The sequence below is a fragment of the Dendropsophus ebraccatus genome, chromosome 5 (assembly GCF_027789765.1).
Source record: "Dendropsophus ebraccatus isolate aDenEbr1 chromosome 5, aDenEbr1.pat, whole genome shotgun sequence".
NCBI lineage: Eukaryota > Metazoa > Chordata > Amphibia > Anura > Hylidae > Dendropsophus > Dendropsophus ebraccatus.
The window spans coordinates 11752950-11825038 of NC_091458.1; the positions used below are offsets into that span (position 1 = coordinate 11752950).

At 44.0% G+C, this 72089-nt stretch overlaps 4 protein-coding genes across 4 annotated transcripts; all 4 read left to right on the forward strand.

The window, feature by feature from the left end:
* The first annotated feature begins 10119 nt into the window (after nt 1-10119).
* Nucleotides 10120-20222, forward strand: LOC138794062 (olfactory receptor 5AC2-like). Its single transcript, XM_069972828.1, has 3 exons — nt 10120-10950; nt 12337-12600; nt 20112-20222. Exons 1-3 carry the CDS (start codon nt 10120-10122, stop codon nt 20220-20222), a joined length of 1206 nt encoding a protein of 401 aa, XP_069828929.1.
* Nucleotides 20223-22268: 2046 nt separating this feature from the next.
* LOC138794064 (olfactory receptor 52E8-like) lies at nt 22269-23216 on the forward strand. Its single transcript, XM_069972829.1, has one exon. The coding sequence runs from the start codon at nt 22269-22271 to the stop codon at nt 23214-23216; it is 948 nt and encodes a 315-aa protein (XP_069828930.1).
* Nucleotides 23217-33485: 10269 nt separating this feature from the next.
* LOC138794065 (olfactory receptor 1496-like) lies at nt 33486-34448 on the forward strand. The gene has a single exon (XM_069972830.1). It carries the CDS (start codon nt 33486-33488, stop codon nt 34446-34448), a length of 963 nt encoding a protein of 320 aa, XP_069828931.1.
* Nucleotides 34449-48567: 14119 nt separating this feature from the next.
* Nucleotides 48568-49530, forward strand: LOC138794066 (olfactory receptor 1496-like). The gene has a single exon (XM_069972831.1). It carries the CDS (start codon nt 48568-48570, stop codon nt 49528-49530), a length of 963 nt encoding a protein of 320 aa, XP_069828932.1.
* Nucleotides 49531-72089: the final 22559 nt, after the last annotated feature.

Here is a 72089-nt window from a genome sequence, read left to right on the forward strand (position 1 = left end):
CCAAGACTGTCACACTATGCCCCTGGTTAGAATGGATACCACTGGTACTATACTGCATGGCAGATGATTTTTTTTTGTGCTTTGTTTTAAAAAAAAGGATAATACTAGCCAAAAAGAGAAATGCATTCAAGTTTTAGACAGTAGTCAGTATATTACCGTCAGCAAAAAAAGGGCAGCACAATATACAACGTGGGTATACTCAGTCAGAGTAACCATGTAAAGCTAGATTCAGCTCTACAAAGGCTCTGCACACCAATGCCCAGATTTAGCAAAGGGTGTAAAATATAAACTGGTGTAAACTGCCCATAGCAACCAATCACAGTTCAGCTCTCGTTTTACAAGAACTGAAAGCTGAGCTGTAATTGGTTACCATGGGCAGTTTATACCAGTGTACACTCTTTGATAAATCTCCCCCCAAGTGATTACAGTGCAGTTACATCCAGTGACTCACAGTCAATTACAGGGGGTAGGCTTCTCTGATCAGAGTCATTCCTCTTTTCAGTTTTTCTTTCTCATATGGCCATTATGAGACCTTCTCCCAGCCAAGACTCATCTCCATTAACAATATTTTATATAATGCTGTGTGAGTGTAATGTCCAATATTCCTTCATGATGAAGTGAACATTTGTGCTCAACAGTCACTTCGGCTTCCACTAGCCTGTCAATATACTTTCAAATATATCTTGCTGGAGCACTTATAATTATAACAGTATTGACTTGTGATTCATATATTCATATAAGAGTATAGGGTGAGCATACTACAGAGTGGGCATTCCTTTCTGCCGTGACGCGACGTTTCGGGGGCAACCCACGCATGAGTAAGGGGGTTGCCCCCAAAATGTCATCTCCATTAAATTTGCAAGACAAACATTTGGCTCCTAAATCTTGCACAATCCCTTTACAAACTTTACACATATATTGGCCCTTCTGTGCCCCCATATAATATAAGGCCCCTCTGTGCTGCTCTTATATAGCATCAGTGGATCTCCCATTAAGTATTATGCCCCTCAGTTTTACTCCCCTATAATATTGGACCTCCCTGTTTAGCCCCTATATAGTAATAGGCCTCTTTGTGTATGCCCCATATAGTAGATAACCCGTGTGCAGCTTCAATATAGTATTAGGCTCTCCTGCACAGGCCAAGTAGATATGCTCACCTTTCTGCATCCCTTTTATAGTAACAGGTCCTGTGTGCAGCCCCATAAAGTCAATGCATCAAGGGGAATCCCCTGCTCTCAAGTGGGAACATCACAGTTGAGGGACATTGGATTTTTCACCTGTAGTACCAGCTCCGTAGGACACTCAGCTGTTTGCCCTTTGATACTGTTTTTGGATTTCTTACCAACTCTGGGCTACTTTGATGAGACAAGCACCCACTCTACATTGCTTACGTCAAGTCTCTAGCCATGGTGCAGGGTCGTCAGCGACCACCACCACTGCAAAGCAAGCGCCCACAGGGGGAAGGAGTCCAGCGATTCCAATGTAGCTAAACCAAGCCCCCAGGGCCAGGGCTGCACCACCTTGCAGACACAGCAGGCAGAGGCAATGGCCGCCAACCAACACCTAGTGTGAACAGATCCAAAAACCCACTTCATGTGCTCCCAGCTAGGCTGGGAAAGAGGAGGTACTTACCATGCACATCACTTCCCGCTAATTGGTTACATATGGGTCTTATTGTGAGAAGTGCTAACCCCCCCCCCCAAAAAAAAAAAAACAAGGAAGCCCGGAAAACAAGGAAAGACCATTGTGTGGGGGATAGTGCGACCCTGGGGGCTTGGTTCTGCGACACTGGGGTCGCTGGACGACTGAGATGCTCCACCCATGGGCACTGGTTTTGTGGTGGTGGTGGTGGTGGTCGCCGAGGAGGAACTCGTGTATCAGAAGACCTGCACGTGGTACATGGGGCAATATGGTTTGATCAAATTATATACTAACTTCTGATGTTGGTTTTTAATGTAGCTGAATAATCTTTAGTATCAAACATGGGTGAGATGTGCAGCCATGTTCTTCTTCTCCAAGCTTGAATAATCAGAATATCTTTCTCATACCAGCTGATTTATTTTTCCTCCACCTTTACATTTTTCACCAATTTCTGTATATTCATCACAAAATAAAAAAAATAATATTTTTCTTCCATAAATATTCAGCATTTAAAAAAATAGATAAATTCTTATTGTACATAACCTATATACCGTTGTCATTACAATACCCTTAGGATCTCGTCCCAACATACAAAACTTAATCAGTGAAGACGTGTAAGTCCTTAATGATCTCATTAGTTACAGTTGGCGTCCTGTGTGTGATCCACTGGGCAGAAGTCCCTGACGACTGCTCGTCTGTCTTATATTTTTCTGGACAATTCCCTACCGCCAATATAGATCTATATAAGATGCAGTTTTGTGTAATGTTAAGTAAATAAGGTGAGTAGGGCCTTCGCTTCATTGTAAACCTACAGGAACAGGAGAATATCTTTAGCAATGGAAAATGTGTCTATGGTCTTTAGTATGTATAACTTTGTTTTTTTAGGACTTAAGGAGATGGAGCCGCTGAGATATTTCTACTCTGTGGTCGCCCTTCTAATATATTTTGGCTCAATGTTCTTATCTACATTAATTGTATACGTTGTATGGACAGAACAATCTCTCCAAGAACCTATGTACATCTTCATATGTAACCTGGTGGGGAACGTCATGGTTGGCAGTTCAGCATTTCTCCCCAAGTTAGCCATAGATTTGCTCTCCGGATGTACCACCATCTCTCTGTCTGGATGTCTGGCCCAAGCATACTTCATACAGAGCTTTGCTACTGTTGAGATACTTACTTTTACTATCATGGCCTTTGATAGGTACTTGGCTGTTGGTTTTCCATTGAGATACCACTCTCTGATGACCAATAAGAAGGCTCTACAGTTCTTGACTATTATCTGGTTGGTAGTTTTAATAAGTGAGGTAGTAATTGTAATGTTGGTGGTCAGGTTAACAATATGCGGAAATAGCATCAATAATGTGTACTGTGAAACAACCTCTCTTACCCGGTTGGCTTGTGGCAGCACAGTTATCAATGACATTTTTGGGACTTCCTGGACCTTGCTGATTTACGGAGGCTCCTTAATCATTGTCATCTACTGCTACATACGGACATTTCTTGTCTGCCTGAAGATCTCTATGGAAGCCTCCCAGAAAGCCATCCATACACTGGTGACCCATATAATCACATTCTCTACTTTCATGGCATCCTCCTTATTTGTAGTTTTCAAGTACAGGATAAATAGTGGTTCTCTATCTATTGTGACACATGTCATAATCTCAGTAGGTGCTCTGCTGGTCTCCACCACCCTAAATCCTCTGGTCTATGGGATAAGAACAGAAGCTTTAAGGATGAAGATGGTTCACACTTTAAAGGAAATCACTCATCGGGAGACATTGGGTAAATCTAAGAATTGTTGCTTTGGGTTGTCTATCAACTAATTTTATATTGATACAAGTGAACTTTCAATGTGCCAAAGTTTAACTGAAGATAAATTAAAGTGTTTAATAATAAAAGGCATTATACGATTCCTTTTGCTTAACAAAAAAGTTTTATTGCTTTACTTTATAGAAACTAAGTAATTTTAATAACAATGAATCTCTTTTTATTTTGAGAATCCAGCTTCTGTACAGAACTCTGTATCTTGTGGTTATAAGGGACAGTTCACACGGAGTAAAACCACGGCGGAGAATCCCGTCAGCCTCCGTGCCATACAGGCAGTCTATGGGAGGACTCGCGCCTCCTCTCTCTGCGCCTCTCCACTCGAAAGAATTGACATGTCAATTCTTCCGAGCAAATAGGCGTGGAGAGATGAGTCGCAAGAGCCCTCCCTTAGACTGCCTGTATGACACGGAGGCTGGGGGATTCCGTGGCGGAGAGTTCCGCCGTGGAATTCCACCAGTTTACCCCATGTAAACTGGCCCTTAATGTGTTAAACCTGTGTTAGTTATAGTTGCTCTTTCTACCCTCCCTGTTGAGAACCTGAGCCCACTTAAGTAGAAAATGCTCCATAGCTTCAGTACAACCCAACCAAGACAATATCTGTGAATGTAAATATTAAATACCAAATCAGTTACGCAGATGTAATTTGGCCACAAAAAGGGATAAAAATATTATAGAGTGACAATGGACTACTGCTGTGATGCTCTCAACCTTATCAGGATAAAAAAGTCTATCATTTTTTTCCGGGACAGTTTTATAAGTAATTAGTCCTCTGAATTGTCTGTTAAATGGATCTATGGCTTACTAGTTTATACAATAAATCCTCCATGTTCCTAATGGTGTCATGATTTTTGCAGTTTTTCTGCCAGCTGCATTGTCTATTGGAGTCTTAGGGTCCTACTAGACGGGTGATTATCTGCCCAATGAGTTATAATCAGGCAGATATCATCAAGTGTGATAAAGACCACCATCAGCCAAGGAGCTGAGTATAGAAATAACACTCTACTTACCTCTCCAGGCTCCCTGGTGTCCTCCTGCCTGTTCCCCACTCACCGTAGCCTCTGCTGACACTTCCTAACCTGTCTGTGCAGTGGTTGCAAAGATGGCTCTAGACATGCCAGCGGCAGCTGCAAGGAGCAGGAAGGAAGATACCAGGGACTGTGGATAGGTAGGTCATAACTTGATCATTTTCTATATACAGCAAGGGCTGACGAAGTCCGTGTAGCACTTGTTGCACGATCATTGAGCCATGTAATAGGCTCGATAAGTGAGTGCCAGTCTAACAGTTTGTCGCTCACTTTTGGATTTTTTCAAACTGAAGTGGTAAACCATTAGAACCCCCCTGAAAAGGCCCCATTTTGGAAATTAATCCCTCAAGGAATTTATCTACAGCAGTAGTGAACTTTTGACCTATTACCAATGTTTCATAGAGTTGAAACTATATCTGTAGTTTCAACTTAAATTAACATAATTTTCACAAGGAACGCAAGAGAATATGTACCCCCACATTTGTTATGCAATTCCCTTGAGTAAAGCAGTGCCCCATACGTGGTGATCAACTGCTGTTTGAGCATACGGCAGGGCTCAGAAGGAAAGGAGCTCCGATTTTGCTAGAAACATTATTGGGCACCACACTCATTTGCAGTGCCCCCTGTGAACCAGTTCAGTTGACAAATTCTTCCAGTTGTGTAGTGAGTGTCTGAACCCTACTGGTTTTTGAGAAAGGCTTTTTCCATTGGGGCACGACAATCGAAATTGTATGTTTTTTTCTAGTAAAAAATTATTTTGGGCACAAATTTTTGATAAGAGTCTAAGTCCACTTTACCAGAAAATCCATTGTAGCATCAGCCCAACCCAAAGAAAATAAGTTCTTTAATTGTGATTGTGAGGGATGAAAATAGTTAACCATAAAATGCCTGGGATGTAGCCTGTAGAAGAGGGCGAGAAGACCTTGAAACTGTTGAGCCATGAGTTTCAAGGCCATTGTTGGTGTTGCATCTGAAAGTTTGGATAATAAATAGAGATGAATGAAGCAAATCCGGCGAATCAAAATTCGCTGCAAATTGGGCCGTCAATACGCTTGGTTCTGTGAAGCGAATTCCCACCAATCCGTGGAGGAAACTTGCAAATAAACGAAATGGCGGTTGTACATGCTGTCTAGAGAGTTACTGGGCGGGAGTTTCATTAGACTGGTTAATTGAATTTTTTTTTAATTGTGATTTTCCAATTTTTTACACTTTTACAAGAATATGCATTAACAAATTTGTCCTTCTGTAATAGTCCCCGAACTGTTTTATTAAAATATTAATAAATTTGACCCAAATTTGCAAAGTTTGCGAAATGAATTTCTGTCTTCTTCGCTCTATTATCTCTAAAAATAATTTGTATTACTAACTTTTCTAATCACGAGTCGGATAATAACCATATTTGTAGTTAACATGCTACTTCAATACAAACTAAACATCAATATGTACTGTATGTAACATCTAAGCCAATGGGTACCTATGGGCCATCCATGCCCTCTTGGCATTATACCTTCCTAGTATAAATATGTGTTTGTTTTTTCAATAAACTACAGTATGAGCTTGTTTTACAGAATTTGGTTTCTGTTTAACCCCTTAAGGACAGAGCCAATTTTGATTTTTGCGTTTTCGTTTTTTCCTCCTTGTGCATAAAAGGCCATAGCACTTGCATTTTTCCACCTAGAGACCCACATGAGCCCTTATTTTTTGCATCACTAATTGTACTTTGCAATTACAGGCTGAATTTTTGCATAAAGTATACTGCGAAACCAGAAAAAAATTCAAAGTGTGGTGAAATTGAAAAAAAACGCATTTTGTTTATTTGGAGGAAATGTGTTTTATGCCATTCGCCCTGGGGTAAAACTGACTTGTTATGCACGTTCCTCAAGTTGTTACGATTAAAACGATATATAACATGTATAACTTTTCTTGTATCTGATGGCCTGTAAAAAATTCAAACCATTGTCAACAAATATATGTCACTAAAAACCGCTCCATTCCCAGGCTTATAGCGCTTTTATCCTTTGGTCTATGGGGCTGTCTCAGGTGTCATTCTTTGCGCCATGATGTGTTCTTTCTATCGGTACCTTGATTGCGCATATACGACTTTTTGATCGCTTTTTATTACAATTTTTCTGGATTTGATGCGACCAAAAATGCGCAATTTTGCACTTTGGGATTTTTTTGCGCTGACGCCGTTTACCGTACGAGATCAGGAATGTGATTAATTAATAGTTCGGGTGATTACGCACGCGGCGATAGCAAACATGTTTGTTTATTTATTTACTTTTATTTATAACCTGGGAAAAGGGGGGTGATTCAGACTTTTATTAGGGGAGGGGGCTTTTTATTCACAACAACACTTTTCTTATTTTTTTTACACATATACTAGAAGCCCCCCTGGGGTTAGGGTTATTCCCCCTAGGGGACTTCTAGTATATACACTTTGATCTCTCATTGAGATCTCTGCAGCATAGATATGCTGCAGAGATCCATGAGATAGGCACTCGTTTACTTCCGGCTGCTGCAGCCGGAAACAAACGAGTGCCGAGTCGGGGACGGCGCCATCTTGGAGCGGTCCCCGGACGGCTTCAGAAACGGAGATCGCATCTCCGGGATAACATCCCGGAGGAGCGATCTCCTCCACTAGACACCAGGGAGATGCTGGATCCGGTAATCGGATGCAGCTGTCATGTTTGACAGCTGCATCTGATTACTGTATTAGCGGGCACGGCGATCGGACCGTGCCCGCTAATACCTACGGTCCCGGGCTACACGCGGCACCCGGGACCGCCGCGGTTCAGAGCGGGGACGCCGCGTGACCCCGCTCTGAACGCCCTTACCGGCAATAGGGCGTACCTATACGCCCTTTGTCGTTAAGGGGTTAAAGTCTTCAAAGCCTGAAATTACCATATTGATCATTTAGAATCTCACTAGGACTGGCCATGGGGCAGATTTCACCCACATTTACTGGTGCCCAAGAACAGGCACTGGCATTATACCTTAAATTCACACCCAAACCATGGAGGAATAGTTTGGAGAACTGGCAGACCAGACCAGCTGCAGCATAGCTAAGAAACTTTATTCTTATAAAATCCTGCTCTGTGTCTCCTCTGAACTACTCCTCTCTGGTATGTAATTTATGCTTGAGAAATGAGAAAATATAAATTGGGGAAATTGGAAAAAAAGAATGCAATATGGTAACTTTTGGGGGTCCCTGTGCCTGTATAATGCGCTATACGGTAAAAGCAACATGATATCATTATTCCATAGATCAGTCCGAACACAACCATATGCAGGTTTACACAGATTCTCTGATGTTTTATTTATTTTTTTAATGAAATCCTTTTTTTGCAATTAATTAGTAACAAATGGTCCTATTGTGACTCCTATAACGGTTTTAGTTTTTCCTTTCATTGTCTTTACTATTAAACTCAATTAAAGACAAAGGGTGGTCAGTCCACCTGAAGTAGAATAAAGCACCAACAGCCGTCGTTGCACAGTCGTCGGGCGGCCAAACTGCGAAAACATTTTAAAATTTAATAAACGGACAGGAGAAAACGTTGCGGGAACATAGCCTATAGATGACAATACAAAGTAATAAAAAAAAAGTACAGCTGCGCGATTATTCAAATGAAATCGCCATTAAAGCCACTACAATTCTTCAGAATCATAAATTTGAATTTAGCCATGCCAGTGTGGACAGGTCTATTACCGCGCAAGGAGAGGACATTGCGCTGCTGCTCTACTTATACTTTTCAGTAGCAGCTGAGGACCTCCCACATCATCATGGCGGCAGGTCCTCGGCTGACACACACAGCCGGTACAGCCTCCTACAACTGCCGGGATCAGGGCTCACTCCAACCCTGGCAGTATAATACCTTAAAGGTTGTATGCAACTGGCTCAAAAGCTAAGCCCATTCCATATCAGGTGATATGGCTGATAATATCGGCTGATAATGACAGTAATCAGCATTTGAACAGTATGGGCGCACATGTTGGTAGAGGGCTAGCCTGAGGCCTTTACACAGCCTCAGTGATCAACAAGATGGGAAGGATTTCATAGACCAGTGCTTCTTAAACTTTTTTTACTGGAGCTCACCCAACTACCCACAGCAATGCCTGGGTCTCACCAGACTCACCGGAAGGATGCCAGGCCTCACCATCTGTGGTGGAAATTCATTCAGTAATAAAAACTATTGCTCAGTCTACCCTTCATTTGTCTCCTTAACACTGTATAATATTAAAATAAGTGCAAAATGAGTCAATAATGTTCCTAAACCAGAGATTGTTCCAATACTCGCAACCTATTGGGACGTAAGGGGCTAAGTATCAGGTAGGTTTGGTGATCTTACCACTGGGAGGCACCCCTTGGCTGGGTCCTTCCCTGGAGAGATATCTGGCTATTCCCGTGTTTTGAGACTCGCAACTGAGGCTCCACGGACCCCTTTTGCATATTCAAACTTCAGTACTTCATTGGATTTTTTTCACTGATCTCCCTGAGCTCAGTGATTGCTTTTGCTGGTCTACTTTTTATTGCCAGAATCCAACTCCACACTGATGAGGGGCAATAACCAAAAACAGCTGTCTGTAGATGGATGCCTGGCTTTGCTAACCCTTGTCTGGCTTTGCTAACTCACGAATAAGTTAGACTCTGACACAAAATAGGTATTTCCCTATTTATGTTCCAATACTTCCAACCACGAGGGAATTAAGGGGCTTCATATCAGGGTGGTTTGGTGATCTCCCCACTCATCTGAGCCTCCACGTATCCCCCCTTTTTTTTGGAATATTTAACACAGAGAATGTTGCAGCCAGAGAAAGGACTGCGCAGCTTTTACTTTCCTAAAAATACCTCCCCAGCGGTGCCTCACCAACAACTAGGGGGTGCCTCACTGGTGAGTCCCGCCTCTCAGTTTAAAAAGCACTGTGATAGAATTTGCTGAGAAGGTGGTCATGGAATGTGACAGGAATCAGTCTGAGAGCTTTCTGGTTGTTAAAGTGATACTGTCACCACCCTTCAACTGCTTTAATTAACGATTGACAGTGTCACCTAGGCGGGGCATCACAGCAGTTGGATGAGAGTGGACCCAACTGCTATGAGACCCCGCCTAGGTGACACTGTCTACTGATTAAATAAAGCAATTTTAGAGCAGAAAAAAGACACAGTTTTATACAGGTATTTATTGAATACACAGCATCTAAGCTTCTGAGTAGTGCACAGAAACACACATAGAGTAAAGGGAATGACAATATCACTTTTTTCTGATTTCTATAATTTGAATTCAATATTTTGACATACATGTTTTATATCTATAGATAATGGACACCCCCTAGGTCCAGAAAACCTATGCATAGAAGGGACTTCAAAATATCCATATTTGTTCTTTATCTTACTAGTTGTCAGCAGTATCCCCAGCAGTTTAACAGTCTCCAATGATCCAATTAGTTCAGTTACTCTGGAGGCCACTAGGCAGAAGTCCCTTACCCAGAGGTCTCCAGCTACTTATCTGTTATCCAGGATAATTCCACTGTTTTAATTCTATATAAGAATCTTTTTTCCAGACACAACGATCCAGTCCATAGGGCCATTACTAACACGGCATGAATTTGAGCAAGGTCTTTAACAATGGTAAATGTGTCCATGGTCTTTAACATCCAAGACTTTGTTCTCTTAGGACTCAAGGAAATGGAGCAGCTGAGATATTTATACTCCATGGTCGCCCTTGTAATATATCTCTGCACAATATTCCTATGCACATTAATTGTATACGTTGTATGGGCAGAACAATCTCTCCATGAGCCTATGTACATCTTCATATGTAACCTAGTAGGAAACGTTATTGTTGGCAGTTCAGCATTTCTCCCCAAGTTGGCCATAGACTTGCTCTCCGGATGTACCACCATCTCTCTCTCTGAATGTCTGACTCAAGCATTCTGTATTCAGAGCTTTGCTTTTGTAGAGATACTAACTTTCACCATCATGGCATATGATAGGTACCTGGCTGTTGGTTTCCCATTGCGATACCATTCTTTGATGACCAATAAAAAGGCTCTTCAGTTCTTAACTATCATCTGGTTGATAGTCTTAATTGGCAGGTTGGTGGGTGTCATGTTGGTCGTCAGGTTAACACTATGCGGCGATAGCATCAATAATGTTTACTGTGAAACAACGTCTCTTGTCCGGTTGGCTTGTGCTAGTACAGCCGTCAACGACATTTGGGGCACTACTTGGACTTTGCTGACAGACATAGGCTCCTTAATGATTGTGATCTACTGCTACATACGGACATTTCTTGTCTGTATGAACATCTCTTTCGAAGCCTCCCAGAAAGCCATCCATACACTGGTGACCCACATAATCACGTTCTCAACTTTCATGGCAGCTTCTTTATTTGTCGGATTCAAATATCGGTTAAATAGTGGTTCTCTACCTACTGTGACACATGTTATAATCTCAGTAGGTGGTATGATGGTCTCCATAATCCTAAATCCTCTGATCTATGGGATAAGGACAGAAGCTTTAAAGATGAAGATGATTCTCACTTTAAAGAAAATCATTAGGAAGCAGACTTTGGGTAATGTGTCATTGCTGTTTGGAAAATAACTGTATTTTTAATAAGTGAACCAAAGTGTGTGCCAAAGTTTCCATTTACTTTAAATGGAACCTATTTCTATTAGTTTAGTATGTAGTTCTGGGCGGTTTCAGAATAGTCATATATAGAATCTGGGACAGGAATCGTGCTCCAAGCCTCCAGAGGAGTCTTTGTCTATGATTAGTGATGAGCGAACCTCGAGCATGCTGGAGTCGATCCGAACACGAACTTTCGGCATGTGATTAGCGGTGGCTGCTGAACTTGGATAAAGCCCTAAGGCTGTCTGGAAAACATGGATATAGTCATTGGCTGTATCCATGTTTTCCAGACAACCTTAGAGCTTTATCCAAGTTCTGCAGCCCCCGCTAATCAAATACTGAACGTTCGGGTTCGGATCGACTCGAACCCGAACCTGGTTCACTCATCTCTATCTATGATTGACAGATCTCTTCCTATTGCCGTATAAAGTCAATTCTGTAAATTGCTGATCATTTGAATCACATTTCTTGCATACACAGGAAGATATATTGTATTGCTAGAGCTCACATATGTTAAGATCATGGAACATTTTAAGGTCTAATGTAATTATGCTTTTAAGTTATTGTCTAATGTCTAAGTTGTGCTTAAAGTTGGATTTGAGGCTCTTTTGTGATGTGATGACAATGTATTTTTATGTAATTAACCATATAAAAACATCTTTACTCAATAACTATATTTAAATCAGAACAAAATCTTCAAACATCTGGTCTAGGCCATTTTTAGGAGGCTCATCCGGGATCTGAGTGGATGTCTGACCATAAAGCTGACAGACTGGGAGACCAAGTTTCCACGGTATAATGTAAATTTTATACCTATGTTTACTCTCCCAGTCCTGGGTCTACTATACTATTTGATGTATGTCACTTAATATCAATCCTGATAATATTTTGGGTATTTGTTAACCTCATAATACTCTTTGTAATCTGTGGGTGCATGATCGGTACCTTAACAGATCCACAGAAACTTGAAGATTGTTGGCAGAAAAAGACCACTACGTCCATTGTATTTTCCAGTGTATAAGGCGACTGGGCGTATTATACCACCCCTGACTTTTAAGAAGATTGTCAGGGGTTCGCCTTATACGCGGTTAAATAAAGAAAAAAAACTCAAAAAACATTTAAGTCACCTGGGGCCCGTTCCTGGAAATGGCGCACCTTGCCGTGTGACGTACACTGCCATGCATTGAAGATCCCTGAACCTCTCCCGGGCAGCGGAGCATCTCATCGGTGAAGCTCAGAGACGCTGAGCTGCCGGGAGAGTTTCGGGAGAATGAGAGAGGCTTCAGGAACTTCCGTCGCCTCTCTCATTCTCCCGAAGCTCTCCCGGCAGCCGAGCGTCTCCAAGCCTCTCCAATGAGACGCTTGGCTGCCCACGAGACGTTTGGGGATCTCCGGCGCAGACGCAGGCAGTGTACGTCACACTGCCTGTGCCAGGAATGGTATGGGAGGTGCGCCGATGCGGGGAACAGGCCCCAGGTGAGTTAACTGTTTTTTTAATAGTGGTCGACCATACCCGGCGTAAGACGACCCCCAACTTCTAAGAAGAATTTTCCGGATTAAAAAGTCATCTTATACGCCAGAAAATATGGTAGTCTTCACTTTTAGTAACTACTTTCTTATTATCTTAGGATAGATATATGTTTCTCCCAGGCAGGTTTATATTCTGTTATTGTAGACAGTGTGTGGATAGATTTTCTGCAGGCCCATCTGTTCTGTTAACAAATCTGTAAAACCTTCTGCAAAGGTCTGAAACCTGTCTAGTTTTTATCATCTTTTAAGATAAACATAAAAAGTGAATATGATTTCTTGTATTTTGACTTAATTAATTTATCTCTTACCGGCCTTCTATAAAAAGACATCACAAGACGTACATATCTGGTTGCCAATACACAAAGGTGCCAGTCAAGACATCTGTCACTACTATTGTACATATGAAGGGTCTAGGATTCTCCAATGGTCTCTAACCAATTCCTCTGAAGCCACATGTGGCTTGCGATCCTATATTGTGTGGCTTACCATAGGAGTCATGACTACTCTGTATGCGCTGCCATTTTATAGCATTGCAGAAATAGCTTTACCAGCAAACCATACCAATTTGGATAGTGTACGTTTTTTACAATTGCAAAATTTGCAAACGTTTATAAATTCTTAATTTTTGGTTCTCTACATTTAATAAAAATAGTTTTTGTTTCTAACGTGACTCTCGACACTCAAAGAGGTGGTTCACAAGGTACCTCTGCAATATGACAGGGTAAATATTTTGAGGTAGAAACACTAGGTAATAGTCTTTCTTTATGGCAGAGTAATAACCCCGTCATGTTGCATAGAAATTCAGTGTTTGCTTTTTAATATTTTCTTCTTGTCTTTAGAGCGTACCTATAATTTCGATCAAGTGTCAGGATACCCTTTAAAAACCCTGGGCAGGTTCATAGTCTGCTACTAAAGCGAGTGGTGTACAGAACTGCTGGAGCGCCATAGCTTTGCATTGTAGGTGTATTATATTACAAGTCCATGGTGCTTCCGACAGCTCCGTCCGTACACCTTTCGCTTTAATGACTAATGACTAGAGATGAGCGGAACTCCAGCATGCTGAGTTGCACCCATCTCCACTAACGACTAAGAAAAAAAGCCTCATTAAAGCATTACACAGCAATTAGTCTATTTTTTATTGATTGATACTAAGCTGAAAGCAGAGACCAGACTGACAATCAAGTAGGAACAGGTGAGGAGGGAACAAGGAGGTTTGGGAACACCTCGTTGACACTTTGCACTGGAAAATAAAAGCATGTATTTCTATTTTCTGGAAGCACAGACAGCTATATATATGAAAGGTACCATGTGTCTCTTTGACCTATGTCAAGCAATATGGAACTATAGAACAATGTGCTATTATCTCCAATCAAGTCAAAACTAGAGATGAGCGAACCTGGAGCATGCTCGAGTCGATCCGAACCCAAACTTTCGGCATTTGATTAGCGGTGGCTGCTGAAGTTGGATAGAGCCCTAAGGCTATGTGGAAAACATGGATATAGTCATTGGCTGTATCCATGTTTTCCAGACAACCTTAGAGCTTTATCCAAGTTCAGCAGCCCCCGCTAATCAAATGCCGAACGTTTGGGTTCGGATCGACTCAAACCTGAACCCGGTTCGCTCATCTCTAGTCAAAACCCATATGAATTGTGCCACTACATATGTGATCTATTTATTGGAGTGTCCATGTGGACTGCAGTATATAGGAAGGACACAAAACCACCTACGTATGCGCCTAAATAAACATTGCAGTAATATCTCTAAGGGGTTTGCATATCATAGTGTGTCCAGTCATGCGGCGATCAGTCACAATTGTAGTATAGAGGGTTTCACACTTACTGTATGCCTATAGAATGTCTCCCCTTCACCATCCGACAACGCTTTGCAACCTTGCGAAAGCGAGAGATGTACTGGATTTTTAAAATGGCCACACTCCCTCCTGAAGGTCTAAATGAAACAATTGAAAGTAATTTTTAAGTATTTATTCAGGTTTCTTAACTTTATATAGGCGGTTTTAGCTAATGTGGATATATATATATATATATATATATATATATATATATATATATATGTATTATACACACACAATTTTTATGATCAGTACCATCTCTATGCTGATGATACCCAGCTATATACCTCCTCCCGTGATATCACCCCGGCACTTCTACAGAACACCAGTAACTGTCTGTCTGCCGTCTCTAACGTTAAGTCCTCCCTATTCCTAAAACTAAACCTTGCAAAGACTGAGCTTTTTGTATTCCCTCCCTCTGCTGGCCGCCCTCCACCTGACATCTCCATCTCTGTCTGTGGTGCGACCATAACCCCTGGACAACAAGCCGCTGCCTTGGGGTTATGTGTGACTCGGATCTGTCCTTCACTCTTCATATTAAATCTCTTTCACGTTCCTGTAACCTGCATCTAAAAAACATCTCTAAAATCTGTCCCTTCCTTCCTGTCAAATCTGCTAAAACTCTTATTGTCGCTTTGATTCATTCCTGTCTAGACTACAGCAATTCCTTACTAATCGGCCTTCCTTCCTCTAAACTCTCCTCTCTCCAGTCCATTCTCAATACAGCGGCCAGGCTCATCTCCATGTCCAGCCGCTATACCAATGCCTCCGCCCTGTGCCAGTCACTATACCGATGCCTCCCCCTGTGCCAGTCACTACATTGGCTCCCTATTAAACACAGGATACAATACAAAGTCCTCCTGCTCACCCATAAAGCTCTCCACAGTGCTGCACCTCCCTATATCTCCTCCCTCATCTCTGTCTACCGCCCTACCAGGGCCGTCTTACCCATTGGGCATGGTAGGCGTCACAGCGGGCAGGGGCCCCCTAGGACGCAAGGGTCCCCGGGCAGCCGCCTCCCATGTCCAATGGGTAAGACGGCCCTGCGCCCCCCCCCCCTTCCCCTTCTCTTGCGACCGCAAGCACTTTCTTGCTTGCAGTCGCAAGAGGAAATCCGGCCCCGGCTGATGCGTCGCTCCCTGGGGGATTCTCCGGTAGCGCACGCATCAGGAACCTCAGTGCGCGTCGCTGGGGCTTCCTGTACCGGAAGTCCCGGCCTGGGCGAACACTGAGCTTCCGGATGTGTGCGCTCCCGGAGAATCCCCCGGGGAGCGACGCATCAGCCGGGGGCAGAAGAGGAGAGGAAGCAGCGACGGGGGAGCGCTGGTAGGTGAGTTGGGTGTTTGTTTTTTTTATCTGCTGTGCAGGGGGGAGCCATCTATAAGGGGGGAATACGGGGGAGCCATCTATAAGGGGGGAATACGGGGGAGCCATCTATAAGGGGGGATACAGGGGGAGCCATCTATAGGGGATATACAGGGGGGAGCCATCTATAGGGGGGGATACAGGGGGAGCCATCTAAAGGGGGGATACAGGGGGGAGCCATCTATAGGGGGGAAACAGAGGGAGCCATCTATAGGGGGGATACAGAGGGGAGCCATCTATAAGGGGAATATAGGGGGGAGCCATCTATAGGGGGGGATACAGGGGGAGCCATCTATAGGGGGGGATACAGGTGGGAGCCATCTATATGAGGGGGGGGATACAGGGGGGAGCCATCTATAGGGGGGGATACAGGGGGGAGCCATCTATACGAGGGGGAAGGGGGGGATACACGGGGAGCCATCTATAGGGGGAATACAGGGGGGAGCCATCTAAACGAGGTGGGGGATACAGGGGGGAGCCATCTATAAGGGGGGAATATGGGGGAGCCATCTATAGGGGGGATACAGGGGAGAGCCATCTATACGGGGGGGATACAGGGGGGAGCCATCTATAAGGGGGTAATACAGGGGGGAGCCATCCATAAGGGGGTAATACAGGGGGAGCCATCTATAAGGGGGTAATACAGGGGGGAGCCATCTATAAGGGGGTAATACAGGGGGGAGCCATCTATAAGGGGGTAATACAGGGGGAGCCATCTATAAGGGGGTAATACAGGGGGAGCCATCTATACGGGGGGATACAGGGGGAGCCATCTATAAGGGGGGGATACAGGGGGGAGCCATCTATAAGGGGGGGATACAGGGGGGAGCCATCTATAACGGGGTAATACAGGGGGAGCCATCTATAAGGGGCCAATACAGATGTGCAGTGTGTAGAGAGATGAGGATGGTGACAGAGTGTGGAGCCTAATATGTCTGTCTGGCAGATTCTGTGGATTCGTGGCTCAGAGAAGTTCTCATAACGGCACAGGGCAAATGGAAAAGACGATGAAAAGGGAAGAACTCCGATCAGAGAAGACGTCCCATGTGAGTCACTTGATGTATCTGCACTGTAATGTATATGGTGTACAGGACCTGTGTAGAGCTGGGTACCTCTATATGACTGGATGAGGTGATAGTGATCTGTGTACAGTGGATTAGTCAGTAGCAGCGGTGGTGTTAGTCAGTATGCGGTGGTAATATTTGTTGCTTGTTATCTGGCATATATATAGAGACGGGCAAAACAACATGTCTCATATAGACAGAGGAGCAACAACATGACTATTATATTATATATGAACCATGTTGTTTCCCTGTATTCTGGGAAACAACATGGTTCATATATAATATAATAGTCATGTTGTTGCCCCTCTGTATATATGAGACATGTTGTTTTGCCCGTCTCTATATATAAGCCATGTTGTTTCCCTGTATATTGTATTATACAGTATACATACAGGGAGACAACATGGTTCTCATATATAATAGTCATGTTGTTGCCCCTCTGTATATATAAGACGTGTTGCACTGGTGTGACAATAAACCCTGCAGATTGCTGTTGGAAGTGCTGTCTCCATTGCGTTTCTTGGATACTTTGAAGCCAACCTGGTCTGGTTTGGTGAGGCATGCACGGTTATTTTTTGTTTTTGCACTGCTGAAAGACTGTGTTGTGGATTAAAGTTTGTGTTAACAATAATTTGTATTTTTTATTGTACGTCATTGTACTGGCTAGGGGCGGGGTTGCAAAGATGGGGGGGTTTGATTGCGGTGGCCGCAGGGGGTGGGGCCCAATTCGCACCTCTGCCCAGGGGCCCATAATGCTGTTAAGACGGCCCTGCGCCCTACCCGTGCCTTACGCTCCTCTAATGACTTACGACTAACATCCACCTTGATCCGCACCTCTCACTCCCGTCTCCAGGACTTTACCCGAGCTGCACCAGTTCTATGGAATGCATTACCCAAGACTGTCAGACTCACCTCCAATACACAAAGCTTCAAACGTGCCCTCAAAACTCATCTGTTCCAGCAGGCTTACCAGGTTCCCTAATTTTGACTCAACCCTCAACCCCCCGCCCCCCCCCCACACACACACACACACATACACACACATACACACATACATATACACACACGCCAAGCATTTAAGCACCTAGACCTGTGCATGCAGGCATTGGCTGGTGACAGGTTCACCCCCCTTACCTTACTGCCTTATTTATAAAGATGGCCGGACCATAAGAACAATGAAGCACTTTGCCCCTCTGCCATTCTGTCTCGCACCCCCTCCTAATAGTCTGTAAGCTCATGCATGCGAGCAGGGACCTCACTCCTCATGTATGGCTGATAATTATATGTATATCTCTGCAATGTCTATTTTTTGTCTATGTATGTACCCCCAGAATTGTTAAGTGCTGCGGAATCTGTTGACGCTATATAAATAAAAATTATTATTATTATTATTATTATTATTATTATTATTATTATTATTATTATTATTATTATCAGAGCATGTAAGGTATGCAGGATATGCTTGTTAAAACATTGTGTATTAATTTATTTATATACTTTTCCTTTTTTGGGGGTATGATTGATCCTGCATATCTAGGTATGTTTATGTATATATATATATTTTTAGTACAGCTGTATATATATATATATATATGTATGATTTAGCTAATATGTTGCTTACCTGATTTTAGATTATATTGTATGTTCTTTCCCAGAGTTCAATAATTAGGGAGAGAGGTATACATACTACATAGAGAGATAAAGGACAACAGGACATGGTCCAATTTTAAATTTTATTTATTATGCACTGGGGAAGCTCATTGCAGTCTGTGAAAGGATTACAGTGTTTGTGTAGGTCCTGGAAGGTCAATACCAACCTGGGCTTTCTGCACATGTGCAAAGGTCCTTTACGACCTCACATCCCTAGGCATGGAGTTTCCTGAAGGTCCTGGAAGGTTTTTGCTGGTCTGGACTTTCTGCACATGTGCAAAGGTCCTGAACAACCTCTCTGTATTTCAGAGAGATACACATGGGCAATACAAGCTGCAAGTTTAAATGTAAGTTTTGTTACAAAATATATATGCTTTCCGATTAGGACGCAATTGTTGTATTGTTCTGAAAGGTCTGGACATTGTTATCTGTTATTTTGTTATTTGATGGAGCGGGGGTTGGGTAAAAGCCGCAACCTACTTCCTGGGCCAGCTCTTTTTAATGTGGGGAGTTCTTTGAGTGTGTATGCTGTCCTATTAATCTGAAGAAGAAGTCTGATGACTTTGAAACACGTTATTTGTAAGGACCAATAAAGTGTGTGTGAATAACGGCCTGCGAAGGACCCTTTCTTTCTTCATTCTTTTGGCTATTTATCCCGGACCCTCGAGTAGTGTGCGGTGTCATACTTCTGCTGCGGCTGGTTACTACGGATTTACGCTATTAATGGTTGTCGTGGCTACACACAACCTACCCAGGTGAGCAGTCTCCTGGAATATTCCCTTTGTGGGGTATTGAAACTTTTCACCCTATGAGGCGCTCTGCCTTTTTCTTTTCGATTTGTTGCACTATTATCTCCAGCGTCAGAGTAGATGAAAAAAGTGGGTGAAGCATGCTAATCGGAAAGAGTGTCTGGCAGACGAACCTTGAAGCCACAGCCTCACTAAACCAGAATGCCAGAAAGGAGTTGATGTGGTATGTAATTCTTAGAGAACTCTGGTGTATAGATGGTGCAGGCTGACCTGAATCACTACCCCATGCTACTAGAAGAGAAAATTCGAGAGTGGACCAGTATAATCTCAGGTTACATGTTTCGAGAGTAGAGGAGAGAGGACCAATCTGTCAGCCAATCTCTGGCCGCAGCACTGCCTTGTCTCAGTAAGTGATTGGCTGAGTGGGCTGTCACTACCAAAATAAGAGAAGAGAGTGATAACTGGTTCAGCCAACAATCACTGACCAAGACTGGACTTAGACAGGCTTTTGGCGGCTGCGGGGGACACCAGACACCAGAGAAGGAGGACATCGGGGGGAATATAGACTAGTAAGTGTTGATGAGCGAACTTTGTGAACTGCACTAAAACAGCTAAACACCTGCAATCATTTATCTGTTTTAGTGCAGTTTGTTTAAGGTTCGGATGAACCCAAACTTTACATCATAGATTGTTCAACCTGCCAAATCAAACTTTTGAAAAATTCGCTCATACGTAATTGTGATCTACTGCTACATACGGACATTTCTTGTCTCCTTGAAGATCCCTATGGAAGCCTTCCAGAAAGCCATTGATACATTGGTGACCCACATAATCACATTCTCTACTTTCATGGCAGTTTCTTTTTGTAATTTTAAGTTAGAGGTTAAGTAATGGTTCCTTATCTACTGTGACACATGTTGTAATCACAATTGATTGGTTATTTGTCATCATTACCCTAAATTCACTGATCACTGGATTAAGCTGCTACCCTAGGCACTAAATCTGAGGACGCCCCATCTTCACTCACGAATCAGTAACATGATTTTTAGTTTCTGAAAATCATATTGATATCTGATCAGTCTTAGGCAGCGTTCCTACTTTTACTGTACGTCACCACCTGCAGCCAAAACCAGACCCTCATGCCGTAACCAAGATGCGTATGGCCAATAATCCTGGTTTCAGCCACATGCATTTGTCTACAAGGAGAAACTTTGTCTGAATCATGTTTTCATGGTTTTTACCACTTAAAACATGAATTTCCACATTGCAACAATGATTAGAGCGGTCTGCATATTGTCTGAAGGAATTCTCACCACAGGATTGGTAGATTGGAAGGTAATAGCTCCAGGTGTCACATTTACTACCAACAAACCAGACCTGAACAATACCGCCATTCTGTGACTGGATAACACCACCATACCAGACCTGAACAATACCCTCATACTGTAACTGCAGAGTGGTGGGGTGTCGAGTGCCCGCAGTTGGCAGCGGTGAATGTAGATGAAAACTTGACAGGCGCTGGCCTACAGTAGATATGGGACAAAGTCCAAAGCAGGTACTGCTATAAACACATTTATTTCTCTAAAGGGACAACGTGTTTCAGGGTACAGGGGACCCCTTTCTCAAGTCAGGAAGACTATTCTGTCATTGGATACCACCGCCATACCAGACCTGACCAACACCACCACACCCCCGCTTGAAAAGACACCAGATTTACTGGCAAGTCTGAAAGGGAAGTGGGAGACTAAAAAAAAAAGGTTGTTTCCTTCCCCCTGCTCCCTGGTGCTTCCCCCTGCAAGATGCTGCCCTAGGCACCGGACCAAGGGTGCCTAGTGGTAAATACGGCCCTGGATGGAGGATGTACATTATTTTGAGTCCTGACACTTGTAGGTTGTAGGTTGACATGTTCCTGTGACAGCCAGGACCTCAACCTACATGTACAGCCAGTCTCCTGATACATCTGCCAGTATCAGAGCTCACTCCAAACCAACAGCACAATACTGTACCTTCACAAGTTGGGTCAGAAGCTGAGCCTGCTTCATACAGTACTTTGCGGGCATTGGCTGACAAGGACAGTCATCAGTGTTTAAACAGTATGGCCGCACATGTTGGTATAGGGCCAGCCCAAGGCCTTCACAAGGCCTCTGTGACTGATCTGTGTACACAACCTGCCCTAGGCAGACTGTGCTAGCAGATCACAGAAAAATCAATCCAATCAATCCAATGCCCTATCCCATGGGTCTCCAAACTGCGGCCCTCCAGCTGTTGTGAAACTACAACTCCCATCATGCCTGGACAGCTAAAGCTTTGGATTTGGCTGTCCAGGCATGATGGGAAATGTAGTTTTCCAACAGCTGGAGGGCCGCAGTTTGGAGACCCATGCCCTATCCTATGGGTATTGGGCATAGGGCATAATTTGTCCAGATGTCTTAAAATATAAGCCCCATTTGACTTAATGGTAAAATAAAAATGTTGTTATGGCTCTTAAAAGGGGAGGAGAAAAAAAATTGAGGTCTTTCTGGTAGTTAAAGTTTTTTATGTTGTCTTTTTCTTTAGTGATTTCTATATATTGTAACTAAAATTTTGACACCTTTTTTTGTATTTAATGGTAATGGACATCCACTAAGTCTACAAACCCTTTGCATAAGAGGGACGTAAAAATATCCCTATTTCTTCTATTATTCGACAATTATTCGATTGTCAGCACAATATCTTCAGCAGTTTATCCAAATTAACAAAACTTTATAAATACATCTACGTCTCTGATGATCCAATTAGTTGCTGTCACTCTGGAGAGATTTCACTGGGCAGAGGTCCCTGATGTCTACATCTGTTCATCTCATTTAATTCTATATAAGAATCATTTTTTTTCCAGTCACATAGATCCAGTCCATAGGGCCATTACTAACACGGCATGAATTTGAGCAGTCTTCAACAATGGTAAATGTGTCCATGGTCTTCAACATCCAAGACTTTGTTCTCTTAGGACTTAAGGAGATGGAGCAGCTGAGATATTTCTACTCTGTAGTCACCCTCATAATATATCTCATTACATTATTCTTAACCACAATAATTATATACGTTGTATGGGCAGATCAATCTTTCCATGAGCCTATGTACATCTTCATATGTAACCTGGTGGGGAACGTTATTGCTGGCAGTTCTGCATTTCTTCCCAAGTTGGCCATAGACTTGCTCTCTGGATGTGCCACCATCTCTCTTGCCGGATGTCTGATGCAAGCTTTCTGTATTCAGAGCTTTGCTTTTGTAGAGATACTAACTTTCACCATCATGGCGTATGACAGATACCTGGCTGTTGGTTTCCCATTGCGATACCATGCTTTGATGACCAATCAGAAGGCTCTTCAGTCCTTGACTATCATCTGGTTGATAGTCTTAATCAGCAGGTTGGTAGCTGTCCTGTTGGTGCTCAGGTTAACACTATGCGGTAATAACATCAATAATGTGTACTGTGAAACAACATCTCTTATCCGGTTGGCTTGTGATAGCACAGCAGTCAATGACATTTATGGGACTACTTGGACTTTACTGACAGACGGGGGCTCCTTAATAATTGTTACCTACTGCTACATACGGACATTTCTTGTCTGCCTGAAGATCTCTTTGGAAGCCTCCCAGAAAGCCATCCATACACTGGTGACCCACATAATGACGTTCTCTACTTTCATGGCAGCTTCTATTTTTGTCGGTTTCAGATATCGGTTAATTAGTGGTTCTCTACCTACTGTGACACACGTTATAATCTCAGTAGGTGGTATGTTGGTCTCCATCATCCTAAATCCTCTGATCTATGGGATAAGGACAGAAGCTTTAAAGATGAAGATGATTCAGACGTTGAAGGAAATCCTTAGGAGCAGACAATGAGTAATGTGTTGTGAACCAATGTTTGTGCCAAAGTCTACACTTACTTTAAATAAAACCTGTTGCTATCTGTCTGTTACCTGATCCACCTGACGGCAAGACCCAATTTAAGGGACCGTTACCACAGTGATCTATAATGTGTCCAGAATTTCTGTGCTGTTTCAGAATACTCATAGATAAAACCTGGGAAAGGAATGGGGCTCCAAGTCATCAGAGCAGTCTTTGGCCCTCATTGACAGATCACTTTCTATAGTTGTATAGAGAGAGATCTGTCACTGCAGGATGGGGATCACCCTTTTATAATTTTCCAGGCCAAGTTTCATCTATAAATAAGATCCCCATACACTTTATATTTTTGTCAGCTATACCCACCACTTGCAGAGGGTTCAGCCATCAGTATAAGGTGTATGGGGCTCTCCGGACAGTCCACCGACACATGATGTGTGATGTAAAATCAGTTCCTGACCCATTTATTCTCCAACGTTCCTGTGTATAGGAAAGGGGGGGGGGGTGCGAAAGATTACTGACAGCGGAACAAATCATTCACCTATCAGTTTTTAAAAGTGTATGGCCACCTTTAGCCATCCATATTGCATCGTACAACACTGTGTTAAAGTGGTACTGTCACCCCCCATACTCTATGTGTGGTTTTCTCCGCATCATTTACAAGCTTAGATACTGCACATTTGATGAATACTGGTATACAAATTGTCTATATCTTCTTTCTGCTCTAAAATGGCTGTATTTCATCAGTGGACAGTGGCGACTAGGCGGGGAGATGGGGTCCTACTGCAGTATCACTTTAAAGGTCTGTGTCACTGTTTCAAGCTTTCCATGGTTTAAGCACCAGAAAGTAACAGACTCCATTTAATAAAATTTTTCAATTTAATTAAGTTTTAACATAGTCTGGATTACTTAGCCTGGATATTACAGCTTCTATACAGATCTACGTATTTTCAAGTTGCAGATAAGCAGGTCATGTGTAGTCTAAGGGCCCTATTCCACCGGACGATTATCGTTCAGATTATCGTTAAATTGTTCGAATCTAAACGATAATCGTTCGGTTGATATGCAGTTAACGATTAACGATCGGACGAGAAATCGTTGATCGCTTTATAAGACCTGGACCTATTTTTATCGTTGCTCGTTCGCAAAACGTTTGCAAATCGTTCGCACTGAATAAGACGTCGTTCGGTCGTTTGCAATAGAAGAAAAAACGATCGCAATTACGATCAAAAGTAACGATTATCGTTCCATGGAAATAAGTGAACGTTTTCAGGTCTTTCGCAAAAGCGGTCGTTTGAGATCGTTAATCATTAACGATTATGCAAACGATAATCGTCTGGTGGAATAGGGCCCTAACTCCTCATCAATCAGTTTAGATCACATGCAAAGCAAAAATGTACATGTGAAAAACATTTCTTGCATGCACAGGAAGGTATACCACTAGAGCTCAAATATATAGACATCATGGAACATTTAGAGGTTTAATGTAATTCTGCTTTTAAGCCATTGCCTGGTGTCATTTAAAGTTGTGCTTCTTAAAGGGGATTGAGCCTCTACTGTGATCGGATGCCAGTGAATTTCTATGTTAAAAACACATGTAAAAATAGTTAAAAAGATTTTAAAAAATGAAAAACATCTAGCCCGGAACAAAATCTAGCAAATTAAAGGGGTTCTCTGGGCAGGGTCTTGCCTTGGCCACTGAATGGCTGAGCTGCCTTGAGACGTTAAGTCTCAGGTCGCAGTTCAGACCAGGAAGCGGCAGCTTGACAGGAGAAGGGGGCGGTGCGAATCGGGACCCGGCGCTGTAACCGCGGAGGTTAGTGGATGGCACCGTCTATATCTACCCCCTCCTCAGCCGTACACTGGTATCCAAGTAACCACAGGCTCTAGGCCTCACTGGTATCCAGGTAACCACAGGTACTAGGCCTCACTGGTATCCAGGTAACCACAGGCTCTAGGCCTCACTGGTATCCAGGCAACCATAGGTACTAGGCCTCACTGGTATCCTGGCAACCACAGGTACTAAGCCTCACCATACCCCACAGTCCTGGATATATGTTACTGGTCCGTAGTCCTGGCAGTTCTGTCACATGTCCTGATACTAAGCTGTGCTTCTGTCCTGTCAGCATTAGGTGTCTGCAGTTCCACACTTGTCCAGCAGGGGCTTACACAGTATAACATAAGAAGGATGCTGACCCCGCCCCCTGCTGGGCTCTGAGCTGTATCACATGTTACTGAGGAGCTCACACACTGACTGCAGGGAGATGGAGGAGTCTGTACAGAGGAGGCTGAGGGGAGATGGAGGAGTCTGTACAGAGGAGGCTGAGGGGAGATGGAGGAGTCTGTACAGAGGAGGCTGAGGGGAGATGGAGGAGTCTGTACAGAAGAGGCTGAGGGGAGATGGAGGAGTCTGTACAGAGGAGGCTGAGGGGAGATGGAGGAGTCTGTACAGAGGAGGCTGAGGGGAGATGGAGGAGGCTGTACAGAGGAAGCTGAGGGGAGATGGAGGAGTCTGTACAGAGGAGGCTGAGGGGAGATGGAGGAGTCTGTACAGAAGAGGCTGAGGGGAGATGGAGGAGTCTGTACAGAAGAGGCTGAGGGGAGATGGAGGAGTGTGTACAGAAGAGGCTGAGGGGAGATGGAGGAGTCTGTACAGAGGAGGCTGAGGGGAGATGGAGGAGTGTGTACAGAGGAGGCTGAGGGGAGATGGAGGAGTGTGTACAGAGGAGGCTGAGGGGAGATGGAGGAGTCTGTACAGAGGAGGCTGAGGGGAGATGGAGGAGTCTGTACAGAGGAGGCTGAGGGGAGATGGAGGAGTCTGTACAGAGGAGGCTGAGGGGAGATGGAGGAGTCTGTACAGAAGAGGCTGAGGGTAGATGGAGGAGTCTGTACAGAGGAGGCTGAGGGGAGATGGAGGAGTCTGTACGGAGGAGGCTGAGGGGAGATGGAGGAGGCTGAGGGGAGATGGAGGAGTCTGTGCAGAGGAGGCTGAGGGGAGATGGAGGAGTCTGTACAGAGGAGGCTGAGGGGAGATGGAGGAGTCTGTACAGAGGAGGCTGAGGGGAGATGGAGGAGTGTGTACAGAGGAGGCTGAGGGGAGATGGAGGAGTCTGTACAGAGGAGGCTGAGGGGAGATGGAGGAGTGTGTACAGAGGAGGCTGAGGGGAGATGGAGGAGTGTGTACAGAGGAGGCTGAGGGGAGATGGAGGAGTGTGTACAGAGGAGGCTGAGGGGAGATGGAGGAGTGTGTACAGAGGAGGCTGAGGGGAAATGGAGGAGTCTGTACAGAGGAGGCTGAGGGGAGATGGAGGAGTCTGTACAGAAGAGGCTGAGGGGAGATGGAGGAGTCTGTACAGAAGAGGCTGAGGGGAGATGGAGGAGTGTGTACAGAAGAGGCTGAGGGGAGATGGAGGAGTCTGTACAGAGGAGGCTGAGGGGAGATGGAGGAGTGTGTACAGAGGAGGCTGAGGGGAGATGGAGGAGTGTGTACAGAGGAGGCTGAGGGGAGATGGAGGAGTCTGTACAGAGGAGGCTGAGGGGAGATGGAGGAGTGTGTACAGAGGAGGCTGAGGGGAGATGGAGGAGTCTGTACAGGGGAGGCTGAGGGGAGATGGAGGAGTCTGTACAGAGGAGGCTGAGGGGAGATGGAGGAGTGTGTACAGAAGAGGCTGAGGGGAGATGGAGGAGTCTGTACAGAGGAGGCTGAGGGGAAATGGAGGAGTCTGTACAGAGGAGGCTGAGGGGAGATGGAGGAGTCTGTACAGAGGAGGCTGAGGGGAGATGGAGGAGTGTGTACAGAGGAGGCTGAGGGGAAATGGAGGAGTCTGTACAGAGGAGGCTGAGGGGAGATGGAGGAGTCTGTACAGAGGAGGCTGAGAGGAGATGGAGGAGTCTGTACAGAGGAGGCTGAGGGGAGATGGAGGAGTCTGTACAGAAGAGGCTGAGGGTAGATGGAGGAGTCTGTACAGAGGAGGCTGAGGGGAGATGGAGGAGTCTGTACGGAGGAGGCTGAGGGGAGATGGAGGAGGCTGAGGGGAGATGGAGGAGTCTGTGCAGAGGAGGCTGAGGGGAGATGGAGGAGTCTGTACAGAGGAGGCTGAGGGGAGATGGAGGAGTCTGTACAGAGGAGGCTGAGGGGAGATGGAGGAGTGTGTACAGAGGAGGCTGAGGGGAGATGGAGGAGTGTGTACAGAGGAGGCTGAGGGGAGATGGAGGAGTGTGTACAGAGGAGGCTGAGGGGAGATGGAGGAGTGTGTACAGAGGAGGCTGAGGGGAGATGGAGGAGTGTGTACAGAGGAGGCTGAGGGGAGATGGAGGAGTGTGTACAGAGGAGGCTGAGGGGAGATGGAGGAGTGTGTACAGAGGAGGCTGAGGGGAGATGGAGGAGTCTGTACAGAGGAGGCTGAGGGGAGATGGAGGAGTCTGTACAGAGGAGGCTAAAGGGGGGATGGAGGACTCTGTATGTCATGAGTAAGTGTTAGGGTGCAATGCTCTGCAGGCCTGCTGATATACAAGCTGGGGTTCCCTTCATCCCCTGTGTGTATGTAGCTTCCTGCTGCTGTGTATAGCCTGCAGGTCTCCTGCACACAGAGGGCTCAGGCTGTGTTTAGACTATAGAGAACTTCAGGACTGCATTTTCTTTCAATGCATTTTCTTGTCTCTGTGACGTGTGTGTGTCTGTGTGTGTCTGTGTGTGTGTGTGTGTGTGTGTGTGTGTGCATTTGTTGGTGGGGGATTATAAGTGGGGTAGGGGTCAGGTTCTATCACTTGCCTGTTATTGTGCAATATAGTTGTATAATGTACTATCTAACCCTATTGCATTATTCTGTTGTGATATAGTGTGCTGAGACTTGTGGTTCCCCTATACATTAGCTGCCCTGTCTGCCTTATATGTCACCCTCCTCTCTTATCTGCAGCAGAGACTTTGTGTAATGAACAGCTAACTTTTTCCAGCTGTAATGGTTTCCACAGCAGGTTTTATAGAGCGACAGTCAGAGGTACTAGGCCTCACTGGTATCCAGGTAACCACAGGTACTAGGCCTCACTGGTATCCAGGTGACCACAGGTACTAGGCCTCACTGGTATCCAGGTAACCACAGGTACTAGGCCTCACTGGTATCCAGGTGACCACAGATACTAGGCCTCACTGGTATTCAGGTGACCACAGGTACTAGGCCTCACTGGTATCCAGGTGACCACAGGTACTAGGCCTCACTGGTATCCAGGTGGCCACAGGTACTAGGCCTCACTGGTATCCAGGTAACCACAGGTACTAGGCCTCACTGGTATCCAGGTAACCACAGGTACTAGGCCTCACTGGTATCCAGGTGACCACAGAAACTAGGCCTCACTGGTATCCAGGTGACCACAGGTACTAGGCCTCACTGGTATCCAGGTGACCACAGGTACTAGGCGTCACTGGTATCCAGGTGACCACAGGTACTAGGCCTCACTGGTATCCAGGTGACCACAGGTACTAGGCCTCACTGGTATCCAGGTCACAGGTACTAGGCCTCACTGGTATCCAGGTAACCACAGGTACTAGGCCTCACTGGTATCCAGGTAACCACAGGTACTAGGCCTCACTGGTATCCAGGTAACCACAGGTACTAGGCCTCACTGGTATCCAGGTGACCACAGGTACTAGGCCTCACTAGTATCCAGGTAACCACAGGTACTAGGCCTCACTGGTATCCAGGTAACCACAGGTACAAGGCTTCACTGGTATCCAGGTAACCACAGGTACTAGGCCTCACTGGTATCCAGGTAACCACAGGTACAAGGCTTCACTGGTATCCAGGTAACCACAGGTATTAGGCCTCACTGGTATCCAAGTAACCACAGGATACTGGTGAGGCCTAGTACCTGTAGTTGCCTGGATACCATTGAGGCTTAATACCTGTGGTTACATTGATACCAAGAAAACCCTAGTTCCTTTGGTTGCCTGGATACCATTGACGTCTAGTACTTGTGGTTACCTACATATCAGTAAGGCTTATTGTCAGTGGTTGCCTGGATACCAGTGAGGCCCATTACCTGTGGTTCTCTTGATATCAGTGAGGCCTAGTACCTTAATAATAATAATTTGTATAGCGCCAGCAGATTCCGCAGTGCTTTTTTATTTTTTTATTTTATACATACAGTACAGAGATTACATAATACACAGTTAAATAATTAGAATAAATAAAAATAAAATACACATACAAAGAGTAAACGAGACCTACTCGTTGGTTATCTCAGTAACAGTGAGGCCTAGTAGCTGTGGTTACCTGGATACCAGTGTAGCTTAGTAGCTGTGGTTACCTGGATACCAGTGTGGCTTAGTAGCTGTGGTTACCTGGATACCAGTGTGGCCTAGTAGCTGTGGTTACCTGGATACCAGTGAGGCCTAGTAGCTGTGGTTACCTGGATACCAGTGAGGCCTAGTAGCTGTGGTTACCTGGATATAAGTGAGGCCTAGTAGCTGTGGTTACCTGGATACCAGTGTGGCTTAGTAGCTGTGGTTACCTGGATACCAGTGTGGCCTAGTAGCTGTGGTTACCTGGATACCAGTGAGGCCTAGTAGCTGTGGTTACCTGGATACCAGTGAGGCTTAGTAGCTGTGGTTACCTGGATATAAGTGAGGCCTAGTAGCTGTGGTTACCTGGATACCAGTGAGGCCTAGTAGCTGTGGTTACCTGGATATAAGTGAGGCCTAGTAGCTGTGGTTACCTGGATACCAGTGAGGCCTAGTAGCTGTGGTTACCTGGATACCTGTGAGGCCTAGTAGCTGTGGTTACCTGGATACCAGTGAGGCCTAGTAGCTGTGGTTACCTGGATATAAGTGAGGCCTAGTAGCTGTGGTTACCTGGATACCAGTGAGGCCTAGTAGCTGTGGTTACCTGAATACCAGTAAGGCCTAGTATCTGTGGTTACCTGGATACCAGTGAGGCCTAGTAGCGGTGGTTACCTGGATACCAGTGAGGCCTAGTAGCTGTTGTTACCTGGATACCAGTGAGGCCTAGTACCTGTGGTTACCTTGATACCAGTAAGTATCTGATCGCTGGCTCTATTACACAGGATGATATCTGGCTGATTTGGCTGATTATCTGTCAATGTTAAAAGGCCTTTACTGGGCTGTATATGATTGATTCGGTAGAACCACTCTAGCAGTATGTAATTTACCTCTTTCCATTGCAGCTTTAGGTCCTTGATAACGCCCAATAGTTCAGCTTTTCTTACTTCAATGATATCCCTGAAGTTATAGCTGCCATGGCCTTTTGCCCCTGATGACGTTAGACCCTGTTTATGGAAGACTCTGCCAGGAATCCCTCCTTTGCTGACTAAGGTATGTACATCCATTCTTTTTCTCCCATTGATGATTTGCTTATTACTTAAGACTTGACTTTTGACAAAATAAACACATATTCACGATTTAGAGAATACCTCCTCTTGCCAGAGGAGATCACAGAGATCCCAGATCTAGCAACATGGGCCCTGGGCTAGGACACCCATGTGTAATCTTTGAAGATTACTTGAGGAACTCAAGCAAGGTTTAGTGGGGTACTTCGGCTTTACTTACTCTTTGCCAGCCACTGGGGACAGTCCTGATCAGCTGAAGAACTTCCTGAGAATACCTTATAGGACGTGGTCACCCCTGTGAAGTGTGGTATGTGTCTGGCAATCATACCCTTGCTCATGCTGCCTGTACTAAGAAAGAGCCCAACAGTGACCCATGAGTTCCAGGACACTACACAACCATGCCAGGTGAGTTCCATCTTGATTTTGACAGAAGAAACACATATTCACGATTTAGAGAATACCTCCTTCCGCCAAAAGAGATCCCAGAGATCCCAGATCTAGCAACACGGGCCCTGGGCTAGGACACCCGGGTGTAATCCCTCAAGATTACTTGAAGAGATCGAGCGAAGATTAGTGGGGTACTTTGGCTTTACTTTACTTGCCAACCACTGGGCATAGTCCTGGTCAGCTAAAGAACTTCCTGAGAATACTTTGTAGAACGTGGTTATCCCAGGCGTAGACAGATTGTGGGCCCCCTTAACAGTAGTTTCCTCTGTGTTAGCAGGCCGCATTACTTGCTTGTAGCTTGAGAAGAAAATCAAGTCTTTGGCATGATCAGCGACCTGACCACAGGGGCAAGGCCCTAAAGAAAAGCTTTCTTTGGTACTACAAGGGCTAAGACTGGGCTAATCCCCTATTGATGGGGGGCAGTCTAAGGCAACCTGATGTCCTATTGATGGGAACTTTCTAGAATAAGCCTGTGATAGGCTAGAAGTGTGGTATGTTTCTATCAATCATACCCTTGCACATGCTGCCTGTACTAAGAGAGGAGCCCAAGAGAGGAGCCCATGGGTTCCAGGTGAGTTCCATCTTGATTCAAAAAGAGCATGTGAACGATTCTGCCCTGGCATGGTTGCACCAGATGAAGATTCAAACACTTTATTACCCCAATAATATTCCCCCAATAAAATTTAAGGTAACACGCATACCACTATATTTCACTTATACATGGTACTAATATACCACACATGTTCATAGTATGCATACATTCAAACATACCAACAACTACATACACAGGTCATGGTCTGTGCTGGTGTCTATACTGCAGCCTGTGTCCATGCGTCAACTTGTGTCTATGCTCCAGCCTTTGTCAACATAGTATTTTATTTCTGCGCTACCATCACTAATCCAAGACTACACCGAGGGCTACAACATCAAAATTCTCTACTGTGAAGTCCAGATCCCTGTGTAGTGGTTAAAAGGTAACTATCAGCAGATTAAACAAAACTAACCTGCTGATAGCACCTATTGCGCAGGAGACGCCGAAGATGAAGGTATGTCTCTTACTTTCATCCTCTGTGCAGTTCAGGTGCAGTTAGTCATTTGCTCCATGGTCCCGTAAGACCGTTAGGAGCACTGGGGCACTGTAAGAAGCACTGCCCTGCCCCCATAGCACCAATCCTCACCCAGTCTGCTCGCCTTTTTCTAATGATAATCAATGGCACAGGCCGTTTGAATCATCACTGGGGGGGTAGGACAGTTTTCCTAATGGTGTCCCAGTGCTCCTAACTGTCTTACCAGACTGTGAAACAAATGACTAACTGCACCAGAACAACGCCAAGAATGAAGGTAAGAAACATACCTTCATCCTCAGCGTCTCCTGAATATATTTATCTAACCTAAAAGGTGCAGAGGATCCTTTAGCCAGCGCAAATCATTGGGTGGTATAGAATGTGTGATAAGTAAATCACGTCTCCATGATCAGAAGAGTAGTGGGGTGTTGCAGCGTCTTCATTGTACTTCCCATACACTGATGCTTATGTAAGGTTCTGTATCTTACCAAATGTAAGTGATTAGTTCCAAGCTACAGATTTTGGAAGAATATGTGGCTCCTGTATCTGCGGAAGGGAGGGGGGGGGGGGTTGGGGGTGATGCAGGGTTTAAATTTATCTTTTACACCCTCCACTCCATTTTTATTCAGCTAACTTATATAATGGGCCTCCCCTATATCTGGAGGGTATTGTCTGATGGCTTTGACTTGGTAAACGTGGTCAAAAACTTATTTGGTAAAGTAGGTGGTGTCAATGCTTTCCACTGACTCCCAACAAATTTAGAATGTGCACATTAATATTCTGTATTAAAGTGAATGTACCATTAGGTACATTGCTGCTTCTTCTTCTTCTTTTTTTAAAATACATTAGCTTTACCCCCCCCCCCCCCCCCCCATTGCTCCCAGCTGGGCCGGTGCATGAGTAAAGACCAGCGACGAGCACTGGAAACGGGCCAACATACAGAATGTCTTTACACCACCGGGATCCCCACGCCGGTGACAAACTCTAATTACGTTAAAAAAAAAAAAGAAAAAGCGATGTACCTGGTACTTTTGCTTTAACAAATTATAGACACTGCCATTGTCCACTAATCCTGAACATATGAGCCACTTACAAGATCAATGTTTGCTTCATCATTCTACTATTTAGCATCACAATACCCTGAGGATTTCATCCAAATGAACAGAACTGCTCATCAGTAAAGTCGACTAAGTAATTGAAGATCTCATTAGTTACAGTTAGCGTTCTGGGTGTGATCCACTGGGTAGAGGTCCCTGATGTCTCCGGCTGTGCATCTGTCATATTTTATTCAGAAGAATTCGATGTCAAGCTCTATATAAGACCCTGTCTAGCGTATGATGGTTGATCTTGTCAGTAGAGCTTTTGCTGAAATGGCACTCTAAATATAGGAGAACCTAAAAAAAAGTCTTTAACAATGGTGAATGAGTCCATGGCTTTCAGCATCCAAGACTTTGTGTTTTTAGGGCTCAAAGAGATGGAGAATCTGAAATATTTCTACTCTGTGGTCGCCCTTGTAATATATCTCAGCACAATATCCTTATGTACATTAATTGTGTATGTTGTACGGACAGAACAATCTCTCCATGAACCTATGTACATCTTCATATGTAACCTGGTGGGCAACGTTATGTTTGGCAGTTCAGCATCCCTCCCTAAACTGGCCATAGACTTGCTCTCCGGATGTACCACCATCTCTCTGTCCGGATGTCTGATCCAAGCATTCTGTCTTCAAAGCTTTGCTTCTGTAGAAATATTTACTTTCACCATCATGGCGTATGATAGATACCTGGCTGTTGGTTTTCCTTTGAGATACCACTCTCTGATGACCAATAAGAAGGCCATACTGTTCTTGACTATTATCTGGTTGGTAATTGTAATAAGCAGGTTGGTAGGAGTCATATTGGTGGTCAGGTTAACACTATGTGGTAATAGCATCAATAATGTCTTCTGTGAAACCATGTCTCTTATCCGGTTGGCTTGTTCCACTACAGCCGTGAATGACACCTATGGGACAATTTGGACGTTACTAATGGTCATAGGCTCCTTAATCATTGTGATCTACTGCTACTTACGGACATTTCTTGTCTGCCTGAAGATCTCCATGGAAGCCTCCCAGAAAGCCATCCATACACTGGTGACCCACATAGTCACATATACTACTTTCATGGCAGCTTCTTTATTTGTGAGTTTCAGGTATCGGTTAAATATTGGTTCCCTATCTACTGTGACACACGTTATAATCTCAACCAGTGGTCTATTGGTCTCTGTCACTTTCAATCCTTTTATTTATGGAATAAGGATGGAAGCTTTAAGGAAGAAGATGATTCAGACTTTAAAGGAATCAATCTATGAGCCGATATTGGGTAACTCCAAATAATTCTTGGTTCGGATCCCATCAAATTTAATATTTAAATAAGGAAACAATGATGTGCCAAAGCCTAACTTAACTTTCGCTGCAGTATTTATTTTTGCAGAAACGTTGTAATGTTTCAGTGCTTTGAACTGGAGCAGCTCTATAGATCATATTGATTTAAAGAGGACCTGTCACAGGGGTTTAGGTGGTTAAACCAAATGCTGGTTGTATAGGGCTTCTCAGTCTGATTTTATCTATATTTTGCTTGTACACATTGAGCTGGATAGCATTTGTTATGTTATGTTATGTAAAAGTTTTTGTTATGTTGCGATATTTGAGGGGTTGTGCAGCGCCTCACTCTTCTGCCCAACCTGGATTTCGATATGTAGAATTCCAGCAGGTAATAAAGCATGTTTGCAAATGACATTCATTTTTTTCTACTTATCATGCTTTAAAACAAAACAATACTTACTTGTATCCAGGTCCAGTCTCCTGAAAGCAGCTTGTTAGTCTTCAGCTTGTTGAACAAAAAAAGACTAAATGCAGGAAATCCCATGCTTCCCAGGTCATCTGCGCTCACATAGAAGGCAGTCATGTGATTGATGGACACATTGTGCCATGACACTTTGTACTGCCCAGGACTTCATGTGTTTAGTCTCTTCTTTTCATCCAGCACAAGACTTTAAAGCTTCAGGAGACTCGACCTGGATGCAAGTAAGTACAGCTTTTTTGTAAAGGAGAAGTCTGGCAGGGGACGGCAAAAAAATTATTTCATACTGGGAGTGGGGAAAAAAAAAAAAGTTATAATCACGTGTCCCAGAGCCCACACAGAGCTGTGTCCCGCTCCTGGACCCAGCCAGCTGTCCTCTGAGCTCCCCTCTGGCTACGTGGAGCCCCGCTCAGCCAGTCATTAACTGGGACAGGACACCACTGCAGTCGCTGATTGGCTAAGCATGCTAAATCCCACCCGTCTGTGACATCAAACCCGGGTTGGGACTTACCTAGAACCCTGGAAAAGATGACAGCCACCGGGGTCTGGGAGCTCCGTGATGGGGTGCAGCTGGGGCACTGGAAGCGGTAAGCATATCTTCTTTTTTCTTTTTTTCCTCCCCCCTTCCTGTAATAATTGTTTAACACCCACCCTCCCCCTCAACCTGCACAACTTTTCCTTTAAAGCGTGACAACTAAAAAAATATATAATTAAGTTTAATTACAAACATGCGTTATATCTCATCTACTGTTTATTTACATTTAGAAACTTTTATTGACCCTTTGAGATCCACTATGAATATGTCTTTGAGGGGGGTTTAGGCAGCTGGCAGTAATTCTTTAGTTATGCCTTATTCTGTGAATACTGTGGATTGGGCTTAAAGGGAAACTCCAGCAAAAAAAAAAATTTCTTTCAAATCAGAGTAGTTTGACAGTTCTCATCATGGACAGAGGTGGCAGCAGAGAGCACTGTGTCAGAATGGAAAAAATACAACACTTCCTGTGCTCCACTGGGATCCTCCTGAGGTATCTTTCTACCTGATGAGGTAGAAACAAGCTCTTTATTATGTTATTTATAAGGGTAACAATATAAAAAAATGAGTGGAGCAGCTCATGGTGACATTTACATACCCTATTAAAGTAAGGTATTGGCTGTTTAATATACCTGGCTCCCACAAATGATGACGTGGGTACACCTCTGACTCTGATAAAGAAAGTAGAAGAAGTTATTTACTCTGAACATAAACTGCCCCTTTCCCCTTGTAGTAACTGAATGTATCTGTACTGTAATAAGTTACTTGATCTGCAGAACTCCTATCTACCACTATATACCAGAGATATTAGACTGCACAGTTATCCAGGTAACATAACTGGAGAGTGAAGTCATTTTGAGTTGTCTCTAGGCATTTAAACTGTTGGATAATATAGAATGTGTGATAAGTGGAAGCTCCCTTAAGCAGAAGAATTAGGTGACAGGAATACTATGGCGCCTTCATTGTAGTTTGCATGGCATAGCATAGATCAGTATATGCAATCTAACGATTGCATGTTTAACTGTAAAATAAAAGTGTAAAAGAAAGTGTGATAAAAAAAAGTTTTTAACCCTTAGGCGACCCTGGACGTACCCGTACGTCCAGGGCCGCCTACATGCGTTCAGAGCGGGGCTGCGCGGCAGTCCGATCACCGTGCCCGCTTATAAAGTAATCGGATGCAGCTGTCAAAGTTGACAAAGTTCCCTAGTGTCTAGTGTCTAGTGGGGTGGATCGCTCCTCCGGGACGTAATGGCGCAGATCCCAGCTCGGCACTCGATTGCTTCTGGCTGCAGCTGCCGGAAGCAATCAATGTGCCTATCTCATCGATCTTTGCAGCATATCTATGCAGCATAGCTAATCTGTATGAGGGATCAGAGTACTTATACTAGAAGTCCCCCAGGGGGAATGACCCTAACCCCAGGGGGGAATAACCCTAACCCCAGGGGGGAATAACCCTAACCCCAGGGGGGGAATAACCCTAACCCCAGGGGGGGTTCTAGTATAAGTGTAAAAGTAAAAAATAAAGTGTTATTACTAGTAAAAAGCCCCCTCCCCTTATAAAAGCCAGAATCACCCCCCTTTTCCCATGTTATAAATAAAAATAAATAAATAAACATGTTTGTTATCGCCGCTTGCGTAATCGCCCAAACTATTAATTTATCACATTTCTGATCTTGCACGGTAAACGGCGTAAGCGCAAAAAAAATCCCAAAGTGCAAAATTGCACATTTTTGGTCGCATCAAATCCAGGAAAATTGTAATAAAAAGTGATCAAAAAGTTGTATATGCACAATCAAGGTACCGATAGAAAGAACACATCATGGCGCAAAAAATGACACCTGACACAGCCCCATAGACCAAAGGATAAAAGCGCTATAAGCCGGGGAATGGAGCGATTTTAAGGAACATATATTTGTTAACAATGGTTTGAATTTTTTACAGGCCATCAGATAAAAGAAAAGTTTTTCCCACATGGTGAATGGTGTAAACGGGGGATATATATATATATATATATATATATATATATATATATATATATATATACAGTGGTGCCTTGGATTACGAGCATAATTCGTTCCAGGGCTGAGCTTGTAATCCAAATCCACTCTTATACCAAAGCAAATTTTCCCACAAGAAATCATAGAAACGCAGACAATTGGTTCCACACCCCCAAAAAATGATTTATTATTCTGAATAACATGTAAAACTAATGAAACAAACATTCAGAAACAGCAGAATCTGTGATACTATAAATTACTGTACAGTAATGGAGAGGATGGGAAACACAAGGAAGGACAGAGACTGCAGGGAGTATGAAGGAATAAGCAGGACAGATGTGGGCACATACCTGCAGCACTCTCTGTCCGGGGAGAGAGGGGTTACAGCTATGGGGAGATTACCTCCACAGTCCTGTCCCCTGATGTAAGCCCCAGCCTGAAGGGGATCTGCTATGATTTGGAAGGTGAGGGAGACTTCCTGGGTCAGAGTACAGTGCTGTAGACCCCGCTATGCAGACCATGCCCCTCCCCCACTCCTCCTCCCACCCAGTACAGGAAGCTCTTACACCAAAGCAATGCTTTTACACCAAGTCACAATTTTGAAAAACTATGAGCTCTTAAACCAAAACGCTCTTAAACCAAGTTACTCTTAAACCAAAGTACCACTGTATATATATATATATATATATATATACTGTGAGACACTGAAGGGGTTAATCCTGGATGGTCGCTATGTTTCACCTGTATTCAGCTATTACACCTACTAGGACTGAGGGAAGTTCATGTCTCACTATCTGAGACATGGAAAAACCAGGGATGTGTTGTGATCTCCAGCAAAGGTAGTTGCTGGGGATGTATTGATAAAATGTGTTTGGGCCTGGTTTTTAGGAATGGATGGCAGGCTTGGTAGTGGGGCTGTCCATTCCACTTCCTCCACTCCAGATATTGTTTGGCATCAGACGCCACAGGTGCTGAGGCTGGATCATCAGCAGCTCCATAAAGTGTTGCAGAGCCATGTACAGAGAGAGGCTGGGTGCAGCTGAGTGAGTGGGAAGGCTGCAGCCTCAGGAGAAGCCATATATCTGCCCAAGGTAAAACACTGGACTGTATATAATATGTTATGTTCGTGTGACTGCAGCGAGTCGTAGCGTATAGACAGGGCCGGCTTCTGTTTAGTTAGTGCTGGACAAGCAGAGTTTATTTTGTGTTATGCCTAAAGCCAAGGCTGTTTATTTGCTTTCTTGCATGGAAAAATAAACGCAGGCAAAGCCTGTACTTGGACTTATTTGTTTGAGCCTGTTGACTGCTGTTCACACTGCAATCATGCACTCTACCGAGCAAATCCTCCCACAATACATAGATATACATATACACATACACACACACACATTCCTGTAGGGGGAAAAATAAATGTTATGACTCTTATTGACCTCAGTCATGGAGGGGTTACAATATTTGAATAACTCTTCTCACATTTTTCAAATAAAACTAGATTTGCATTTCCAGGAAAATACATAGTGCTTGAAAAGAGCGCCCCTTTACCAGTGACTTCCCTTTAACTTTAATCCTGGGTGCCGTCCCTTTAAGAGCGACTTGGGTCCCATTCCTTTAAGAGCAACTTGGCTCCCGACCCTTTAAGAGCGACATGGGTCCCTTTAGGAGCGACCTGGGTCACTTTAAGAGCGACGTGGGTCCCTTCGCTCTTGAAGGGACCCAGGTCACTCTTAAAGGTACCTAGGTCGCTCTTAAAGGGACCCAGGTCTCTCTTAATGGAACCCATTTCACTCTTAAAGGGACCCAGATCACTCTGAAAGGGACCAATTTCACTCTAAAAGGGCCCCAGGTCGTTCTTAAAGGGCCCCCGTTGCACTTAAAGGGACCCAAATGGCTCTTAAAGGGACCCATTTCACGCTTAAAGGGACCTAGTTCGCTCTTAAAAGGACCCATTTTGCTCTTAAAGGGACATATTTCGCTCTTAAAGGGACCCAGGTCGCTCTTAAAGGGACATATTTCGCTCTTAAAGGGACCCAGGTCGCTCTTAAAGGGACATATTTCACTCTTAAAGGGACCCAGGTCGCTCTTAAATGGACCAATTTCACTCTTAAAGGGACCAATTTCGCTCTTAAAGGGACCAATTTTGCTCTTAACCCCTTAAGGACCGGGCCTGAAATGGCCTTTAGGACCGGAGTAAATATTATGAATATGACCAGTGTCACTTTATTCATTAATAACTTCGGGATGCTTTTACCTATCCGGCTGATTCTGAGATTGTTTTCTCGTGACATTGTACTTCACATTTCTAGTAAATTGGAGTCGATACTTATAACAAATCTTTATGAAAAAAAACAAAATAGCGTGAAAAATTGTGAAAAAAATGCATTTTTCCAACTTTAAAACTTTTCTGCTTATACAGAAAATGGTTATATCACATAAATTATATATTAAATAGCATTAGCAACATGTCTACTTTATGTTGGCGGCATTTATTAAACTATCTTTCATTTTTTAAACAATAGAAAGCGTAAAACATTAGCAGCAAATTTCCAAATTTTCGATAAAATTTTAAAATCAGATATTTTTAGGGACCTGTTCAGGTTTAAAGTGTATTTGAGGGGACTGTGTGTTAGAAAGCCCCACGATGTACCCCATTTCAGAAACTGCACCCCCCAAACTCTGCAAAAGCATATCCAGAAAGTTTTTTAACCCTTTAGGGGAGTCACAGAAATAAAAGCTAAGTGTGTAAGAAATTTGAAAATTTTTATTTTCTGTGCAGAGATTTTATTGTAATCCAATATTTTTCATAATTATGACCCTATTACCAGAGAAATGCACCCCAATAATTATTGCCCCGTTTCTGCAGTTTATAGAAATACCCCATATGTGGCCCTATTGCGCTATTTGACGCAACCACAAGCCTCAGATACAAAGGAGCGCCTAGTGAATTTCAATGGCTCCATTATATTTGGTCATTTCTCACTGTACCACTTCAGGTTGGCAGAGGCTCTGGGGTGCCAAAACATAAGAAACACCCCTAAAGGGACACCATTTAGAAAACTAAACCCCTCAAGGAATGTAACAAGGGGTGCGGTGAGCATTTGGACCCCACAGGTGCTTCACAGATTTTCCGAACAATGTGGCGTGAAAAAAGACAAAGTATTTTTTACACTAAAACCTTCAATTTTTCATTTTCACAAAGGGATAAAAGGGAAAAAAAAGACACAAAAAGTGTAGCGCAGTTTCTCCCGAGTACAGAAATACCCCACATGTGGACATAAAGTGCCAAGCGGGCGCAGGACGAGCCTCCAAAGGGAAGGAGCGTTTGGAAGCTGGATTTCACTGGAATGGATTTCAAGGGCCACATCGCATTTACAGAGCCCTCGTGCTGCCAAAACACTGGAAACCCCCCGCAAGTGACCCCATTCTGGAAACTACACCCCTCAAGGAATCTAACAAGGGGGGCAGTGAGCATATGGACCCCACTGGTGATGGGCACAAATGTGGAACAATGTGACGTGAAAGTGAAAGATTTCATTTTTTCACTTTCACGGCACAAATGTGCCCGTCATCAAGGGGTCCATTTGCTCACTACACCCCTTGTTAGATTCCTTGAGGGGTGTAGTTTCCATAATGGGGTCACTTGTGGGGGGTTTCCACTGTCTTGGCAGCACAAGGGCTCTGTAAATGCGACATGGCGTTCGTAATCCATTCTAGCCAAATCCAACCTCCAAAATCCAAATGGCGCTCCTTCCCTTCGGAGGCTTGCCCTGCGCCCACATGGCGCTTTATGTCCACATGTGGGGTATTTACGGACTCGGGGGAAAATTGCTGTACACATTTTTTTTTTTTTCTCTTTTAACCCCTTGTGAAAATGATAAATTCAAGGCTAGACCAACATTATAGTGTAAAAAATTTAATATTTCATTTTCACGCCACATTGTTCCACATTTGTGCCCGTCACCAGTGGGGTCCATATGCTCACTACACCCCCTGTTACATTCCTTGAGGGGTGTAGTTTCCATAATGGGGTCACTTGTGGGGGGTTTCAACTGTCTTGGCAACACAATGGCCTTTTAAATGCAACATGGCCCCTCGAAATCCAATCCAGCTTTAAAAAACCAAATGGCGCTCCTTCCCTTTGGAGGCTTACCCTGCACCCGCATGGCGCTTTATGTCCACATGTGGGGTATTTCCGTACTCAGGAGAAATTGCGCTACACATTTAGTGTTTTTTTTTTTTTTTTTTAACCTTTTTAGCCCCTTGTGAAAATGAAAAAATCATGACAAGATTAATGATTGAGTAACAATTTTAAAAAAATTACACTAAATGTTGGTCTAGCCTTGATTTTTTTTCCATTTCCACAAGAGGTTAAGAAAGAAAATGAACACAAAACGTGTAGGGTAGTTTCCCCTGATTATGAAAATACCCCACATGTGGGCATAATGTGCCATATTGGCACAGGGCAAGCCACCAAAGGGACAGAGCGCCATTTAGAGGCTTGAATGGAGGATGGAGGCCACGTCGCAATTACAAAGCTCCTGTGCTGCCAGGACAGTAGAAACCCCCGACAAGTGACCCCATTCTGGAAATTACACCCCATAAGGAATCTAACGAGGGGTGCAGTGAGCATATGGACCCCACTGGTGATGGGCACATGTGTAGAACATGTGCCGTGAAAATAAAAAATTTTCACGTCCCAAATGTGGCCGTCACCAGGGGGCCATATACCCGCTGCCCCCCTTGTTAGATTCCTTATGGAGTGTAGTTTCCAGAATGGGGTCACTTGTGGGGGGTTTCTACTGTCCTGGCCGCACAGAGGATTTGTAATTGCATCATGGCATCCTCTAATGGGAATGGCGGCCATACCTGCTTAGCTGGGGAAAAGGGACAATTCTAATTTATTTGGGGGTATTAGGCCAATTATTAGCTTATAAGGTTGGAAATGACAGGTGTCCATCAAACTCAACCTGTGTTGATCCAGAGGAAGACAAAAAACCCTCGTGAGGCAGACGACAGTAGCCTCATCACTGGGAAAAATTCCTTCCTGACTCCATAATGGCGATCAGAATAATCCCCAGATCAGCGTGACCGCTGAAATAGGAATAAGGGACAGAATTTAGATAATGTAGAACCCCAATGACGTGTGGTACGCCTTGAAGCGATCCAGTATGCAGAGGCCAGGGTGATCAGCACAGGTGTCACACTGGAAAATGGTGTCCTTCCTGATCCCCCTATTACCCCACACTCTGCACTTCTTCTGGGGTCTCCCTTTCTCCAGTGTGGGGGACGTCACCTGGAAAATGTTGTCCTGGTGCGATACGGGGTCCTTCATATCCAGAAGCGCTGGGTCCGCTCCATGGCTGCTAAATATTAGGGCTCTGTTACGGCTTCTGATATGTTCGGATCATGCCGCAAGCTACAGTAGCTCGGGCAGCGAGGGAGCGGAAGAGGGGGTGCTGGTATAAAAGCTATCCCCGTATAGGTGGTGGTAACCTTTATCCAGCAGTGGGAAGATCAGTTCCCGGACGATCTTCCCACTTGTTCCGAGGATGGGGGGGGGGGAGGGGGCATCTGGGGGCTGCATTCGGGTGTCCCTTCCTTCATACACTCTAAGGGTACGTGCACACTGCGGAATCGCGACAGATAACCCTTCGCGCATTCCGCAGTTGGCACCCACCGGCGGACTGATGCGGGCGCGCGTCTCCGTCCGTGTCATAGACTCCATTCTATGCACGGGCGGATTCCGCTCTCTGTCCAACGTGTTCATTCTTTGGACGGACGATGGAATCCGCCTGTGCATAACATGGAGTCTATGACACGGGTGGAGACGCGCGCCTGCATCAGTCTGCCGGTGGGTGCCAGCTGCGGAATGCACAAAGGTTTATCATCGCCATTGCGCAGTGTGCACCTACCCTAAATCTGTAAGAGTACCCTGAGGTACGCTCACAGAGTTAGTAGAATTTTACGCCATACCGTGATCTCTTATTGGGACGGTACTGGCGGAAAAGACGTGTCTGGGAGGCAGCATACACTACGCTATCCCCCAGACACGTCACTGGAGGATGAGGATGAATGGAGGAACGAAGGATCCCCCCCATTCATCCTCACTGGCTGTTTCGGTGTCGGAGGCAATAATATTGTATCCCTCTGACGCCGAAAACACCCTGGGGGTCATCTTTATATGGGGACTAGTATATGGGGTATGTAGTGGTGTAGTGTCAAACTTTATTCAATGTAGTGTAGTGTGGTGTAATGTAGTGTTTTTTACAGTAAGTATAAAAAAAAAAAAAACCTACGCCAAAAATGGTGTTGCTGATAAATGCCGCACTTATGTGCGGCACTTATCAGCAGACCGTGGCAGTAGGATAGAGAAAAAAAACACCCTACGCCAAAAAGGAGGAGTTGCTGATTAGCAGCGCACTTTCGTGTGATGCTGATCAACACTCAGCGGCGATAGGGTGCGGAAAATAGAAAAAAAAAATTGAAAAAAAAAAAAAAACTTTATTACATACTGAACATCCCTGTAGCTGCTGGTAAGTGTATTACACATATCAGCCGCTAGAGGGCAGCAGAGCGGAAAATCCCGAAAACCCGATGCTGGAGCCGAAAATAGCCGAACGTGACGTCACGGAAGAAGCCGAAAACCCGAACGAGACCACGAGGACGCCGGAAGACGCCGATCAGGACCCCGGGACAGGTGAGTAATGTACGAATACCTGCTCTGGACCCCTCAGCTACCTAGCTGAGGGGTCCGGAGCAGGTATTTATAACTTTTGGGGACTTTGATCGCCGTGAACGGCCGGTAGCAGCCGGCCGTTCACGGCGATCGGGCCGGTGGCACCTGGCCACCATTACTTTTTACAGTAATGGCGGTCTGTGCCATCCTCGGAGAGCACCGTCCGCCATTTTTTCCGGGTCATCGGGTCACCGATGACCCGGAAAGGTTCCGATCGCCGCTATTGGCTGATCTGAACTGATAAGCCAATAGCGGCGATCGTCGGCATGGGGGGGTTAACAACCCCCCATGCCGACAGGGAGAGATGGCCTGCAGTGTATTTCTGCAGGCCATCTCTCCCGATCGCATGCAGCCGGTCCGCGGCGCCCTCTTAAAGGACCCGCGTACCGGTACGTCATGGGTCCTTAAGAGGTTAAAGGGAACCAGGTCGCTCTTAAAAGGACCCATTTTGCTCTTAAAGGGACATATTTCGCTCTTAAAGGGAAATATTTTGCTCTTAAATGGACCAATTTCACTCTTAAAGGACCCAGGTCGCTCTTAAAGGGACCTTGGTCTCTCTTGAAGGGACATATTTCGCTCTTAAAAGGACCCAGGTCACTCTTAAAAAGGACCCGGGCCGCTCTTAAAGGGACCTTGGTCGCTCTTGAAGGGACATATTTCGCTCTTAAAAGGACCCAGGTCGCTCTTAAACGGGACCCGGGCCGCTCTGGAAGGGACCCAGGTCGCTCTAGCGACATGGGTCCCATACCTTTTGGAGTGTCCCGTCCGTTTAAGAGCAACTTGGGTCCCGTCCCTTTAAGAGCGACTTGGATCCCTTAAGAGCTACATGGGACCCTTTAAGAGCGACATGGCTCCCGTCCCTTTAAGAGCGACTTGCGTTCCTTTAAGGGTGACCTGGGTCTCTTTAAGAGCGATCTGAGTACTTATAATTATAAAGATCATTGCTCGGTTACCATGACAATCTTACTCATGTCGGGGAGACAAAATCGTTAAGGACCTTCCATATATTACATCTTCTATTGGCCAATAGTGGACATGTGACTGTGGATGGTGTGATACATTGCATGACGAGACCTTAGAGTTCCTATTGGCTGCTATGTTTCAGCTATTTGCATATGTGCTGTGATTGGCTGTTAGAGTGTGGCCATTATTTGCAAAGGGCCATTATTTTCTATGGGAAATTTGGGGTCGTTTAACATAAATTTCTTAAAAACGACAAATCCAATCGAAACGAAAAATAGCACACCACACACCGCCGAGGGCTTCGAAACGCAGTTTGAACGGAGTGTGTGCACAAAGCGGTTCGGGCTGTATTACGCGCAGAAAAATGGCTGGAAGAAGAAACGGAAGAAGAAGAATACGGATTACAATATAGTGCTTTTCAAACACTATAATTAAAACTCCAAAAAAACATATAAGTACTTTGAGATGGCTCAAAGTAAGAAGTGCAGTTTTCCAGCAGGCACAGTATGCCATTTCAGTGTCACGTTTGTTGCGTCCTGCTTGTGTTCCCAAAAAAGTGAACCCCATAAATTGAGGCCTCTTTTAGAAAATGTATCAGGGACCTGTTTATAGAAAGGCTGCTTTCTATGGTGTATGCTTGGACAAAATTTGCACTAAAATTATCAATCTTCCGCCACCTATTCTTTGGCCTTGCAAGGCATTATCTCAAAACTACAACTGATGGTTGGGGGTCTGACTGCTGGAACTAGACCCATCGCAGAGTTTATGCGTGGATGTGGACTGCAGCACCACACAAACCTATAATACACTGCTCAGCTATCTTGAGAAGCCCCATAGCATGCAAATACAGATGCAGTCCAGTATGTACGTCACAGCTACATTCCCAAAGGTAAGTGTTCGGACCTCAACCAATCACTTATCATCTTTTCACTTGATATGTCAGATTGTAATATTATGAAAACAAACCCTTAAAAAAATAAAATTAAATTAAATAAACATAAATAAATCTTTGTACTTTGCAGTTTATGGCTATATACTATTGTGTAAGGGCTTGTGTTTTTTTTTTTTTTTCGGAATAAGCTGTAATTATTATCGGTACCATATTGGGGGGACATGACTTACTAAACAGACTTTATTACATTTTGTCGTGTGAGTACTTATTTTTTAAGTGTGACCAGCTGCAGTTTTTATTGGTACTATAGTATTTGTACTTTTATCAGTTTTTGTTTCACCTTTTTGGGGGCAGGTTGACAAAAAATAGCAGTTTTTTTTTTTTGTTTTTTTTTTTTACGGCATTTACCATTCGGGATTAATCAAGAACTAGTTTCATGTAGAGAACAATACAAATGTGGGCAATAATTTATGTTTTTTTAAGTTTTGGGTGATACTCAAGGGCTTGATTGGAAAAGTCATTTTATCATTTTTTGCACACTTTTACGTACAGGTAAGTAGGTACAGGGGTGGAGGTGCAGTGCATGTAGCCATGTTTCCCTTTCCCTCCTCCTCACACTTCATGACACAATTAGGGAGGGGCTGCTGGGAGGAGGGCAGGGGTAATGTTACTACATGCGCTCCATCTCCACGCCAACCTGTCAGGTGGTGAACAACAGTCTTCTAATAGGAGGCTTACACTGTATGAACGTTTTTTCAGATGCAGATATGGAGGAATATTAGTGGCACAGTAGCCATATGCTTTACTCAATAGTTGCAAAGTAGGGAGTGTTCCTAGGCCTTAGGGTATATGCACACGGAGTAATTCTGGAGGAAAACTCCGTACCAAATACGCTGGTTGTCCCCACGGGCTCCGGCTTCACTCTCTGAATGAACTAAGAGAGGAACCCAACAGTTTCCTATGGGTTCTGGGACACTACACGATCATGCCAGGTGAGTTCCGTGCTCATGCCCTATCTTGATTTAATAGGGCTCATAAACAATGTGCTCCAGGTTGTGTCTATGCTCCAGCCCGTGTCAGCAAAGTATTTCATTGCTACACTACCATCATCAATCCAAGCGTGCACTGAGGGCTACAACCTGGGAATTCTCTGCAGTGAAGTCTAGATCCCTGTGTAGTGGTTAAAAGGTAAAAGGTTTAGAGGATCCTTTAGCCAGGGCAAATCGTACTGCTTTCTAGGAGTTTCATCTGTTGAGTGGTATAGAATGTGCGATAAGTAGATGTTCCAGCATAACGTCTCCCATAATCAGAAGGAGATCGGAGTGTTTTGGTGTCTTCACTATAGTTCCCATCTACTGATATTTATTTAAGGTTCTGTATGTTACAGTTTTGGAAGTCAGTACTGACAAACTACAGTAGAGTTTTATGGAAGGACATATGGCTCCTGTAGCGGGGGACTGTATCTAAACTGCCCCTTCTACAGCCCCCACCTCCATTTTTATTCAGCTAAATTCTATAATGGGCCTCCCCTATTTCTGGATGTGGTCCCTCTCTTCTATACTAATGTATACCAATTTGTAATGCCTACAGAACTATAAGGGTAATTATGGAAGGTGGGTCTGCTTCCCCAAAAGATGGTGGCCCTGTAGAACCATATGCTGTGGATATGCCATGCCCACAGTGTCTTATAGATCAGAAAACTTATCTAGTACAGTAGGTGGGTATCAAAGCTTTCTACTGACTCTCAGCAAAACAAATTTAGAATAAACACATGAATAATCTGTATTAATATTTATTATGCTGCATTTACACGGAACAATTTGTTCGAATTTTCGCAATAATGATCGTATTTGACTGATAATCGTTCCGTGTGAACACAGAAAACGATCAAGCGGCGAGCGAGAAATCGTTCATTGTGATCTTTCAACATGTTCTCAAATCGACGTTTGTCGTTTGCTAAAAATTCGCAGATCGCTTCGTGTAAAAAGTCTTTCAAAGATTCACCCTAGGTGAAAGATGGGCTTAAGCGATCTTAAAAACGATCCCAATGACACAAATTTTCTAACTATTTATTCGTCTAAATGCTGATGCTGACCAAATTGTTGTTTCAAAATCAGTAAACAATCGATTGGGCAAATTATCGCTCCCTGTAAACGCAGCATTAGACACCGCCATTGTCCATTAATCCTGAATATAGGAGCTACTTACAAAATCCCTTACAAAATCCCTATCTGTTTCATCATTCTATTTAGCATCACGATACCCTGAGGATTTTCATACAAAACTGCTCATCCGTAAAGTTGTCTTAGTCATTAATGATCTCATTAGTTTCCAGTCAGCGTCTTCTGTGTCCACTGGGTGGAGGTCCCTGATGGCACCGGCTGCTCATCCATGCTATTTTATTCAGAAGAATTCCACATTAGTAACATGGCTCTATAAAAGACCCCGTCCTAGGTAATGATAGTCGATCCTGTCAGTATAGATGTTACTTACATGGCAGTGTAAATATACAAGAACCTGAACAAAATCTTCAACAATGGTGAATGAGTCCATGGCTTTCAACATCCAAGACTTTGTTCTTTTAGGACTCAAGGAGATGGAGCAGCTGAGATATCTCTACTCTGTGGTCGCCCTTGTAATATATCTCAGCACAATATCCTTATCTACATTAATTGTGTATGTTGTACGGACAGATCAATCCCTCCAAGAACCTATGTACATCTTTATATGTAACCTGGTGGGGAACGCCATGGTTGGCAGTTCTGCATTCCTCCCCAAGTTGGCCATAGACTTGCTCTCCGGATGTACCACCATTTCTCTGTCGGGATGTCTGACCCAAGCATACTTCATACAGAGCTTTGCTTCTGTAGAAATACTAACTTTCACCATCATGGCGTATGATAGATACCTGGCTGTTGGTTTCCCATTGAGATACCACTCTCTGATGACCAATAAGAAGGCTCTACAGTCCTTGACTATCATCTGGGTTGTAATTGTTATGACCATGTTGGTAGTTGTCATGTTGGTGATCAGGTTAACACTATGTGCTAATAGCATTAATAATGTGTACTGTGAAACAATGTCTCTCTTCCGGTTGGCTTGTACCAGTACAGCAATCAATGACATTTATGGGACAACTTGGACGTTACTAATGATCATAGGCTCCTTATTTATTGTGATCTACTGCTACATACGGACATTTCTTGTCTGCCTGAAGATCTCTATTGAAGCCTCCCAGAAAGCCATCCATACACTGGTGACCCACATAGTGACTTACTTTACTTTCATGGCAGCTTCTTTATTTGTGAGTTTCAGGCATCGGTTAAATATTGGTTCCCTATCTACTGTGACACACGTTATAATCTCAGTAGGTGGTCTGTTGGTCTCTATCACTTTAAATCCCCTTATATATGGGATAAGGACAGAAGCTTTAAGGAAGAAGATGATTCAGACTTTAAAGGAACTAATTTATGTGCAGATGTTGGCTAAATCCAAGTAATTCTTGCTTTTTGTTATTTGTGATCAAATTTAATATTTAAATAAGGAAACCAGCAATGTTCCAAAGCCTTACCATTCTCTACAAAAGTTATTGTTAGTTTTAATGTTGTAATTAGAGATTCAAATGCCGATGGCTCGGGTTTTTATGAACCTGAATCGGCTTTCCCATCTCAAGGTGTAATATTCTGATGCTTTGAACTGGAGCAGCTCTATAGATCGTATTGATTTAACGCAGACCTGTCACAGGATTTTAGGTGGTTAAAGCAAATTGTTGTATAGGGCTTCTCAGTCTGATTTCATTTACACATTGCTTGAATACAATGAGCCCTCCAGGGCTTAGAAAGTTGTATTTTTACTAGTATGGAAATTAGCCCTGAAAGTCCAGGAAGTGTTCCCTATGGACAAAAAAGCCCAGCTATGTAAATCCTAGTATTAACTTGCAATGCTCTGTGTTCTCTTCTATCCACCTCCAGCTGCTTGATCGACATCTAGTGGATGACAATTAAGAAGCTGGAGGTGGGTAGAAGTACTGTGATTTACATACCTGGGCTTTTGTGTCCAGGGGTACACAACCTACACTTTTGGAGTAATAATAAATTCCATAAAAAAAGACATATCTTGACACTGGAGGGCTCAATCTGTAAAAGCAATGTATACATGAAGAAATCAGATTGCAAAGCCAAATACAACCATACTCTTAAGTTTAACCACCTAAATACCCCTAAAAGGTCCACTTTAAATCCTTCTTTTTTGATAAAGCAGCTCTCATAGGTCTCTCATAGACCATTTTAACTTAAACACTGCCGTTCAAACTCTTACTAAGCCCCTTGCAAGTCCAACCTTACCCCATCTCGACATACAGGAAATGGAGGTGTTCTCTATGGTGACGTGGCTCGGGGTTGCTAGGTGGTAACAGCAGTGGGCTAATTGGTGTTTTACTTGGGCACTTTTCATGGTGGGCAGGAGTGGCGTTACCCACCTCCGGACACACTGGTGCCATGCTTTGTGAAGGTAGCACAAATGTGTGGGTGCATCGGATAGGAAGAAACCAGTCCAGCACTTAACCAAACTTTAGCTTTACTTAGAATCTTCAGAGCAATACAGTTATGACTTTTGAAAGGTGAAAAGTGCAACAAAAATAATCACAAAAACACAATGGGGGATATTTATCAAACTGGTGTAAAGTGAAACTGGCTCAGTTGCCCCTAGCAACCAATCAGATTCCACCTTTCAATCCTCACAGACTCTTTAAAAAATGAGAGGTGAAATCTGGTTGCTAGGGACAACTTAGACAATTCTAATTTACACCAGCTTAATAAATCTCCCCCAATGTCCTTTCCCTGGAGGGATGACACAAAATGCGCTTGAAGTGTAAATAGTAGGTTAAGTAGTATAGCTGAGTTAAGTTGGTAAGGAAGAATAGCTAAGTTGAGTAGGTTAATGGTCTGTCCTGGGGACCTTGCCTAGGTAGTGCAGTACTCTACTGTTTTGTAGTGACTGTGTATAAGAAGAAGAATCTTGTACTCGCGCTTAAGCATAAAAAGAGAAGCTAAAGACTGCCTTTTGCCAAGCAAGTGTAGTGAATATCAGGTATAGTAGTACAAGCCCCAGGTTTGAACAACTGGGCGAAGCCAACCTCTCAGGATTACCCAAGTAGGCCGAGCAAGATTCAATGGAGTACTTCAGCTTATGTGTTTTGCCCCACTGCAGAATAATCCTGATTTAAGATTGTCTTGACTAGGTTTGATCCCTTGCCTAGGCAAGGTTAAAACCAGGTGCCAAATTTCCCACCTTTATTTTTAGCACCACATAGTAGTTTTCTCACAAACTGTAACAAAACTTTTGTCTTTCTCAAACTCCAACTAACTACTGAGTAGAAGCCCTTCCCACCAGGAAATAAGCAACCTAAATAGGGGTGACCAGGAATAACCTCCCATCGGTGGGGAAAGTGCTGGAAGGAGTGAGCTGTAAGAGTGTGATAGGCTGAAGAGTGTGAGACAGTGACTCCCTGGCCTCATCAACTGAATATGGGACCAATATAAGGGCAGCAAAATAAAAAAAAAATGTAAGACTGGAGTATCTCTTTAAGTCAGTAAAAGTAAATTCAACTCATAGTGACCAGGCTTTATTTTTCTGCTTTTTAGAGTGATCTTGAAGTATAATCCCTACTCCAAAAATAAGCCCTAGTTTCAGTCAGCTGACCAAATCCCTGACACTGGGTGCCAGTACCAATCAGTACCAGACTTATTATGCTCTACCCCCATCTGCTCAACACAAGCTGCAGGGGAGGCAGTAGTGGTAAGAACATGCACAGTAAGGCATGATGAATAGGGGGGGACAAATGGTATGTTGGCTAACCACAGAGGGTAGAGGGAGATATAAATGCAGTGTCCCAAAGCGTGTGTGCCACTGCTGTCTATAGCAGGTGTAGGTCGATATTGCTGTTTGTGTATATACTCTGGGATGAAGGCCACAGTTTGCACTCCCACCACTAGGTGTCACTCTATTGTTTACTCTTTCTAGCACAACTGAAAGAAAAATCAAGAAATGTTTAACGTGGTAAATATATACTAAATGTATATAGTACACGGCGCTGTATCAATTTGGCTCTTAGTATGCTGCTATATTGATGCAGAGCGGGGATCCCGTAGTTCCCCGTATTGGTAATAGCAAAGTAAAGAATAATTGCATCAAGCGCTACTAAAAAGAACTCATAAATTACGAAAATTCTTCTGTAAAAATGTTTTTCTTAATGGTGAAGTGTTTCAGTCCTCCAGATTCGGGTTCCAGATCCCTGAGGAAGGCGTTAGGAACGCTGAAACGCGTTGGGGAACTTTGGTCCTTACTACACCCTGTAACACACTCTGTGACGTCACACTGAAATTGTAGCGGAACACCGCTAGCTGGTTGAAAGTCGCACTACCGGCCGGGGCGCACTCCCAGCGTGGATTACAACTACTTGTTGGAACCTGAATCTGGAGGACTGAAACACTTTACCATTAAGAAAAACATTTTTACAGAAGAATTTTCGTGAGTAATTTATAGTAGCGCTTGATGCAATTATTCTTTACTAAGAAATGTTTAACAATGAACATGTCTAATGTCATGTATTTTACTGTCTATGCCACTGTTGTTCAACTGACTGAGAGCCAGCCCCTAATCTAGGTGCCTCATACCAATCCCTCCTCCATTCCTGTGGCCTATTACAGATCAGATTCAGTATCTCCTGATGTGTTCCTGCCCAGTTAGATAGCTCTCTGATGGTATATAACGGGAGGTAGAGCTAGTTGGGACAGGTCTTATACAGTATTATTCCAGAGGGAGAGTGCACAAGATAGAATTTGTGCTGAAGTGCCTTATCCTGCCTAAAGTGAGACTATTGTAGACTGGGAAAACGGGAATCCTCTTAATGCTGGGTGGGTGGGGGGCTATCCTGTTCTTTTCCTCATAACTAGACAGGAGTGTTTGTCAGCAGTTAGGAAGGTGCAATTAAAGCCAAAAACTCTGCAATGCACTATTCCCCCCCCCCCAAGAGCTGGCTTTACCCACTAGGTGGGACCTGTGTTCCTGGATCTGTATCACTTGGTGACCATGTGGAAGGCCATACCTATGTACATTTTCATATGTGGCCTGATGGGAAGCCTTATGATTGGTAGCTCAGCCTTCCTCCCTAAACTGGCCATAGACTTGGTTACTGGATGTACCACCATCTCTCTGGTTGTCTGGCCAAAGCATACTGTCTTCAGAGTAGTGCTTCTGTAGAGATACTAACTTTTACCATCATGGCCTATGACAGATACCTGGCTGTTGGTTTTCCATTGAGATACCACTCTCTGATGAACGGTAAAAAGGCTCTACATTCCTTGGCTATTATCTGGTTGGTAGCCATAATAAGCAGGTTGGCAGGAGTCATGTTGGTGGTCAGGTTAACATTATGTGGTAATGGCATCAATAATGTGTTCTCTGAAGTATTGTCAATTAACCGGTTGGCTTGTGCCAGTTCAGCCGTCAATGACATTTATGGGACAACTATGATTTTACTGATGGTCATAGGCTCCTTAATGATTGTGGTCTACTGCTACTTACAGACATTTCTTGTCTGCCTGAAGATCTCTATAGAAGCTTCTGGAAAAGCCATCCATACATTGGTGATCCACATAATCACATTCTCTACTTTTATGGCAAGTTCTTTATTTATAAATTTCAGGTATAGGCTGAATGGTGGATCTCTATCTACTACCACCCACATTATAATCTCACCAGCCGGTCTATCGGTCTCCATTAGAGATGAGCAAACCTCGAGCACGCTCGAGTCGATCGGAACCCAAACTTTCGGCATTTGATTAGCGGTGGCTGCTGAAGTTGGATAAAGCCCTAAGGCTATGTGGAAATCATGGATATAGTCATTGGCTGTATCCATGTTTTCCAGACAACCTTAGAGCTTTATCCAAGTTCAGCAGCCCCAGCTAATCAAATACTGAACGTTCGGGTTCGGATCGACTTGAAGAGACTTGAAGAAAACCGACAACATGCCAAAGCTTAACTTACCATTTGCTACAATATTCTTTTTTTGTAAAAATGTTGTAATGTTTCAATGCTTTGAACTGACGCACTTCCGAGGATCGTATTGATATAAAGTGGACTTGTTACAGGGTTTTAGGTGGTTAAAATGAGTGCATGGTTGTATAGGACTTCTCAGCCTGATTTCACATATCTGTAGCCAAAAAATATTCCAACGTTTAGCAAGGAAATATACACCAAAATTCAGTTAAGCCGTATTCCCTCAATCAGTCACTATTACTGTCTCACATCTGAATGGGGAAATAGGTATTGTGTAGAAAAAACAACATAATTGGGGTTCTAGTTACCAAGCGACAAACCGACACAAAAACAACTGAACCTCGAACTGATATCAATATGAACAAATCTTTATTATTTAAATTATTTAAAAACACACATGTAACCACAAGGAGCAGGAATGAAGCAATGAATCACTTCTGGAAAAGAGGTTAAAAGAAACAACGACAACGAGCATACAAGCAGGGGGTAATAGTGGTGGATCACAAAAGGTGTAATACAAATGAAAGTAATGCCCTATCTACTAGATCTAAGAAACATACACCTATGTGTTTTAAATCACAAAAATAGTAAATGTAGACAGTGATAGAGGTATATTACCAGAAGTACAAGTGAGGTAAAGAGTCCACCAGCAGCCCCCACCCCGACGTACGTTTCGGCTATGCCTTCTTCTTTGAACATTTACTATTTTTGTGATTTAAAACACATAAGTGTATGTTTCTTAGATCTAGTAGATAGGGGCATTACTTTCATTTGTATTACACCTTTTGTGATCCACCACCATTACCCCCTGCTTGTATGTTCGTTGTCGTTGTTTCTTTTAACCTCTTTTCCAGAAGTGATTCATTGCTTCATTCCTGCTCCTTGTGGTTACATGTGTGTTTTTAAATAATTTAAATAATAAAGATTTGTTCATATTGATATCATTACGAGGTTCAGTTGTTTTTGTGTCGGTTTAGCAAGGAAAATAGGAGCAGCTTTATTGTTTTTTTCTAATTACGCCAGCACCGTGCACACTGTGCGTCATGACCCCCAACTGATCGCCAATGCGTTTCACCTGTCACACAGTCTAAAGGCCCTATTACACGGAACGATTATTGGCCGTAATAGTCCTGTGTAATAGAAGGCAACGATCAGCCGACATCAACGATATCGGCTGATCGTTGCTGTCGTTTGTCTTTCAAAATGTTGAAAGACAAACGACTCATACAGCAACGATCTACTGCCGTCGCCTCGCGGAGCAGGAGCGGCAGCAGCAGACCGCCACTATCCTCTATGGGCTGCCCGGACGATCTAGCGATCACCCGGGCAGCCCCCAGCGGTTCATCACTATGTGACTGCAAAACAATGTAGTTCTTACTATGTAAGCAATAAGTCTTAGGCTATGTTCACACTTTGTAAGAGACTGGCCATTCCGTGACCCAGCCGGGTCACGGAACGGCCGGTCTCTGCCAGGATCATCCCGGCTGCAGGGTTCTGATGTGGGCACATCAGCGCGCGCCCGCATCAGAACCTCCCATAGCACACAATGAAGCGACCGGCCAGAGCCGCTCGCTTCATTGTGTGAACTGACATGGGTTTCTATGACAGGAATTCACTGAATTGCGGCCGCAGAAAACTGACATTTCAGTTATTTGCGGCGCCACACGGGATCCCGGCCGGAGCGTATACGATGTGTATACGCTCTGGCCGGGATTCCATAGAATGTAGGCAATGTTCCACAGTACATAAAGTATGGCCGTTGTTGCTGATGGCAACGACCGTACTTTTACGTAGTGTGAACATAGCCTTAGGCAGTAAATTGTCAGACAGCATATGATTATACACATGGACTATGAAATTGTACAATAACATCTCTTTTTTTATATTCATACCATGTTGAAAATATGCATTTAAAGGTAACCTAAAGAATAGCTTCTCTATTTTTTAACAAACGATGAACATCACCCCTCCTGTTTGTCCTTTCAATAGAGAAGACACGAAACAATGCTGTGGAGCCTCTGTGAGCTACCAAATGTCTGGATGTTACGGATAGATTGCTGTTTGTGGGATGTTCAAAATCATGTAGGAAGGTGATTTCACATATGCCTCACATATACCTTGAAAAGTAGGTTTGGCTGCGTATACAAAATCGCTCGGTAGCATATGGGAAGGAGAGGGCTGTGCGCCACCCCCAGTCAACACCAAGGCAATCAGTCAAACACTGCTACACTGTTACCTGTAAAAGAGAGTTTTCATATGGAGGAGTGTTTTTTACTTATCTCCTACCGTATAGTCCATTCAATAGAATCCTTTGACTCTCTTAGGTATAGCACCGGCCGGTGCTAGCTGCTTATGCAGCAACCCTCCGCTCAAAATTGTGGCGCCTTCGATGTGCATAACGCACGGCACCACAGGAGCGGTCTTTTGCTGCCAAAGCGCATAACCAAAATAGAGGTATTTTAACTCACACAATTTTTGTATATTCACGGACTATTGCAGAATTTTAGTTGTATAGAATAAAAGTTACATTTTAGCCAACGGAAAAACAGGTCTATTATATAGTTTAGAGAGAGTGACTAAGCATATATCTATACCTCCCAGTTTAGTAAGGGTCAACTGCTCTTCTATGCAAAAGAGGGGTCTGTGGAGCCTCAGTTACGAGTCTCAAAACACAGGAATAGCCAGATATCCCTTCAGGGGAGGAAAGCCTATTGCCAAGGGGGTGACTCCCAGTGGGGTCATCACCAAACCACCCTAATACATAGCCCCTTAAGTCCCACTCGGTTGCGAGTATTGAAACATAAATAGCCAGAATCCTACTCCACACTGACGAGGGGCAACTACCCCGAAACGATCGTCTGTGGATGGATGCCTGCCTTGGTAAACCCTTGTCATGTCGCAATACTCGCCACTTTGACGCAGAAGGGGCCACCCTGGTATTTCCCTTTTTATGTTCCAATACTCGCAACTGAGTGCGACTTAAGGCGCTACGTATCAGGGTGGTTTGATGATCTCCCCACTGGGAGCCACCCCCTTGGCAATAGGATTTCCTCCCCTGGAGGGATATCTGGCTATTCCTGTGTTTTGAGACTCGTAACTGAGGCTCCACAGACCCCTCTTTTGCATATTTAAATTTATAGGGGGCAATGTATCAATGGAGACTCTTCAGTGAGTATTTAATTAGATTTTTTTGTTGCTGGTCTCCCTGAGCTCAGCGATTGCTGTGTTTTGTTGGTCAACTACTCTTCTATGCATCTTATACCTGACACAACACAAACACTTGGATTATTCAGACCACTGTCAGCAACGATAGCATATTGTATAAAAACAGATGCCCAGGCTCATCTGAGCCACTCACGGATTCCCATGTCTGAATGGATAGTGGAGATATGCAGATGACGCCAACACTCTCACCTCATCTCTATTTAAAGATCAGCCGTCTCTGATCCTGCCTCGCCCTGTGTCAGAAGTATTCCCCAAATTTGTCCTATCATCACAGAGAATAGAAGATAGAGGCGGACCCATGCATGTGCGCCGCCCTCATGCATTGCACCGTGGAACGCACATAGCGCCGCCCACATGCGCTCCACTATGGAATGCATATCGGAGGTGGTTGTGGGATGCTAGGACTAAGGGGGGAGGGCAACTACAATACAGTAAGTGAAGACAGAGTAGATGGAGAGCTAAGGCTAGATTATGGAACTGGGGGTGGAGTGGGGATAGAACAGTCACTAGTGATAAGACAAAAGGAAATATGGACAACTGTATTAAATGTATGTATACAAATGTTCGAAGCCCCGCTAATAAAGCTGAGGAATTAGAGCTTATAATGGTGGAAGATAAATATCATATAGTGGGGATAAGCGAGACGTGGCTGGATGAGAGCTATTACTGGGCCTTTAATATCCAGGGTTATAGTCTATTCAGAAATGACCATAAAATAAGAAAGGGGGATGGGTCTGCCTATATGGTAAATCCTGCCTTAAGCCCATTCTGCGGGAGGATATAAGTGATGATAATGTGGAGTCTCTTTGGGTAGAAATAAGGGGGGGACGAGGAATAATAAAATTCAATAGGAGTGGGTTATAAACCTCCAAGTATAGTGGGAGAATCAGAAAATCTTCTTATAAGTCAAATAGATGCGGCAGCAAAGAAGGGTGAAGTCATTATTATGGGGGACTTTAACTACCCAAATATATACTGGAAAGCAGAGACCTGCAACTCCAGCAAGGGAAGCGGGTTTTTGGAAATAGTAAAAGATAATTACCTTTCCCAACTAGTACAGGAACCAACAAGAGGGGGGGCGCACTTCTGGACCTGATCTTAACCAATAGGCCCGACAGAATATCAAAAATAGAGGTGGGCGGTCACCTAGGTAATAGTGACCACAACTTAATAAGTTTTTATTTATCCTTCAATAAAATGCTTACGAGAGGGGCTACGAAAACATTACATTTCAGGAAGGGCCAATTTCCAAAAACTAAGAGAGGACCTTGGGGACATAGACTCGGACAATGCCTTCAGAAATAAAAATATGCAAGAGAAATGGGACATATTTAAGGGGATCCTGGGTAGATCGTGTGAAAGACACATACCATATGGGAATAAAATTAGTAGAAATAGAAGAAAACCAATGTGGTTAACTACAGCTGTAAGGGGGGCAATAAATTATAATAAACAAGCATTCAGACTACTAAAACAAGAAGGTAGTGGGGAAGCATTGAGCAACTATAGACAGAAGAATAGAATGTGTAAAAAACAAATAAAAAAAATCAAAAATTGCAACAGAAAGAAGGATAGCCACAGATAGTAAAACAAATCTCAAAAAGTTCTTCACCTATATAAATAACAAAAGACTTAAAACTGAAAATGTTGGCCCCTCAAAAATAATCTAGGTGTAATGGTGGAGGGGGGAGAGTAAAAGGCCAATCTACTAAACACTTTCTTCTCTACTGTATTCACAGAGGAGAATCCCATAACAGACGACATCACTAGGGATAATGTAAATCCTCCCATGAATCTCACCTGCCTAACACAACAAGAAGTGGAGCGACGCCTTAAAAACATTAAAATCCATAAGTCACGAGGTCCAGAAGGTTCAGATTGGGTTTTAGTTAGTAGTGGGGTATGACAGGGGTCAGTGTTGACTCAACTTCTTTTTAATATTTTTATTAATGATCTTGTAGAGGGGCTACAGAGTAGAATCTCCATTTTTGCAGATGATACTAAACTGGGTAAAGTAATCACCACAGAGGAGGATAATATCATATTACAGAGGGATTTGGAGAAGCTGGAGGCTTGGGCGGTGAAATGGCAAATGAAGTTTAATGTGGATAAATGTAAGGTTATGCACTTGGGCCATAGAAATAATAAGTACAGTTATGTGCTAAATAATAAAACTGCTAGGTAAAACTGCTTCCGAAACGGACCTGGGGGTATTGCTGGACAGTAAACTCAACTTTAGTGATCAGTGCCAGGCAGCAGCTGCCAAGGCTAATAAAATAATGGGATGCATCAAAAGAGGTATAGATGCTAAAGATGAGAACATAGTGTTACCTCTATATAAATCACTAGTCAGACCACATATGGAATACTGTATACAGCATCGGGCACCGGTATATAAGAAGGACACGGCTGAACTGGAGCGGGTGCAGAAGAGGGCAACAAAGGTCATTAAGGGAATGGGTGGGTTACAGTACCAGGACAGGTTATCAAGCTTGGGGTTATTTACACTAGAAAAAAGATGTCTTAGGGGCGATCTGATCACAATGTACAAATATATGAATGGACAGTACAGAGATCTTTGTAGTGGTCTTTTTACTCCTAGGTCTGTAACCATGACAAGGGGGCATCCTCTACGTCTAGAGGAAAGAAGATTTCATCATCAGCATCGACTCGGGTTCTTTCCTGTACGAGCGGTAAGACTGTGGAACTCTCTGCCACATGAGGTTGTCATGGCCGATTCATTAAATAAGTTCAAGGGAGGCCTGGATGCTTTTCTTGAACAACATAATATTACAAGTTATGGGCATTAGATTTCTCCCTAGGTTGAACCTGATGGACTCTGGTCTTCTTTCAACCTTATTAACTATAACTATGTATGCTGTCCTATCATCTCCAGGGCCGTAGTACGACCAGATACTAATAGTGGAGGAACCAAGTATGCCCTGCAGAGTATGATCCTCATCCAAAAATCTCAATAGACCATCATCAGGGGAATTGCAATTGATGCATTCCAGGTTGGAACTGGGGAGAATTTTATTATTTGTGATTTGGTAATTTATAAGAGGACAGGAGTTGTATATGTATGCACCTGTTCATGCCCAATGAACTATGTGGGAAAGACCAAGCGAAAGTTTAGGAGAAGGGTCTTGGAACACCTGGGAGACATACAATATGGTAGGGATACACCCATTGCGCGACATGTAATCCGGTGCATGGGGGCGACCCTAAATCTTTACGGTTCTCTATCATTGAAAAGTTTGCCCTTCTGTTCGAGGTGGCAACTGGGACAGGAGGATTTTGCAGAAGGAAACAGAGTGGATTTATAGGCTCCACTCGCAAAAGCCCAGATGGCCTAAATGAACAGCTTACTTTTACATGCTTTATTGAAACAAAGTGGCCTATACATTTATTACGCTGCCCCTTGTCTACTTGAGGGGAGTGGGTTTTTAATCTTCTATTGCTGTCCTCAACTATAAGTTTTTTTTAGCTTTTTGTGTGTGTTTTTGATCACCCTGGTGACCTCTGTGAATTACTGGCAAGATAGTGCTGTTCCTTCTGTTTCTTCTTTTTTTTTATTTTATTTTATTTTGTCCATTGTTGCCATCTTGGATGAGCACTTAGTAAAATGCTTTACAGCAAGCCTTAAGGACATTGATGACAATAGACAGAGTGTGAAACATTACTGAGTGTACACTGTGATCTGTAAAAAGGGCATTCTACAGGGAGCTGCTATTGTCTCCTTTATCTACTGGTGTCACATGTCATTGTTAGGCTATGTTCCCACTACAAACTAACAATGGCCATTCTTTAGTGAACAGCTGTTGTTTAACACTAACTGACAGACGTTTTTTTTTAAACTACAGATGGAATTAATGGTCATGAACATTAATTGCGGCCATAGATTTACAACGACTGTTGTTTGCGCCCATCTGTTTGTAGTGGGAAGATAGCCTAATTCTGTACAAATCACTTTTCAGCAGCCTCCTCTTATCACCACAACAGAAAGTCTCAGCTTAGATTTAGCCCAGGAAATGTATTACTTACTCTTTGCAAACATGTATAAAGTCGCCATCGCTAGTATAAGGTGTATGGTGTCCTCTCGATTCTCAACCCACAGATTATGTTGGTGGAGAGAAAGTTTGGGTTACTGCCAGTCATCAGAGATGTTATGCTAAGGCTTACCCCTCCCCCCCCCCCCTCCCCCCCCCCCCCCACATAGAGAACACTATGTGCATGAGGAAAACAGTAGAGATAACTGTTGTCAGGCCAAGGAGGACAGGAGAGACAACTCTCTCAGGAAGTTGAGAGTTTAGCTGCAAATCTCCTACCTCATATGATAGGTTTCTTAAAAACGTTTTATTGGGCTACAAACACCTATAAAAAGTTTTCATGTTTAAAGCTTTATTGAGAAGGCAGATCCGGTGGGAGGAGCATGTGCGGCACGACGTAACGCCGCTGCGATCCTCCCTGCGGAGGTGAACACTCTCCGGATTCCCCCTTCCCCCCCGTCCCTTCCTCCCGCAGCATGAATGTTCCCCTACCCGTTGGTCCGCTTACCTGCCTGGGCGAGTCGTGCTCTTGGTGACTCCGGGAGGCGCGGCGGCTGGTGGCGTCGGGAGAGGAGGCTGGCTTGAGGCGGCAGTGATGGGTCGCGGTCTCGCCGGGGAGGACGGCTTTCTGGACCCTGCTGGAGATGGAGGAGCGGAGTCACGTGACCCGGCTGAGGACGTCACAGGGAGGTTGAGAAGGCTGGGAAAGGCAGCCTAGACGAGCGGAGCGCCGAGTGGAGTCCCTTGGAGCATGGAGCAAGGTGGAGGGTAGGAGGGGGAGAGCCCCTGTGTGGCTCATATGGGGGTGCCTGGTGGCAGGCTGAGACAGCGGATGGTGTTGGTAGCCGGGTGCGGCGTCCCCAGGTGTCGGTGGATGCTCGGCACTCGGTATGCCTGGTCTGAGTCTGATGGAGTGAGCACATATAAGAGCAAGCCATCTGGGGAAAGCTACAAACACCCTCCACCATTTTGAGACACAGGAACGCATGGGACTTAAAGAGCACTGAGGTACTGTGAGGTATTTTTGGTTTTGGATTGTGGGATTATCAAAGAAGGACTTGCCACTAACAACATCTGGTTTGGCTTCTGTTATAGGAGCATAAGTGGCGTGACTTTGAATATTGAATATCTCAGTTCATGGGACTTGAGGAGCTCTGAGGTACTGTGGTGTATTCCTGTTTTTTGATTCTGGGATTATCAAAGAAGGACTTGCCACTAACAACAACTGGTTTGGCTTCTGTTATAGGAGCATAAGTGGCGTGACTTTGAACATTAAACATCTCGGTTAAGCACTCCCTTGATGCTCTATCACGGACCCTATTACTAGTCCGATGGATGTTCAGTTTGAGAGGGGGAAGATAAGCTGTACCGTGGAAAATTGCATCTGAAATGTATGCTCCAGGATGTCTGGGCACCGTGTTTTAAATGGGAGATTGTAACATGCTGGCTGGAAGGTACCCACACTCTTATTGAGGTCCCCCCCTCCCCCTCCTTCTCCTCCACAAATCTATAAACCTATAAATCTATATACCATGAGGGCTAGTGGTGGTTTCCACTTTTCCTTTGCCCACCGCTGTAATGGAGCTCGCGGACTTATGGCTATATATATACTTTTTTCCAGGTCCTGCAGGGGCCCGACTGAACCTCGCTGGTCATAAGGCTGCATTAAAGACCGTCTCTTCATTGGAAGTTGTACAAACTCTATCCTAAAGTCACTGGACTGCATCCTATGCATGGGGATCAACGATGTGTGGGACTGAACCTTGATCTTGCTTTTGCAGGCAGAATTGAGGGCTGTGATATTGTCTGTGCTGTAAAATTTTTATAATCTAGGGCGGTTTTGATGGGCATTTCATATATTTATGGTGGGCATGTTTATCTATAGAAGCAATATTTACCCTATTATATGTGCCCATCTTCTGTGATGTATAATTTTATAATTTAGGACGTCTGAAGGGCATGTCCTTTATTCTTGGTGTGTACTCTTTTATACAAAGTAATATTTGCCCTATTATATGTGTATACTAGAGTTAGGGAGGTTGGATTTTGTTTTTTAATAGGTTTCCAAGTAGCTGTCTATTTCCTTTTCCCTCCCCTTTTTGTAACGAGGCTATTACAACTATGCCACCTAAACCAGCTAATAAAGGGGCTCCCAAAGGTTCCCCGAGAGATAAGGGGGAGGGCACCAGGTTGGACAAATTTTTAAAGACCCCTCCGGCAGGGAAAAGGTCTGGTACTAAAGATAGGCTATCCCTCGTCTCTAATTCAGGTACTCCTGGGACTAGATACTCAGTACTGGCAGATATGGGCACCGAAGGGGAGGGGGAGGTGGGAGGAGGTACACCCCAACCGGAACTAGGTGAGATACTGGCTGAAGTACAGAATTGTGTTAGGGCCATCTCAGGGTTATCCTCCCAATTATCCCAGGTTTCGTCTGATATCACATTGATTAAAGATGATCTTAATAAAGTTAAGGACAGGGTGATGGGAATAGAAAAAGAAATGCCTACTATTGATCAAGCCCTGAAACATTCACATAGGGAATTGGAAGGTCTGAGGAAAGACAATCTAGAAATTAGGACCAAACTGCAAGAACTAGAGGATAGATCACGAAGATGTAATCTCAGGATAGTGGGATTCCCGGAGGGGGCTGAGGGAAACAATGCTACAGTGTTCTTACAAAAATGGATAAAAGAAACGGTAGGGGAGACTGAGCTGTCCCCATTATTTGGGATAGAACGGGCACATAGGGTTCCTGCAAGAGCCCCACCCCCTGGTGCCCTCCCACGTACGTTAATAGCTAAAATTCTGTGTTCAGGGGACAGAGATGTGGTTCTGAGGAAGACGAGGAATTTGGGAGATTTACAATTCAATGGTAATAAGGTGGCGGTTTTCCCCGACTTCTCCAGAGCCACACAAACCCAAAGGGCAAGCTTCGCAGGGGTTAAAAAACGGCTACATCAGGCCGAGATTAAGTTCTCCTTGTTGTTCCCGGCCAGACTTAGAATCTTGTATAACAATAATGTTATGTTTTTCAATGACCCTTTATCAGCCTCTGATTGGTTGGAAAGGGAAGGTCTATGAGAGGACTTTGTACCCCTGTTATTTACTTTGTATACATGAGAGGCCTATAATGACGGGTGCGGAATTGGGGGGGGGGGTGGGAGGGGGGGGGAGTGGAGGGTGGGAGCAGCAGGGGGGGAGGAGGGTGCAGTAGTAGGAACCTTTGGTATGTCGGCAAGGGTTAAAAGGGGTGGGAAGGGGGGGGGGATTCGGGTGGGGATCAGCCGGGGAGAGGTTTTTTTTTTTTCTCTCCTCTCTCTCCCTTCTTCCCTTTCTTCCTTTTCTATTCTTCTGGAGCTTCGTTCTTTCTATGCGTGATTAATTTAAGATGGTTAAGGTTATCTCATGGAATGTTCGTGGTCTAGGTGATCGCCTCAAGAGGTTTAGTGTATTTGATCGGATTAATAGCTATCTACCGGCGATAGTATGCCTTCTTGAGACGCACCTTACCTGTGAATCCGTGCGGTATATTTCAAAGGGCTGGACTTCGACCGTATTAAACTCATTTGGTTCTTCATATTCCTCTGGGGTGACGGTCATGGTGCATAAGAAGGTAGATCTTGAAATTAAGGGATATCGGTTGGATAGTAGAGGGAGATTTGTTTTCATCTGGGGAATTCTGGAAGGGATAAGTACAATTTTGGCTTTTGTATATCTTCCCCCCCCTTTTTCCGTGGACGTGCTTTTGGAGTTATGTAATTTTACTAAAGATAAGGACTATATTAATTTGTTTATAACCGGGGACTTCAACTGTGTTATGGAGCCTAGGGATAGGCGGTCTTCGAGTTGTAGGCAAATTATTGTTAACTCCCCTTTGAAGAGGTTCACGGAGGAAGGGGGTTGGTATGATGTGTGGAGATTGTTAAATCCGTCGACCAATATTTTTTCCTGTTTTAGCTCGGCCTATAAGTCAGCTTCACGTATTGATCTCTTGTTGTGCAATCAAGGTGGACTAAGAGAGGTTAGTCATATAAGTTATGCGCCTAAATCTATATCTGACCACACGCCTCTGATCTGGGAGACACGGAGGGTGGGCATGGCAAGGGCCACTATTCGTCAGTTTAGACTGAACCCGTATTGGTTTTCTTTATTGGGTAATGAAGAATTTATTGCAAAAGAAATTGAGATATTCTTGGAGCACAATGTGGGTTCGGCCAAAATTCAATCAGTGTGGGATGCCTTGAAAGCCTTCTTGAGGGGGCTATATGTCAAGGAAATATGTAGGAAAAAAAAGAGCTTTGTGGCTAAAGAAAAGGCCCTTCTAGAGAATATTGATAAAGCTCGGGAGGAATATTCTTCCAATCCGGGGGAGGAGTATTTAGACAAATTAAAAAAAGCCCAAGAAGAGTACGCTAATTATATGATGGTGAAGTCCCACCATAAAATGCTCTTTTCTGACAAGAAACGGCATGGGGAAGGCAATAGACCTGGGAGGTTCCTTGCTAATTTGATTCGGAATCAGACTGAATCTTCTGAAATTAAAGCTATCCGGGGCCTTGATGGCTCTTTGACAACTGATCCTGCCCAGATAAGGGATAGGTTTGTGGATTTCTTCTCAGGTCTATATTCATCCTCTAATCCTAATCTTGTCGGTTTAGATAGTGATTTATTTGCACATATACAGCTGCCTAGGGTTCCAGAGGAAAAGATGTGTTATCTGGAACAGCCCATTACTCTAACAGAATTAGAAGAGTCCCTGGCCTCAATTAAGGGTAACTCAGCACCAGGCCCAGATGGCCTTCCATATGAACTGTATCGTAGGTTTTCTAAGGTACTGCTACCAATTTTGTTGAGGGTTCTTAATGAATCCTGTGAACAGGGGGAGTTACCAGGCTCTATGGAGGAGGCAGTCATCACCCTTATCAAAAAGAAGGGGAAAGAAGCAGTTGAGGTGGAGGCATATCGCCCCATCTCGCTGCTCAATACAGACTATAAAATTTTCTCTAAGTTGGTCACCAGAAGGTTAAGCTCCGTTCTGGAGGATGTGATCTCAGATGACCAGAGCGGCTTTAGGCCGGGGCGTACGGTCTTCACCAACATCAGGAGAACCTTTCTTAATTTGCAGATTGCGGAAGGGAGCGATGGAGCCTTGGTGGCACTGGATGCTACCAAGGCTTTTGATCGTGTTGAATGGTCGTACTTATGGAAGGCCTTGGGGGCTTTTGGCGTTGGTGAGGGCCTGATTCGCATGATACAATTAATGTATAAAAACCCGCAGGCAAAAGTCAATGTTAATGGGGTCCTGACTTCCTCCTTTAAAATCAATAGAGGTACCAGACAAGGATGCCCTCTCTCCCCCACTTTATTTTGCTTATATATAGAGCCCCTGGCAGAATGGTTGCGTAGCTGTTGTAAATTTCAAGGTTTTGGGGTTAGAGGTAAGGATGAGAAAATACTTCTTTATGCGGATGACTTGCTACTCTTTGTCTCCAACCCCAGGGAAAGTATACCAATTATAGTGGAAGGGTTTCGTAATATTGGAGGGCCTATGGGATTGGAGATAAACTGGACCAAGTCATCAGTCCTCCCTTTGGTCGGGAATTTGAGTTCATCCATGGAGGGACTTAAGATTCTTAGGCCAGAACAGGAACTAGATTACCTAGGGATTGCTATTACGGTGGACCCCCGCAGATTTATAGAATGTAATTTGAAGAAGGCCCTAGATAAGATTAAAGGTAAAGCTAAGATATGGGGAAAATTACCTATCTCAATGTCATCTAGAATTGCATTAATAAAGATGGTGGTGCTCCCCCAGATTAACTTCTATTTATCAGCCTCTCCGGTCTGGATCAAAGATAAATGGTTTCGAGGCCTGGAGGTTGTTTTGAATGGGTTAATCTGGGGGAGAAAGAGAGCTAGACTAAAATACTCCCATTTTTGTCCTACGTTAAAGGATGGTGGACTAAACTTACCGGATTTTAGGCTATATTACTTGAGCGCCCAGTTTTCATTTCTATTGGATAATAAGACGCTTTCCTTTTTCAGGGATCAAGGTTTGGTTAAACAGGATAAAGATATCATTACACAATGTGAGTCAGGGGGGATACAAGTTAAGAGTCAGGGGAAAGATTGGTTTGGGGCACATTTAGCCAAAATCTGGAAAGAGATAAAAAGGATTTGCAGAGTAAGGGGTAGTTTGGATTTCACAGAACTATGGGATAATAATTGTTTTGAAGAGTTTACTAAAATTCCCACACAAAATTTTTGGAAAAAAACACATAAGTTTAAAGTGGTAGATTTTTTTAAGGGGGGGGTTCTTAAAGATGAGTGTGAGTTGGGTGATAGTGAAGATTGGGGGCACAGATTTAGATATTTTCAGCTGAAAAACGCCTTTGCTAAGACCCAGGATAAAGAACTTTTTAGGGTAGATTTTAGCGAGGCCATTGAACAGCTGAGGGGTATTGATATCACTAGGCACCGTATTTCTAAAATTTATAAAATTTTGGGGAAGCAAAAATATAGAATGGCACTGTGTGGGTTTAGGAACCAATGGGAAAGGGAAATAGGTACACTATCTGATGGGTTTTGGGATAGCATTGTTGGTAGTATATCTAAAGTATCTCCAAATCCGGAGTATCAATTAATGCAGTTTAAAATTTTACATCGGTCTTATTATACACCCGTATTAATGAAACGTATAGGGCTTAGAGAAGACTCAGTTTGTATTCGTTGTAATATGGAGGATGCCGGCCTGAGTCATATGCTCTGGTCATGTCCAGTGATTGGGAAGTTCTGGTTGGAGGTCATGGGCGATCTTCAAGGTAGGGGAGTGTTGTGCGAACCCCTTGGATTTGAAGGTGCTGTATTGGGGGAGAGCAGCGTGATGGGGAAGCAATATGCCCTTATCAGTGCTGTTCTGTTCCAAGCGAGATTAGTAATTTTAAAGAATTGGTTAAACCCGGAAGGCCCTTCTAAACAGGAATGGATTAATCAGGTTAGCAAAATTAAGAGAATGGAAGCCCCCGAAGTGGGGGGGGAGGGTTTGGGAGGTGGAAGGTTAAGCAGGAGGTGGAAAAATTGGATATGATAAGATGGATGACAAGTGCGAGTGTGGTTATATTATTATGGTTTATCATAAGCCTCAAAATTTAATTTCCCCCCCCCCCCTTTTTTTTTTTTTTTTTTTTTTTTTTTGCTTTTTCCTCTTTCCCTCTATCTTCTTCACGGCTGGTCAGGGGTTGGGTGGGGAGGGAGGGTGGGGGGTTTTGTGGGGGGAGGGGGTGGGGGGAAATGGGGAGGAATGTGTATATTCCCTTTGATGTATGAAACGGTATGTTAATTCATATGTTTCTTTTTGTAAGATTTTTTGAACTGGTTAAATGGAAAAGAATAAAGAATTTAAAAAAAAAAAAAAAAAAAAAAGCTTTATTGAAAGAAAAAAAAAAAAAAAAACGGGGTTGGGGGGTTGGGGGTACAGATCTAAAGGCAGGGGATGGGGTGGGGTGGTAGCCACATTCATCTGAACAGGTTTATAGTGGGCATGGTGGTAAGGGTAAAGCATGTGCAGTAGTGAGGGGAGGAATGTTTTTGGTCACAAACCAGAGGAGAAAATATGTTTAAGAAGTTGAGCTACACTCTGCTGTACATTCCGCCATGATAAAGACTTGAAAAAACTTCCAGGACGTCTCAACACTACTACAATGTGCAAAATCTCTTGAAACCAATTGGTAGTGGTGAATTTTGAAATTTGGGTTTGGATGACCTTGAAAATAAAAAATTGACTGGATGCGAACCAGTAATGGTTGTGGAGTACTGAGGAAGGTGTTTGCTCACCCTCCAGTCCAAGGCGGTGCTGGCCCCCCACCTGCATTGGCTACTTCCTCCTCCTTGGCCTTGTTTTCCCATTGTGCCCTCTCTGTCAGATGGAAACTTTGAAAGTAGTGCCTCTACCAGCTTGTGCTTGTATTCCTGCATCTTTCTCTCCCGCTCTACTGATGGTATTAAGGACACAATGTTGTCCTAATCGTGGGGATCTAGCAGAGGGGCCACCCAGTGTTCAGGATATGTGAGAATCCTGGCAAATCGGCAGTCATTTCTCAGGCAGTAACACACTTAATTGCTCATATGAGAGAGGCTGACCAGAGTCAAGCTGTCCTGGGTGGGAGATGGCTTTTCTGGCTCCTCTGCATCCCCCAAATCATGCTCCAGTGCCATCTGTGAGCTGCTCTGCCATGCTGTGAGCACAAATCCTTCTTCTCCTCCAAAACTGTCCCCTGGCTGGACCACGGTGTGGATTAGTGGACCAACAACTGGGAGAATGGGCCTTCTTCCTTCTTTTCTGCTCCCTCCAGTACCACTATGACATCATCCATTATAGCCTGAAGTTTTTCTTCCAGCAGGCATAGGATAGGGATGGTAGCACTGAGGATGGTGTCTAAGTTTCCAGGATTCTCACCAGTCCTAACTACAGGGTGACCCCCCTGATGGACCCCCCGCTATAAGGACTAAATCCAGTCCTTAATACCATCCATACCACTGTCAGAGTTCCCATCTGACAGAGAGGGCTCAGTGGGAGAACAAGGCCAAGGAGGAGGTAGTAACCAATACAGCTTAGGGCCCAGCAATGCCTTGGAAGGGATGGTGAACATGGCCGCACTGTTGAATACCTTCCGTAGTACTCCACACTCCATGTTACAAATCACAAGGAGCCAGAATTATCAGTATATCTTGGATGAGTATTTGTCAGCAAATCCCTTGGTGCTAAGTTATGGCTCCTCCCCATTTCATTGTTGGGTTTTCAAACTGGACACCTGGCCAGAGATCATCCTGTATGGCTTAGAGGTGCTGATCTCCCCTATAGCAAGCCTGAAAGGGTATTTAGCACCACAAGTGATGTCATTACTGACAAGACTGATCCACCTAGAATTAGCCAGTGTGGACAAACTGATGTTCCTAAAAGTGAACCTGAAAGTGCATATGCATTTTTTCCACAGATATACAATTTCAGTAGGAGATAATGGTGTAGGTCTGATAAAATCATTTAGTATAATACAAAAGATAAAAATCTTAAACATAGCAAACAAATACGTACAAAAATGAAAGTGTTTCAGCCCCCCTGCCCCCACTTCTTGTGCCCCGCTTGTGTGTTGGGTTCAAAGGGAACCAATAACCTAAGAAACACCTCTTATGCGATGGGAATGTGCTGTAGCAGCACCCAGCACACTTCCCAAACCTGCTTCTACACCCCCTGTCCCTGGAACGTACAACCAGAAAACTTACTTTATAAACTTGGCGCCCTGTATGTAAATTGCCCCCAAGTAGTCATCTGGGCAGTGAGCCGCAGCAAGTAGTCACTGTCCTCTGGGCGTTCCGGAGCGGTAATCATGCCTGTCCCTAACGTCAGCACACCTATGTCGTTAGTGCGCAGCTCATGCGCAGTACAGCATGTCTGGTCTGCGCCGTACTGCGCAGGTGCAAAATAGCCTTGAACTCATTGCCAACTCCAGCAGTGGACCTGCTGTACACAGCAAGAACGTAGGCATTCTGACGTTAGGGACAGCGCGCCTCTCGATGACGTTGCCACAATTATGCAGGCTAATCATGCCCAGAGGGTTGTGATTACGGCTCCGGAACGCCCAGTGACTACTTGCCGCGGCTCACCACCCAGATGACTACTTGGGGGCAGTTAGAGGGGGGGGGCAACAGTATCACTTTAAGAATTCTTCTTGTATTGTTGAAAGCCTGACGACCCATAAAAAATCTCATTAGGTATTTACTTATAAAGCTGAGCAGTAAAAGGGCTAAGTAGAGGGCTAGTAGTTTTGAAAATATTTTTAAATTTGTTTTTGAGGCAGAACTTTTTTTGTGGAATTGGGGAAATCTTCTGACTTTGGGAGAGTCATTTTTGCACATTCTCTGTAGGAAAGGGCCCTTTTGCGCAGTAATATACATTCATAGGCTGTCAATGAAATGGGACTGTATGCTGGGGAATCATCACATTTCCACAGCTAGTGGACTTTAGGATGGAGTCCATGGTCCTGTACGGTTTGTAAAGGATATGGTCTGTGGTGTACGAAGGCTGTCCGAGAGTTTTCATAGATCCTGCTCAGTGGCCAGGGAGTGAAGATGGCAGCCCTGGTCATTAGAGGGAAATCTTTTTCTAGGCTAACACTGATATGGTAGCAGTGGTCCACTCACATTAACCAATAATACATTTTATATACATAGTATGACACTATTTAAGGGGTCTTCTTACCATAGATATTTAAAGAATATCCATAAGCCAAGGTTCTGCTTTCCCACTGAGTGGGGTCCCACAGGTTTATATGCTGGGGATATGCCATTACATAACTAATAGAAAATCCATCCAACACACCATAGACTTTCCCGAGAGGGCAAGTACAGTGTTATGGTGGTCAAGCAGTAACAACAGTAAGTAAGTGCATTTTGGTCATTGAAGTTTTTAGCTGATTTCCGTATTTTGATAAAAAAAAAAAATTAGAATGACATAAATATCACGTGGTTCAAATAAACCTATACAAATGAGATACTTAATAAATCGATATTTCCTCCACTATGCTACTTATTGACATCACAATCCCCTCAGGATCCATCTAAATTAACAGAACTTCATCAAACACTTCTAAGTCATTAATGATCTCATTAGTTACAGTCAGCGTCCTGTGTTTATTCCACAGGGCAGAAGTCCCTGATGTCTCCGGCT

Coding starts and splice junctions, on each gene's coding strand:
- LOC138794065 (XM_069972830.1), top strand. CDS start 33,486: ATGGTGAATGAGTCCATGGCTTTCAGCATCCAAGACTTTGTGTTTTTA.
- LOC138794066 (XM_069972831.1), top strand. CDS start 48,568: ATGGTGAATGAGTCCATGGCTTTCAACATCCAAGACTTTGTTCTTTTA.
- LOC138794064 (XM_069972829.1), top strand. CDS start 22,269: ATGGTAAATGTGTCCATGGTCTTCAACATCCAAGACTTTGTTCTCTTA.
- LOC138794062 (XM_069972828.1), top strand. CDS start 10,120: ATGGTAAATGTGTCCATGGTCTTTAACATCCAAGACTTTGTTCTCTTA. Junction 10,951..12,336: donor TGACACATGTTATAATCTCA/GTAGGTGGTATG, acceptor TCTCCCGGGCAG/CGGAGCATCTCATCGGTGAA. Junction 12,601..20,111: donor ATGCGGGGAACAGGCCCCAG/GTGAGTTAACTG, acceptor GTCTCCTTGAAG/ATCCCTATGGAAGCCTTCCA.